General features: G+C 40.6%; 1 protein-coding gene and 3 long non-coding RNA genes across 5 annotated transcripts in view; 1 reads left to right on the forward strand and 3 right to left on the reverse strand.

Annotated features, from left to right (window-relative positions):
* The window catches only part of LOC113019519 (nectin-4-like), a 3,096-nt gene extending 534 nt beyond the window's left edge, over positions 1-2,562 (forward strand). The window contains exons 2-3 of the mRNA XM_026163277.1: positions 1,819-2,187; positions 2,426-2,562. Coding sequence (XP_026019062.1) covers positions 1,819-2,187; positions 2,426-2,547 — 491 coding nt within the window. The 3' untranslated portion in view covers positions 2,548-2,562. The remainder of the gene's footprint in view (positions 1-1,818; positions 2,188-2,425) is intronic.
* A 25,257-nt stretch (positions 2,563-27,819) lies between these two features.
* LOC113019521 (uncharacterized) lies at positions 27,820-33,679 on the reverse strand. 2 transcript variants are annotated; one of them, XR_003272035.1, is made up of 3 exons: positions 33,586-33,679; positions 32,370-32,429; positions 27,820-28,045 (listed from the first exon to the last, which is right to left on the reverse strand). It is a non-coding gene; the product is annotated as an uncharacterized LOC113019521 (long non-coding RNA). The 2 variants fall into 2 exon arrangements; XR_003272034.1 differs by lacking the exon at positions 27,820-28,045 and adding an exon at positions 30,449-31,097.
* A 3,004-nt stretch (positions 33,680-36,683) lies between these two features.
* Positions 36,684-39,390, reverse strand: LOC113019520 (uncharacterized). The gene is made up of 3 exons (XR_003272033.1): positions 39,195-39,390; positions 38,558-38,654; positions 36,684-37,003 (listed from the first exon to the last, which is right to left on the reverse strand). It is a non-coding gene; the product is annotated as an uncharacterized LOC113019520 (long non-coding RNA).
* A 13,210-nt stretch (positions 39,391-52,600) lies between these two features.
* On the reverse strand, positions 52,601-59,931 carry LOC113013371 (uncharacterized). Its single transcript, XR_003270821.1, has 3 exons — positions 59,791-59,931; positions 55,642-55,812; positions 52,601-53,339 (listed from the first exon to the last, which is right to left on the reverse strand). It is a non-coding gene; the product is annotated as an uncharacterized LOC113013371 (long non-coding RNA).
* Between the last annotated feature and the right edge of the window lie 5,252 nt (positions 59,932-65,183).

Here is a 65,183-nt window from a genome sequence, read left to right on the forward strand (position 1 = left end):
GCTTTAGCCAAATGCTCTGAAACAAATGATTTTTAAAAACTATTTTTAAACTATGCAACGTAAGAGTTTCTCACGGTGAAGAAGATGAAGAAATGGGACAGTCATCAGCAGCAAAATTAATCATCTAATTTCTGCCCCACAGGGCAGCTTTTTGGGTGAATACAGACAGACACACAAACAAGCAGCAGCTGAATGTGGTCGTCATGATCTCCAGGTCTTGGAACCAGGGTTTTTAACTTTAGGTTGTTTAGGGTTTGTCTGCGTTTATAGTTTTAAATTAAATTCAGTAAAGCTGTGTCTTGCTCTCAGATGGATTTATGACTGTACATGGCTAATATCTGATATTTAGCTGTCAGTGTGGCGTGTATTCCCATACACTCGAAATGTGAGGGCTAAGTTGCTGGGTCTTTTGGGTAAGCCATCATAGATAATTTAGCTCTCAGAAGACAAATTGTTGACTAATTTGTTAATTAATCTAAGGTGTGGCAAATCACTGAAATAAAGTTCAGTGCATAGTTGATATAAATTGTCATGTTCATGTCAACGCCTTGATAAATAATGCTCAAAAAATATACATTTCTTGTGCTGTGATATTATGTCACAGGAGTGTAAATCTGTAAACCCTCAGAGTCACATGATCAGTAACACATGTGAATGGCAGCCACACATGATTCCCACTTTTCTGTTTTAAATTAAACCCTGTTTTAAATTCATGATGGTACACCTGCATTGTAGCCTCTGACAACGTCACTTCACTTTACTTTACAATTACTTATTTTCAAAAGTAATTAGTTTCTTAGTTACTTTTTAAAAACATGATTTACAACCTGAATAGGTGATAAAGCGATAGATCTTCTACTCTTCTACTTTCTGCCTAATCCATCATATAAAATGTAATCAAATGGAAAAGTTTATTTTTAACATTCATTTTATTAGTTTTAGTCTTTTAACTTCATGCATCAAGCAAAAATTTAATTATATGCAACATTCTCTGACTGGAAGAAATTTGTTTAACATTTAAACCTATTTTCTGCACATTCCAGCACATAAAATTTACACTCAGTCTTTCAAATAGATGCAAGTAAAACACAGTAGAAAATAAATAAAATCAAAACCTAGCGGTCCTGTTGCTCTATTTTCACCTGTATAGCAGGAGTGGTGTAGGCTGAGGTGTGCTCTGGTGCAGGTGTGCCGCGGTCAGTTGAAGAATCCGCGAGTTTCTCTGTGAATTTCCCATTATGTCGTAGCGCACTCGGTGCTTGCTTGGAAGTTTAGGGGGTTTTTTTCGCTGTAAAAAGAAGTTTTCTTCCCACGCACAACGGACACTAATGTTTTTGTCACTTTTTATGGAATCAAACTCAAAGTAAGGTCAGTACTTCTACGCTTTAAACGCTGCACGCTCATACTCTCTCCGCATTCGATATGTGATCCATTGTTGATCTGCACACAGCTGTTGTCACGAACGTCGCACTCGCTTACGTCACTGTCATGAGACCCTCTCGCAAAAAAATATCACGGTTTTAGTAACGCAGTAACGCAGCGTTCCTACGGGAAAATAACGGTAATCTGTCTATGAATAACTTTTGTGAGACTCTAAGATCTGAAATTTAAATGAGCTTCTCTGCCTTAAGAAACTCTTCACACTCTTCCTCAGCATAAAAGAAAATTTTAAGGGCTATGGAAAACAAAATTCACCAGTTAAACTAGTAAACCTTTCTGGAATTCACCTTTGAAGTTAAAGGGAAATTCTCAGCAGAAGAGTACTGGTGTCTGCTGTAGAAGTGAACATTTGTACTTTAACCTCTCTGCTCTGTATAGTTTCTCTTTCAGACCAGAAAAACGTCACAGCTGAGTCTGGACAGAACGTCACGCTGCCATGTCGAGCTCCAAACAACATCCAGACTGTGGAGTGGAGCAGAGCTGACCTGGGAGATGACTATGTTTTTTTGTATCGGGATGAGAGGAAAACTTTAGTGCACCAGCATCCATCTTTTAAGGACCGGGTGGATCTACAGGAGAAACAGATGAAGGATGGAGACGTGTCTTTGATTCTGAACAATGTGACGATTAATGACACTGGAACATACGAGTGTCGTGTGAAGGCAAACAAAAAAAAACGCAGGAAGAGAGCTAATCTGAACACTCCCCCCATCTGCATCATCAGCCTGAGTGTTGTTGATCCTCCAGGTGAGTGAGCAGAGTTGAGTGTGTGTGTGATCAGAGGTGAAGCTGCTTCCTGCTTGTTGATGTTTGTTTCTAAAGATGTTGTTGATGAGACTTTGTAGAAAGCAGCTGGTCTGAGTGATGTGATCAGAGTGCAGTAGATAATGTCTGACAGCAGTTTGAAGAGGAAATGGATTCTGTTCTGTTCTTCACTCATCACCTACCTGACAGCTGACACCTCACACCTGTTTCTCACCTGCAGGTCCGACAGGAGGACCAGAGAAGGATGAACCTGTTGGACTGATAGTTGGCCTGTTAGTTTCCTGTGTCCTCATTGTTGCTGCTGTTGTTGGCTTTGTGATCTACAGAAAGTATAAAGGATAAAAGAGTCAGGCTTCACACTAACCTACTGATGATCTGCAGCACATCCAAATATCTCAGACGTCTGAACAGCTAAACTTTGAGTCTCCTGCTGCTGTCTCGACTTCCAAGTGATGTCAGTGAACAGGGGGACAGACACCAGGGACTTCACAAAGAAATTAATTATGAAGTGTCACCATAAAATGTTATTCTGTCTTATCTCTGGGTATGGAGATGATGGAAAGTCTTTGTGAGGAATTCAGAGTAAAGAAAATCTTAAAGAAAACAGAGAATTCTGCCGATTCAACAGTTATTGTCTAATTTTGCTGCATCCAGCTTACACAGTAAAATTAGACTTGCCGTTGTTCATAAGTTCCAATTTTAACAAAAACAGGGTGCTTCTATTTATTACTAATGTTATGGCTGCAGATTAGTGTCTCACACTTGAACTCAGCACTTTATCAGGAAATTGCTTTAATTTGTCAGTAGATCAAGTGTGAAGTGAAATTAATTTGACTGATTCAACGGTCATTCTTGGAGGTTGTTCAGCAGAGACCAGAATCAAATGTAAAAACATTTATACATACATGCACATATACATGCGCACTCATGTCAAAATGTGATGCTCAGTTTTCATGTTAGTGATGCTGTAACCTTCGAGCTGGGCTCGATTTATGCTTGCACGTGTGAAATGTATTCCCACATGAATCTATGTTGGCCTTCAGCAAATGTTACCATGTTGAGTAAAATGAAATAAGAGCTGCTTTCCTGATACTTTAAACTGTGACTGTAAGATTGACACAACTTGCTAAACCATTAATCCCACTTTTGAACTTCATAGCAAGACCACAATGGTGCAAAAAAAAAAAAAAACCCAATATCCAAACATAATATAATAAATAAGGGTGGAAAGGCTTTAGTCATTATCCTTATAATCTTTATTTATGGTGCACTACTCATCTGAAACACTCGTCATCACAGCGTTTCTGGTTTTCAGCTTTGTTTTTTCTTAAGAGGATCTTTGTGTATATACTTTTTGTTTATATTTTAAAACATTTTGTGTATTTTTTTGAATGTCAAGCAGTCGTTTCATTGTGACACTTTTATTTATCTCTGCTATAAAAATCAAGTATACAATCAGGCTTCATGTCCGTTTTCACACAGAATAAAGTCCTGAAGTATTTCTGTTGTTTGCCAGTCTTTTTCTTTCAGGCGGACTTTAACTCATCACCCTGTGACTCATCCAGCATCTGTGTGGCAGGGTGACAAATCAGCTCTAGCACAGACTGGACTGCCGGCTCTGTCCGCAGTTAATGACTAAATCCCTGTCATAAACTGCACACAGTGCAAAAAATCTTTTATAATAAATTGTCTCAGTGTAAAGAGGGGGAATTACATCCCTTTTAAATTCAAAATAGCTTTTTCTTAACATTGGGAGGAAGAAACCTCACCTGGGCCTTTCTGGATGGAGATTGCGTGTTCTTCCTGTCTAGGCTCTCAGTTGTTGTTAGTGTGGTGTGAACATGAGTGTGTGGTTGTCTGTTTCTCTGCATCAGCCCTGTGTCAAGCTGGTGACCTGTCTAGACTGTATCCTGACTCTTGCTCTGTGGCATCTGGGTTAAGGTATATCTGCTGTAATGGTTGCTTTGTTCACCACCGCAACCAGTCTGACAGTCCCTGATATTTATACCTGCAGGAGGCGGGTATAAGGCGCAGGAAGGTGTCGCCACACAGACAACATCTCCCTCTGTGTGACTGTATGTGTCTGAGCTCCTGATCTAAAGTATCATTTAGCTGTAGGTCAAAACCGACACAATCATATATTTTATCTTCGATGCAATGCACCTTGGAGGTGCCACAAACATCGTTTTACATGACATGATATCAAAATTGGCACGCAACACCCATGACACAGGCAACATCGCATAATGGGGTCTTAGGCTCCAGCCCTTTACCACGAAGGAAGGAAGATGGATGTAAGATGACTCATCTGGGTCAGAGGACGTCAGAGCTTACGTGACATTAAAACTGTAGCTGCCGGTGTTATTATGAGGTTTTTCCGGTGACGTCATCCCAACGCATGGCAGTCTAACGAGTAGCTCTCTCATAATTAATTCGTTCACCCCGTGAAGTGTCATAATTATTACCAATTTTTAATAGATAGTAGAGATATAAGCGGGGTGAACATGGGGAAAAGAGATAAACAGAAAGGATCGGCAGAAGAACGCGTAAACGAAGGGTTTTCGGCAGCGGCGTCGCCACCTCGACATGAAGCCAATGCTAGGGCTAACATGGACAAAGGCTTGGCTTTGACCACGATACTGGAAGAACTACGGGACTTTCGAAGAGAGTTCCAGACTTGGTCAGAGCCAATAATAGGATAACCGAAGCAGAAACCCATATCGCGAAGATGGAAGACCGGGTCCAAAGGAGCGGAGGGGTCTTCAATGCCAGTTTTTGTGGAAAAAGTATTGACGGAATGCCTCGACCTCCCCCAGGGCACAGAGCTTGGTATCGAGAGAGCACACCGGGCTCTGGGAGCAGTGAGGAACTGAGAGGGAACCCCGCGTTCCCTCTGGAGATATACTGTTCTGTCGAAGTGGGTGAGATAACAAATACTTTCCCCTTACTAGATGATTAAGATTGCTTTAGAGACTGTGGAGAAATGCATCTTAAAGGAGTTATCAGGGGCCCTTGCCCTTCAGCCAGGGGAGGTTTCCCCCTGTTTATGGGATTTATGTGCCAGGGTCTGATAGGACTGACCCCAACCTTGGAATCACGTTGGGTTTTTTTGTTTGTTTTTTTTAATTTGTCTGGTTTTGGACAGTTGTTGTTGTTCATTGCTCGGGTTTTTAGAGGGAGTTTACCAGTCGATAAGTTACTTAAGTTTGGATACTTTATTTTGGAAAAATGAGCGCTAAGGGAATTAAGGTTATATCCTTTAATGTGAACGGGCTCACGAATCCTATTAAGCAAAGTAGAATTTTGACTAAAATGAAGAAAGATTGAGCACAGATAGTATACTTACAAGAAACACACTTGAATAATAATGAACATGAAAAATTTAGGAGGATGGGCTTTACAAACATGTTCTCTGCAGCGTATGAATCCGGTGTTCCAGATCTACTGGCGTTTAGATCAACTGGCATTGGTTGAACAGATGTGTGGCAGACTTGCGTTTCAGGAGCCGCTACCGACAAACCAGCAAAAAAACGCCAAATGTGTCATCTGTGACACTTGTGAGGTTGTCTCAAACACACTCCGTCAGACTTGATGCTGTTGAACAACAAAATGTTTAAAAATGTGGCGAGTTTACCTGGTGATATCCTCATGCGCGACGCGATCGTGAAAACAGCAAACCAGTAATACCACGCCGATGTTGTTCACAGGACAGCAAGAGTAAACGATCGGGAGACTCTTGTCGTCATTATCGTTCCCCTCGCACGTTTTATTTCTCCGGTTTCAGCGTTTTTGCTTCACAACTAAAGCGAGCAGTTTACTTTGTGCACTAACATGGAGTCGAGTCAACCAGCGCCACCTCTGGCCAAGTGCACAACACATTTGTACCTTTCAATTGTGTCTGTTTCTGTGTCATGCAAATAAACCTTTGAAATGAATGAAATGATATCATATATTCCTTATTGGCCTACATTTGTAAAAAATTCCAAATTATATACACAAAGTCATAGAAATCACCACTCCAATTGGTCATCATGATTTTGATATTCTCTTTTTCCATAACAATAAAATACGCCTTTCGTCAATATTTCATTAGTGTTGTCACATCACATCCTGTAAGCATCGTCTGTCTGTGTCTTTTCCCTGGAAATGAATATTTCCAGCCAATATAGGCAATCCATCAACATGGCTGGAGAGTTGGTAGTTATATACAGTCTGTATTAGTGTGGTTAATCCAATGAAGATTTGTAAGGAGATGGCAGTTACTGTGAATTCACAGCAGTTACACAGTGATTAGCAATAAACAGTCAGACAATGACCCTGACAATCTCATTCAATCTTGCAGATTGCACCTTCTGTGGAAAGTGGTACCACACAGTGTGTGTGGACTTCCCCTGTGCAGAAGGCGACTACAAATGTTGTGCATGCTAAATAAACAGAAACAAGTGATCCCTGTTGTTATGCAAAAACCTCAACCCACCAGGCTGAGGGAGGGGCGGCCATCAGCCAGTCAGAGATCTGCCTTGACACGTCGTAGATGAGCTGTGGCTGTTCCTCGGGATTTTACTCTTAAAAAAATAAATAGCTGGAAAGTTTTCCAAACTCCAAGAGAGCAAATTGGAATCAGGCTCCATAGCATGCATCTGTGAACAAGAGAGGGAGCTCTGCTTTATAAGAGACCGTGATGGATGGATGGACAAGCTTCATATCAGTAAATCAGTGTTGACATATAAAATAGGAAATAAAATATTCTGTGTCTGTCTGCGTCGGCCAGAAGACAAAAGACAGAGTTTTAAAGTGATCCCTTTAGAGCCTGAACCATGGCTGAGATCGTGTTCATTGAACCTTATAACAAGTTAAAAATAATAGTAATAAAATTTCCAGATATGAGTTTCAAATAGGATCATCTGCAATCTTTTGTGCATGTTATTGCTCAGTTCATCTTAGACAAACAAAAACATATACAGGCAGGGCTGGTGTTAATAAACAACACTGATGATGTACAAGTCTAAGAAATAAACTCGCCCATCAAATATTATGTGTCTGGTGTCACATTTGGCATCCTTGAACAACTGAAACAGTTGTTTTTAGGAATGTGTAGTCCTCCTCCCTGTGCGATTCACTCATTTCAGCTGTGTTTCAGTTCTCTTTCCTGTGTCACAACCAAAAACATCATTTGTGGGAACACAAAGGAATGTTTGATGAGAAGGAGAAAGAATTATGATAATTTTGTCACGGTTCGCCGTTTTATTACAGTTCCACCAGGTGTATATACAAGTTGTGCAGGGGAAGTGATATATACAGAGCGGTGATAGGGAAAAGGCTCTGGGGAATCCAGGGAGGGGAAAAAAAACCACTTGCTCTTCTTCAGGCACTCTCACGATCAGTGTCTCTCCAAACACTCTCAAAACAGGAATGCCCCTCGGGGAACGCAAGAAGAAGGAATGCGCTGAGATGCCTGAGTAGACTTGCTCAGAAGTGGGCTGCAGTGATGCGAGTCACACAAAACGATCCAGCGATGTATAGTAGTTACTCCCTGCACTAATGAGGCCCAGGTGGGCCGAGGTCGTGAACCTGCCGTGAGAGAGAGAAAACTACTGATCAGTGACCTGCTGATCCTCTGGGCCGTGACATATTTATATGTTTGAAGCTTGGGAATTTCACCCAGCAAATATATCAAAAGGTACTAATTACCAACAAGGTCCATTAAACTTCAGAGATGTTGTTCAGGTCATACAAATGGTTTCCTGACAATGATTGCAAGCGTTAAATTGCATCTTGAGCCACACACAGCCAGCTTTAATGACTGCCAGACAAGGGAAATTCCTTTTTTCTGTCACTGTACAGAAGTTTCACTGCACTTTTAAACCTAATATGAGAAGAAAAGAAGTTAAAACTTAAGTTTGATGCCTCTGTTTTAGAGCTGTCGAGGTCCTGGGTCGCTGGAAAAGAGTTTTGAGTTTGTTGTTATTATTTTTTTTCCATTTTGTATTAGTTCTTAGGGTTCAAGTCTTGTGTTTAGTTTTTCTATTATCCCTACCTGTGTCCTCTCCCGGTATTCTGTTCGTGTCCCCGTTTGTGTCGTTTGTGTTTTCTGTTTGACTTTGAAGGTTTGTGTCTCGTCTTGTGACTGATGACACAAAGTTTGAAACTTTCTGGGTCACCAGAGATTGAAGTCAGTTATGTCTGTTTCATTTCTAAAACTGATATACTTTCTACTTAAGACTCAGCAAGTTACATTTTAAAGGTCAAAGTCAGCAACAGAAAAAGGAAAACAAAGACAAAAAGGAGAAGCAGCAACACCTTTGTAGTGCGGCTCGGAGAAGCAGTAGTAGTGGTGCAGTAGAGCTATGAGCAACGCACCGAGGCCCAAACGTCTGAATCATTAGCTGATTCGGAGAAGAGTCAGGAAACACAGGGCTGGGTCAGAACAGTAAAGTTCACATAGTATTCCTCAAGTATTTTTCCTGGAAACAAATGGGCATGTTCATCATTTTGGGGGGAAAGGGGGAAAAAACTAACAAAAACTTGCAGTGACACACATGTTACAGGTTGCTCCAGTGGTGTGATGTTGAACCATACTGAGCAAGTTCCAGGATGACTCTGTTACTTCATTGACAACATGCAGCATTCAGCCACTTTTGGACGTTAAATATTCTTCTGGTGCCAAATGTATTGCGCCCAGTAATAAAAGCAAGCTCCTCAGCAAATATAACTCCGCAGGAGCACTGAGATCATCGAGCCAGATGATCTTATTACAACTCAGGTCTGGTTTAAAGCAGAGAGGAATTTGGGCTTTCGCAGGATCATTTATTATGGCAGTTTCATATCGCAGCTGCAGTGCTTAGACTCTGGAATAACTAAATATTGGTAATTCAGAATCTATCCAGCCTTTCAAATTCTGTCTTAAAACTCACTTTTTTATGTCGGCTTTAATCTGACTTCAGTCTGAGAACCATCGGGTTTGTTTTATGTTTGTTTTTATGTTAAATACATTGTATTTGTGTCATCTCACGTCTTGTTTTCTGTATTTGTTTTCTCTTGTTCATTAACTAACTAGTTTGGTCAACTTTGTTGCTTTTAAATGTGCTATAGAAATATAATTGACATTGACTGATACAACACTGGTCTGCCCAGCTATTGGTTGGTAAATGTATTTATGTAGTGTTCTCTTTGCCCGACTCTCCCCCAGTTCAGTCCATGGTAAATGGACTGTGAACTCACAGAATGCAGGCTGCATAAACCATATTTTACTCTCACCTAACACTCAAAGCACTTTGCACTCCAAGCTGTAACAGCAGACACTTTTAACATCTACGTTATTTGATACACGGCCCTGCTTTAAAATTATTCAGAAAAAACAAAGAAAAACAAAAACTTCTAGATAATCTTGGTGTAAAGTCGACTTCCACATGGCTGGAAAACAAAGGCCTCCAAAAAGCAACTCTTGTTTACTTAATCCCAAAGAAGACAAGAATGGCATTTTGTCCTTGTTTATAGCCAGATGTTGTCCATCTTGCGTTCTGGTTCTTGTTTGTGCTGTGATTTTTTTTCATTATCATCTACTAAACTAAAACATGTACTTTTTACTTTGATTTAACAGCATGAATGGCTGTTTGCTTCTCTGTAGTGAGCCTGCGATAGACTGATGAAACACATCTGAACTACATGTGAGAGAAATGATTGTGAAATTTTCCATCTGTTCCCTCTCTCAGAGAAACATTATTCTCTTACAGTGTTTTCCTTCCTGTAACTAAAGGTCAAAGGTCAAGTGAAGGCCTGCATGTGCTTTGCAAATAGAAGCTCCTCTGCTGCCACCTACTGGTCGTTACTAAGCAGTGAATGATGTCTGTTCATGGCGCTTACACTCACCGGCCACTTTATTATGTACAATTTCTTCACAGCAGTGACTTCTACTTCCTCTTCTTGCCTGGAAGTTGAGGATCACAGTTATTTATGTGATAACCTGGCTGATTGTGGCTCAAGAGTTGGCAGTTCGTCTTGTAATCGGAAGGTTGCTGGTTCGAGCCCCGGTCTCGGTTGTTGTGTCCTTGGGCAAGACACTTCACCCGTTGCCTACTGGTGGCGCCAGTGTCCAGAAGCCTCGCCTCTGTCAGTGCGCCCCAGGGCAGCTGTGGCTACAATGTAGCTTGCCATCACCAGTGTGTGAATGGGTGTGTAAAATGCTTTGGGGTCCATAGGGACTAAGTAAAACACTATACAAATACAGGCAATTATCATTTAATCAACCTCAATAACCCTGTGGGAAGGATGAGACGCTGGAGGTCTCCATATTTTCTCAGATTAGATGATGACAGATGGTGTAGATATCCTCAATATTGAGAGATCCTCAGATTAAACCTTATTTGTTTCATTGGTTTCATTTTGATTGAGAATAATTTGACCTATCAGAGACCAGCAGCTTGATTCTGGTGGTTGGATATAATAATGTCTAAAAAAACCAAACCCACAAACTTACAATAAACAGACAAAATGGGGAACCGGTAACAGATAAGATAATGTTTGAAACTTATCCGAAACATTTCCATATCTAAACTCTTCCAGGCCTATTTACTGCAAGACAATTGATCATAAGAGCAGCTTCAGCTGTTCCACTGGAACAATGTCTAACTGGCATCTGTGAAGCCCCACACTTACTTCAGTCCTTACTCTGTACTTCTAAATATCAGCTTTAAACTGAATTTATCATGTGAATTGTTGCATCATTTAACCCCATCTGTGATTCATTTACCTCACCTTCTTCTGAATATCAGATTTCCCCCTGAGTAATTACAGTATTTTAGTAATAAATAAATAAAATTTGCCAGATCTGTCTCATGGTTGACCCAGGGAGCAGACTGAGACAGCACATACTGAATTTAAGATCTTTATTTTACAAAAGCAAAATTGTAAGTCATCATTTTCCTTACTAAGTACTGGAGCTACATCGTGACTGATAGGTTTGTAGCTTGAACCTATCCGCTGGAATGTTGAAGACAATATAATTACACAGCAAAGCAAGACACGAAGTAGGCAAAGTTCTTCATGTTTCTCGTGCACGGGAGAGACCGGACAGGCGCCGTTCCTTCGCTTGACCCCAGTTGCTCTCTTCGTTCTCCCGTAACACTGCTCTTTTATTGAGGTTACATAAATATGCATAGGTTCATTAACATATGACGTCTACATACAAACAAAGAGTACCGTGTGTGTGTGTGTGTGTGTGTGTGTGTGTGTGTGTGTGTGTGTGTGTGTGTGGCTGATCAAAGGGTCATATAACATAAAAGCACACAAGCAAACATCCTTGGTCAGGAAGAGGGTAGCCCCCCCCCCTCACCCTAGATAACACCGTGAGGAAGTCCAGCAGTTCATCTAAACAAAAAAGCACTTAGACTAGAACAGACGTAGCTACGTTAATCCTACCATAAAACAATAAGACAAGGTACGACCTCTTCCCATGCTCCCAGGATGTAGGTGTGGAATACACACCAAGCCTTTTGTAGCCTGTTAAAGATCACACATCCTATCACTACACAATTAATTATACACCTCTAAGCATACATGGTTAAATATTTCTAAGCATAAATGACAATCAACAATACAAAATCTAACAGTGACATTAAGGCGACATCAGGGAAACATCAGACATGATGGGCTTGGAGTACTGAGTGTAGGGAGATAAAGGAGTGATGGCTCAAAATGACTCCTCCTGGCAGTTCTAAGTGATTAGCTCTAATGTTTGTACGGACTTTCAATGAGTACGATGTGATCAAAAACATCTGCAGGTACATTCAGTGTTGATATTTGACACATCTGAACCACAAGGTACAAAATAAACTGATTAATATAAACTGTGTGGAGTCGCAAATTTTGAAGCCAGCATGATAACCTTATCTAACGGATGATATGGAGATCCAGCTTATTTAGATCTGATTAACATCAGTTCACTAAAGAAAAAGACCCCCTGAAAAGATTAGAATTGTTGAGACAGAGTTTAATACACTGAATCATCTGAACAGCAAGAAAGTACATAGCAAAGCAAGCAAAGCAATCTCGGGGGTGTAGAGTAGCACAAACAGCAAAGCCACACAGACATGGAGAGAAGGACAGGTGGTGGATCTGGTGGATCCTCTCTCTATAGTGCCCGTTAACTACCCCTGCTGCTGGGTAACGTTCCACCTGTCCTCCAGTCAGAAACAGCAGGTGCAGGGTCAGGTACAGGCCAAGGTCCTGCCAGGGGCTGGTCAGGACTCTCACTAAGGGCCATCTGCAGAGGGGCAACCTTTGAATAACCCTTTGCTTAGCCTTATCTCAATGGGTCAAAACGCAGTCAGACATGGCACATTAATGAAAATGATTAAATCTTACAACAAGCAGTATGCATCAACAGGTGCTCATACAGGAAGTGGCATAATCGTATGATATACGTGTGAATAATACTTAACTGAACTACATCTTGTAACTAAGTTACAAGCAATTTAAATTTATTGGGTAAATGTTTAACATGCTGATTCTGATACAGTGGACCCTCGTTTATCGTGGGAGTTATGTTCTAAAAATAAAAATAGGTGAAATCTGCAGGACCAGTGCCTGGATTGATTACAAGAACGCCTATGACTCAATGCCCCACACCTGGATCCTGGAATGCCTAGAACTATATAAACATGTACATGTATATATATACGTGTACATATACGTATATGTATATATGTGTACACATATATACATATATGTATATATATATATATATGTATTAATTATGCTGCAATAGGTGTAGGCTGCTGGGGAATTCACATGATGTATTGAGTGTTTTTTATTCAGTCACCTTTCTCACCCACTATGTATTAATAGACCTCGCTGCATTGAATCGTACTTGTTATCTCTGTCTCTCTTTCACAGCATGACTATCCTGTTTTCCTTTTCTCACCCAAACTGCTCACAGCTGATGGCCGCCCCTCTCTGAGCCTGGTTCTGCTGGAACTTTCTTCCTATTGATTTTTATTATATTTATGTTATTATTTTATTCTAATTTTTGAGTTCAAGAGAATAATGGGACTCTACTTAAAATCATATTTGTATGCATAAACTGAATAAGTAACTGAAGTAATTAAATATTTTTTTGTATTTACATGAATATCTGAAGAAAATATTTCTGATTTATAGACAGTCTTTGCTTTAATTCACTTACTACATTAGTTTACTATTATAGAGCAGGTATTGGGATCACCTTATAAGAGCATAGAGTGATGGGATATGTGAGTACTCAAACCATGCACTAACATGAACATGTACTAACTTGGAGGAAATGAGCACACAAGCTTTATATGGGAGGACAAATGAGATTGGACTTACCTCAGGGAGAAAAGAAAACTTGATGACATGTGACCCCCAAATCAGGTCTGAGGTCACTAAAAGGCCATAGATATATGATGTGTATCTGTAAGCATTAGTGTGTGCATGTAAATGTGTGTGGGTGTTGGTAGCTTGCAGAGAGCTTTATAAAGGGAGATTAAAGGTACCAGGATACAACGGTGTTCCAAAAATCAGACGACAGAAATAAAAACACAAATGAATCTTTGATTCATGAAGCTCCACACAAAACAGACTGTCAGTCACCTCCTGAGCCACAACCGCTTTGTGGTTCATGGTTCGATTGCTGGCTGCTGCAGTTTGCATACCACAGTATCTTTTTGCGAGATACAGGAGGACCTGAAGTAGCTCTGCTGTGTTCATCAGGGTGTGAAGGAGTGGGTGTGAGAATGAATAGGTGAAATGATCCAACAAGAACTGTGAGTACTTAAATAACCCAAATGGCTGTGACACAGGCTTTTATTTAAAGAAGGAGAAAAATACAGAGAGGAAGCGGATGTGCTTTATTTGCTGTCACTGATAACAGATGAGAAAGGGCAGATACTGAGAGGAACAATCAAGAAAATGTTTCTGCTTCATCTGTTCTGTGAGTAAATTCTCTCTGGTTGTTTGAGTGTCTGTATTTTAGTCGGGTTATTATTGGAGAAGACAAGAGAAATTTAGATTGGACTGAATTTATCTTAAGAACATCATGAGAACAAAGAGCAGGTCTACAGAGGGACCCATACCATTACACAGTAAGAAGGACTCTCGTAGATTTACTTGAAATGTGCAGACATGTTACATTCAGTCAGTTGTGGGTATGTTAGGTTACAAACTGATTGCACAGGTTTAAAGTAATTGGTGAGTGTATGCAATAATAAACAAGCAATAAAATAAAAGTGGAAGGCTAAATGATCGAGGAATGAAGGGTTGCCAGTGTTGATATATACTAACTGGCCTCTATATTAGGTACGCCTGCTAAATCACTTGTTAGGATGAATATCATCACCCATAACCAGACCTTACAATATAAAGCACCTCTTGTGAGGTTAGAGCACATGAACAGAATAATCTCACCAATGAGTAAAGTTGTGGCTCAGGCTGTGTGTGCTGTCTGTTAAACAGTGTCCATGTTAATATGAACAAAACATTAAAGTCATTTCCAGCTTTAACACCAAAGGCTCAGGAAGTAGAGCAGGTAGTACCAATCGGGCTGCTCCAGTCTGCACGTCACACTGCACGATATTGAACCCTGACTCACTCCTGGTAACCCAGGAGTGACTCCTCAAAGTGTTAAAGTGCGTAAATGTTAGTTATAAAGCTTTAAATATGTAATATATTTGGATGCAAATCAGTGGGGTTTTTTTTTCCAAAGTTGATGTGATTGAAGTAGAATAAATAGGTAAGTGTATGGAGTGGTTAATACCTGCAGCAGAGAAAAAGACAGCTGAAGCTCACTGATGCTTTTGGTTTATTAAAATCCCTTCCTGTGTTGTCCAAAACCACAGACGAAGCTGTCAAAATAATAATTACATTGTAACATTTTTCACAATGTTATTTTTTAAAATTAATGTTTTTTTTTAAATTATTTAAATAGTTCTCAGGGATTTTTAGGAAGAGTCAATTATATTAGAAAGAAAAGCAGTGAGTGTCTTCGTGTTATTAGATAAGGAAAGCTGCACATGTAACCAGTGAATCTGTGTGTGTTGATTCACTGGGCGTTCCTAAACTGCCACATAGAAAATCTGACTCATGTGACTCTCAACAGAACATGCAGTAAACCTTAATAGGTTATTGGCTTAATAGGTTATACAGGTCATAGTGTCTGTCTTTACCCTGCATTTGAAAACAACAACAACAACAACCTACACGTGAATAGGAAAACATAAGAAAGCAGGCTGAACTTAACTGGGCCTCAAAATTCCCCACATCCACACATTTATGCCTGTTAGTACCGAACACCTTCAGAGGCAACTGGAGGTCAGAGCAGCTCTGAAAGCACCAGGGCTGCATGATAGATTTGCCTAATGTTAATACAGGAATGTGGATAAGTAGTTGTGTGTGCACTGATTCCTTCGCCCGTTTTGCCTGTGGAGCCATCGTTCTCTAACACTTACTTATTTACTAATGCCTAATAAACTTCCTGCTCCATCTTCTTCTTCCTTCATCTTGTCCTTTTAACACAGCCTGCGTAAAAACAAAATAAAATAAATACCCACATGTGTTGAGTTTAATGTTCCTTAGTTACCTTTAGAAAACTAAATTGCTTTCCTCTCACTGGCTCAATGAACTGTTTTATTTCTCTTCAGTTCTGATCTCAGTGCTGAGCTGCACAGCAAACCAAGGTCAGTAAACTTAGTTATTTATTATATTTATAAATAGTTTTGTTTTTTCAAATATGTTAAATTATTGTGATGTCGCGATGAGGAATAACCGGGGATGGTAACTAAGATACTGACAACGCCACCTGGGGGAGGGCGTTACACCCCAGGAAAGATTTCTCTAGCCAATGTACGTGTTGCACTGGCTACCAAAGCCCACAGACTCGTTATTAACGGCAGAGGTGAGACAAAGGAAGTTTACAAATTTCAATTTATTAAGAGGAACTACTAAAGACATAACTATAAAATCAGGAAGGCACCTAGGGTAGCAGGGTTGAGACGGCAAAATAGTTAATTAAAACACTTTATTAACAAACGATGATTAAAATGACCAGACCCCCTCCCACGATGCTACCCTAAAACAATCACAGCATGATAACAGAATAACTAAACAAAATAGTGGAGACCGGCCACTTGAGGAGGCAACCTATGGGGAGGAGTGCCCAAGGGTGCCACCAATTACTCACCCGTGTAACTTCACTGCAGACCTCACTGTCACTCACACTAAACTCTAAATGGTGCAATCTACCTATGCCCGGTGTGTACACTCGCATGCATCGAGAAGGGGATTCCACCTCACGTGCCTAGCCCCTCAGCAAGCGGCCGCACCTCCACTAAAGCAATAAAACAAAGCATAAAACGTTACACACATTAATAAAAGATCTACATAAAACAAATACACCCCAAAGTACTGTTCGTTATAAAAGCATCACATAACAAACAAAACAGCATGACAAGACAGCAGCAGTATAGTGCAAACCACTCTCTAAAGGGCAATACTAAACTGCAGCGCTCAACTGCCTAATGCTCTCAGCCACCTTGGATGGACAAGACTGCCAAATGCCTCCTTCTGGTAGTGAAGCGCAGCTGTTTCTTATAAGCCTGCTAATTATCAACTGGGAAGGTGTGGATGTTAGTGGTGCGTTTGTGGACATCATGTAAAATCCTACCCCAGAATCTACTTCACTACATTATGTTAGATTGATATGCGTTGCTTTAGTGGTAGTTTCCAATGTAAAATTGCTGGAAGTAGCTAAATGAATTTAAAGGGTTCACAATCTGACAGCTGCTCTCGTAGCCCTCACAACACAAATGTGCTTTCACTTTTTGATTTTCCCTAAATAATTTTGTGATATTATTAATTATTTTAAGACATTGTCATTGATCATCTTAATTTTATTTTAACACTTCACAGCTCGTCTGACTGTGAGTCCCAGCAGCTCTCAGCTCTATAAAGGAGACTTTGTGTCTCTGAGCTGTGAGGAGGACGACAGCTCTGCTGGATGGACTCTGAGGAGAAACCCAAAGACACGACAGAGGACTCAGTGTGGAGATAAGTGGGGAAAACCAGCTGGTTCTTCCTGTAACATCAGCTACATCGACCCATTGGACAGTGGAGTTTACTGGTGTGAGTCCAGAGAGGGTCCCATCAGTAACATGGTTAACCTGACAGTCACTGGTAAGCTGAGTGTGTGGAATTAGTGTTGATGAAGCTGTGTGTAAATGGATGAAATGCTGTAGTTTGTCTCTGTGTTGAGGTGGATCAGTGATCCTGCAGAGTCCTGTCCTCCCTGTGATGGAGGGAGATGACGTCACTCTGCTCTGCGAAGAAAAGAATTCCTTCAACCTCCCAGCTGCTTTCTATAAAGATGGCTCCCTTATCGGCAACGAGACGACAGGTCACATGACCATCCAGCATGTTTCCAGGTCTGATGAAGGCCTCTACAAGTGTGGCATCAGCGGTCATGGAGAGTCTCCATCCAGCTGGATCACTGTCACAGGTGAGGAGCTTCACTCACATTTTACCATTTCACCTACAAATTCACCTGAACAGGTGGGATTCTCTCTGCAGATAGGCCTGCAAACACAATCCTACACCCATCCTCAGCACCATCTCCTGACCCCACCTCCCTCAACCTTGTGTTCAGCGTTGTCTCTCACCTGCTGGTAATATGTCCATACTTCATCTCCACTCTGCTCATGGTGTCTTTTCAGACTAGATTTTTATTTATTATGTTTGATCTTCTCATTAAACATACACATATAACACATATTATAACTAATATTTGAATGTAATGTAATGCAGTGTATGGAAAAAAATCAGTAACTGGCAGGACGGTGCTGCCCTCCCCACAGCAGTGATCTCTGCAGATCTCTGTAAGAAACTTTGGTCTCACTTGTTCTTCTTGAGGAGTTCTTTGGGTTTGTTGGGAAATCAGTTTTACCCCGGTTCTTTTATTCCTCGAGCATCCAGAGATGGCACCGGACTCAGTAGTCATTTTCACAAAACTTTATTCATCTTTATTCATCTTTACTCATCTTCATTTATCTTTACTCTTCTTCATTTAAGCATGCACTTCTTGAAGGGAAGACGAGGCCGGTGTCCCTCTCCAAAATCTTCACTCCTTTGTCTGTGAAACACAGTTTTATAGAAGCGACCCCATCATAAAACCCCCTACGGTGTGCTGCAAACACTGTCTGTGTCTATGTGCACGAGCACATGAATGCCTACATGTGCGCGTTCCCGCGTGTCTATGTGAGTGCTCATGAGTGAGTGTAATGAGTAAAGTAAGGGATTACTATTGCAAAAATGGTAATTAGATTACTGTTATTTTCCCGTAGGAACGCTGCGTTACTGCGTTACTAAAACCGTGATTTTTTTTGCGAGAATGTCTCATGACAGTGACGTAAGCGAGTGCGACGTTCATGACAACAGCTGTGTGCAGATCAGGGGCGTCACTAGGTTTTAAGGACAGGGGGGGCTTAGCCCCCAAGAGATGCACACGACATGAACGAACGTAGTGAATGAGCACAAAATTTCACAAACAGAAAACAAAGACTGAGAAATTGTTTTCCTACTTTTTTGGACAGATTAAACATCCTAGGCCACCAATAGATCTATTGTTTTATTTCAGTCTGCTTTATAATACAGTACAACAAAAAAACAGAGGAAATGTGTTTGCCGCATCAATAACAAGAAAAAAACTGAAAATAAAAAAGTACATTTTTCTGGCTGCAATCACCAGTTACTTGGTGGGTGGAAGCATCAAAGAATGACGTCTGTTTTTAAGAGTGGCAAATCGGTCAATCACTCTGTTGTGACTCAGATGCTAAAGCGTGTCTTTTTCAATAGACATGACTGCAAGACTGTGAAGTCTTTTCTGACCCATTGTTTGACGCAGCCAGGAGTGCAGCCGACGCAGTGCACTAAAGGACCGTTCACACGAGCAGCTGCTGACAGGCACTGTTAGGGCAACTTGGATGGTTGCCTTCAGAGAGGGAAACATGTCTGAATCAAGGAGGTTGAACACAGACAACATATTTTTGGGTGGACATCCAGCCTCTGTTTTCCGGGTAAGAAAGTTTCTGGCCACCAGAACCTCCTCTTTTTTCAGGTCAAGTCTGTAGTGCTTTGCAAGTTCATTCAAGTGTGGTTCACTCAAGAAGTTCTCAGATTCAGGACTGCATGCCTGGATGCCTTTTAGCAGCCCTGCATCTACACTGCAAAATCTTTGATCAAGCTCGCCAACCATCCGATCCACACAAGGGAAAAGTAACTCTCTTTTCAATGTGTCTGAGTTGTTCAATTCAGTGCGTGAACCCACAGTTGCCTCCAGGACAAAATCCTCCATTTTCCTCTGTTTGTGCCTTGTCTTGGCACCTGGTTCAGGGATACTGTGGGTGTTACACAGGGCCTTGGTTTTCTCATACAGCTCTGTAGCAAATGCATCTGAGTGTTTTCCCTTAATTGTGTCACACACAGCTTGTTTGCAGATAAATGCTTCTGCCAGGTCTAAAGTCTCTTTCTGCAGGAATTTGTGGAGTCCTTCGGTTACAGACAGAATTGACTGAAACATCAGTAGTGCATAGACTGCTGAGAACTTGTAGAGCTTTGCTCTGAGACCAACAGCTATGGGGGATCCAATTGCAGATAGGCACTCCAAAATGGCAGGCAATGTCTCAAGAACTGCACTGATTGATCGCAACTGACATGCCCAGCGAGTGTTTGAAAGTTCCACAAGCTCAGTTTTTGTCAATCCAAGCTTTGCCTGAGTCTCCATGAACTTATGATGATTGACTAGGGAGGTGCTGAAGAAAGAATACACACACTCCAACAAGCTGAAAAGCTCCACAGCCTCTGGGACAGCCTTGCAAGTAGGGATGGGTATTGATAAGATTTTCACGATTCCGATTCCATTTTCGATTCTGTTTAACGATTTGATTCTTTATCGATTCTCTTATCGATTCTTTTTAAAAAAGGAGAACACTAAGGTCGATTAGCTTAGAACTTTGTTTTATATCTTCTCTTTGAACAAGATAGAAATTTAGGAGTAACATGGCCTTACAAACCCAACAGTGAGATCTTAAGAGATCCACAGCCTACAGCTCTTCAATGGGGTGTCACAGGGTCCCCAGGAAAAAAAATTGTAAATGTAAAATAATAAAATAAATATTCTTCTGTAGCAATAACAAAGTATAACATAAATTGTTCTGTGGCAACTACACAAGAATATCCAGTAATGTCCCTGCCTACAATTAAACACATTCACTTACCAAAAATCGGGGGCATCTGCTGCGGCAAATGGGTGCAAGCCTTTTACCACAAACTTAGTCACTGCTCGGTGACATTCGTCTATCCTGGCCTGAAAGGAGACGCTACCAGTAGACTGCAGTGAGAACTGCCAGCATCTGAGCCAGCCAGACTCTGTCTGTCTCTCTCATCATGGTCACCTAAATGCACAGTAATGGCAGGTTTTGTAATAAGGCAGATCGCTCTAACATAATATGCAGTGTTAGTTGATTATTTACCTGCCACATTAACGGGAGAGGACGTGCAAACGTTACCGCTGCTGCTGGGTTGAGATTCACGAGTCCGGAGCGGAATTAAAAACACGACATTCATTTAAGGTCATCGCGTGTTTTGTGAGCAAATGCTTTTGCATATTTGCAGTGTTTCCTCCCTTAAATGAAATATCTACTTTGCAAGTTGCCCTGTTGTCATCCGTTCTCATAAAGTATAATCAAACTTTTGAGCGTTTGAGCCGCTTAGGCGCCGTGTTTCCTGCCAGGTAAATGACGCTCCGCAACGTGGTGACGTCATTCGGGGCGACTGGAATCGATAAGGGAATCGTTTGCAAAAATGGCAAACAATTCCAAGGAATTGAAACAGTGGGAACCGGTTCTCAACAAGAACCGGTTTTCGATACCCATCCCTACTTGCAAGTATTGCACAAAACCAGGTTGAGTTGATGAGCATAACAATGCACATAGATAGCCTCAGGATGGAGCCTTCTAAAATGTGCTTGTACACCTCCAGTGGAGCCACTCATAACGGCTGCACCATCATATGTTTGTGCTACACACTTAAGCTCTGCAAGACCATAGTTTTGGATCTGCTGCTGAATCTCATTTGCAATGGACTGGGCATCAAATGATTTTATCTCTGCTAGTGCAAGGAAACGCTCCTTCACTGCCCCCTCTGACACGTACCTGACACAAACAGCTAACTGCTCTGCCTTTTTATCCCTTGCCTCATCTGCCATGATGGAATAGACTTTAGACTTTGTCATTTCAGATACAATGACACTAGTAACTTCCTGGGCACAACAGTCAATCATGTCATTCTGGGATGTTGGTGAGATATACTGTGCATTTGATGGGGGATTATGTTTTTGAAGAAAAGCATCAAACTCCTTCAAAAGCTCCATGCACGCAAGAAAATTCCCTCTGTTTGGGCTGTCTTCACCTTCATCATGGCCACGAAAAGGGAGTCCCTGTCTCCCTAACATAGAGGTGACTGCAACAATTCGTCTGAGATACTCTCTTCTTTCGACTATCTCACTCACATTTGCAGTTGCTATCACCTGTGCAACGTTTCCCTGTTTGCTAGTTCCCTGGTAGCTTTTCCATGTAACAACACTGTCCTTATGTGTTTGTGCCATCTCATGCTTGCCAAAGATGACTAAAGCTTTCTTCCAGTTCTTGCAACCGCTACTGACCAAACTATCTTGTTTGATGTTTTTGCCAAACACTCTACATGGGAAGCAGAAAGCTGCATTCTGGTTGACTGAATATTCTAACCAGTTGTGCTTTTCAAACCAGCTGTGGTTAAATGCTCGCTTCTGTGTACCAAAAGTATCATGTGGATAGCTCTTCAGCTTCACCTGTCTGGGCCCTGTGTCTTTGTCACCTAAATCAAACCCTGTAGTAGAATGAGTTGCTGCAGCTGCTTCATCATTTTCCCTCTCTTGGCCTGTTTGCTCTCCTCTCTCTGTAATAACTTGATCTTCCTCTGCCTCTCGATCCATTTGCTGCAGCTCCTCTGTCTCTCCTTGCTCTCTCTGACTTGAACTTGCCTGTTGACCTTTTTCTCCCTCAGCCTCCCCTTCTGCCTCACCCTTCAAGATACATTAAAACATACTGAATTGTAATGTAAATTGCTAATATCATGACTTCTGTTGCTTCCAAATATTTTGAAGTTACAAACATTATATTTTGAGCATGCATGTGACTAAAATGGTTGCAATTTAAAGCCCTGAAAAATATTACTAAATTACTTGAATTGAAGTAATATTAAAATAGAACCCTCAAAAATATGTGAGTCAGGTTAATTTGACATATATATATATATCTCTTTGCTCTCTCCACTTTCTAACCTTGACTCTCCTAAATAAAAGCTCAAGTTAAACAGGTCTTATATGTTGTACCGTGACTGAAATGTTTCATATTTCATATCCATATTGAGTCCCATAAAATTCTAATCAGACTGTCTGCATCACAAATGACTCCATCCTTTGACTCACCTCTCCAGCAGACGTCTCTCCCCTCTGCCTCTCTGTGCTCCTCTGCCCTGACTCCTACAGGTTAATGGGGATGGAGTGATTATTATTATTTCCACTGATGATAACCATACCTGAATGAGCTCAGCTGGATTTTTCAGAGCTAAAACGAGTGACAGAAATTAACATTATGCTAACAATTTAACTTAGTGCGCTAGCCAGGTTTTTATTTACAAAACGGGGAACACCTGGTTCATTATTTACATGGGACTCTCTGCTGTTAGCTGGAGCTAACTAATTGTTACTACCAGCCAGTGATGAAGACTTACTTTCTTGAAAAACTTGCGTATATCCATGATTTCTTGCCGTTTGCCACATGTAGGCTAGTGTGTCCGCAGGTGTATACGAGCGGAGTGTAAAGTAGCAGTGAAAACGAGGACTGGATATTCAGTCATGTGGATGTCCCCTGTGAACAACTGGAAGGGATTGGATAACGAAGCACTGACGCTACCTTAACAATGTAAAGCGAAAGGGACCAACCGAGTTATGATCATATTTGTGTGAATAGCGACAGGTTTATATTATTATTTCTTTAAACTCATATTCCTGCATCTTTATATTGAATTTGTCTGCAAGTTCTGTAAAAAAAAAAAAATCGAATAAGTTAAAAAAAATAAAAAATAAAAAAAAAACAGGCAAACCTTCGCCTACGCTAGGTGGGTCATGTATGTGAGGTAGGTGAGGTGCTTGAAGTGCACAGAATAAGCTGCTGTATGAGTGTGTGGTTAGTCAACAGCACTTTGAGCTGTCAGTGAGACAGAAAATAACTTTATATATATGCAAGTTCATTATGTGTCTGTTTAATGGTGCAGACTGATGGTAGTTTGTACCTGTGAGCACAAACACCAACAATGAAGGCTAATAATCCAACATTTGAATCTATTTATTCTGAGCTGACTGAGAGCCAGGCTAAAAATAAAAAATCATCACTGCTGTCTACATCGCACCCTGTGCTGATTAAAGTGAGAGAAGGTCAGTGAGCAGGTTTTCCATCAGGTTTTCCTGCAGTTTGATTCTTGGTTCAGTTTAAAAATTTGACTTTAGTTCAGATTACACTTTTGCTCAGTGTGTTTGTTCACTGTGGACTGATTCCAGATCAGATTATTCAGAAAACAACACTTTATTTACTAGATGTAAGCCCTAACAGTCCTTAAAAAAAGTACGTAACAGTAACCTAAGTAACAATCCTTAAAAAAAGAAAAGCAAAAGGACTGTAGAGGCATAAATCAGTATAAAAAAACTTGTTATTACAAGAAATAAATGGAGTTGCTAACATCTGTTTTTAAATATTTTACCCACGCCCACTCCATCCTTCCCAGTAACTCCTCCTAAGGAAACATTAAAACAAAGGAGCTCTTCTCAGAGTCAACGTTTGTCATTGTCTTTCCACGGCATCAGCTCCTCAGCTGCAGGCAATTATTCTGGCAGTGCACACAATGAGTCTTTGCCAGATCGTCTGCTAACCTCAGTTATTTCACAGCCTCATGTTCCTGTGTATTTATCAGTGTGCATTACTTAGTCTCCTAGTCGGTACCTGGACTCGTCATTCCAAACCCTGCCATAGCCTTGCTTCTGGATTCAGCTGCTGCTTAATCCTTTTCAGACAAACTGCCATTCTCACCTGCCTGCCTCCCTGCACACCTATATTGGACTCAGCACTCGCCTGGACCTCACCTCGCCTCCACCTCCAGCTAATCCCCGCCTGCAAACACGTAAGCCATCCCAGCTTGTCAAATGGGAAAACACTCACAACTCCTTGGACTGTTCTGATTTTCCTCTCCTATGTTTCAGTGCCCTCACCAGCCCCACTCCAGTCTCAGCAGTTTTTGTTTTCGCAAATCACTTGGAGCTTCTGGTCTTTGGTTCTGCGCCTGAGTCCATTCCACGCCACGGGCCTCTGAGCCCTGACAACGGTCTAAACATCTGGAAAGTCCTGGAGGAAGAGAATGGCTGGACTCATCTGGATTCTGCTTTCTGCGTGCCTCCTGGGTTGTACCTCTCAAGGTAAGCTGTGGTCTGTGTACCAACTTTAATCAGTCTGCGTGAAGTTATAGGCTGTAATCAGTAATAAAAGTTTTAGGTGGAGTTTGTGTACAATTAGAATTTAACCACACAAACCTGGAGTAAATCAAAGTTAACTAAATAAGGAATTTAGGACTTTCGGAGTTACTGACATTTTTATACACAGTCCCTTATAGTCAAAGCAGACATTGATTCAAAGTGTTGAAAATCACAATCAGCTCAGCTGCACCAAAAACCCCGAAAGAAGATAACTAAAGTGCACAGCTGCAGACTTTTTCCATGGTTGAGACAAACGACTTCACAAAGTCTAACAAAGTCAAAAACGCTCACGAGGAAGGAGGAGTATTATTATTAAGTCTAAAACCAAAAGATTTATAATGGTAATACAGTCAAATTAAACTCTGTTTTAAATCCTCGAGGGTGTTTCTTGGTTGCGAACCTCTTTAGTTGTTCTGATCATAGAAATAATTCTCAAATAATCAGGCATTTTACGTCTTCTTTGATTTGTCAGGCCTTCTGTCGAACTGGTCAGTGGATTTTCTTTTTTTTTTAAATAATCAATCAAATTCTGAATGTTTTGCTCGATTTACTAATAATCTTGTTTTTCCTTTTTTCCAGAAAAAACACTTTTTAACAGTTAAATTTAAAGGAAAATTCCCTGGATTGTCATTGAAACACATTATATTGTCCCAAATGCTGCTACCCAAGTCTTAACTGTACAGTCCATGTCCAGTGATCCTGATGCTTTCTGTTGAAGTAAACAGCTGTTTGAAACCTTTACCTCTCTGCTCTGTATAGTTTCTCTTTCAGGCCAGAAAAACGTCACAGCTGAGTCTGGAAGGAACGTCACTTTGACATGTCAAGCTCGAAAAAACATCCAGACTGTGGAGTGGAGAAGAGCTGACCTGGGATCAGAATATGTTTTTTTGTATCGGGATGAGAGGAAAACTTCAGTGCACCAGCATCCATGTTTTAAGGACCGGGTGGATCTAAAGGACAAACAGATGAAGGATGGCGACGTGTCTCTGATTCTGAACAATGTGACGATTAATGACACTGGAAGATACGAGTGTCGTGTCGTTGAGAAAGGAACAATTGGTTTGAAGCTCATCAGCATCATCACCCTGAGTGTTGTTCCTCCAGGTGAGTGAGCAGAGTTGAGTGTGTGTGTGATCAGAGGTGAAGCTGCTTCCTGGTTGTTGATGTTTGTTTCTAAAGATGTTGTTGATGAGACTTTGTAGAACGCAGCTGGTCTGAGTGATGTGATCAGAGTGCAGTAGATAATGTCTGACAGCAGTTTGAAGAGCAAATGGATTCTGTTCTGTTCTTCACAGCTGACACCTCACACCTGTTTCTCACCTGCAGGATCTGTTGGACTAATCGTTGGTGTGGTAGTTGCTGCTGCTGCCCTCGTTGTTGCTGCTGTTGCTGGATTTGTGATCTACAGAAACCAGAAAAAGGCAAAAGAAGTTCGTCTCAAACCTCTTGTCATTAAACAGTCTCCTGCTGTTCCCACTTGTTGTCAGTGAACAGACACAGCTGGAACTTCACAATGAAACTGATTTGTGAAATGTCACCGACAGTTATAGGTTTTTGTTTAACTGTTGACCTAGTGTGTGAGAGCAAAGAAAACAGAATTTTGCTGTTTTATCATTTATTATCCAGTTATTGCTTCATCCAGATCACACAATATAATTCTGACTATGAATCACTTTGAATAATCTCAGCATTATTACAATGTTCTGCTCTTTACACTGGATGTCTTTGCTGCAGTGTTCAAATATTCAACTCGAACAAAAACTCAGTGCTTCTGTTTTAATAGCTGCTCTGAAACTTGAACTTGATACACTTGAAGCTTTGCTGTCACACAGCCTGACGGAGACAATGTGGAAATCGCTTCAGCTTGTTAACAGATTAAAGTGAAATTAATTAACTTGACTGACTCAACCATCACTCTTGGTTTGTGTTCAGCAGCAGAAATGTGAATTTCAGAGATCAGAAGATTAGAATCAACAATAAGAACTTTTATACATTTTAATAATGTAATGTAAAATTGATCTCACCAGTGTTCACCAGCTTTGTTTTGATACCGAGATTGTTTACATTCCTTTTGGGTTTGTCATTTTCAAAGAGCAAGCTCAGACAGCCTCGTTGGGGCTTAACAGGATAAACTTTAATCACTGAACTTTTGGAATAGGGGTTGGGGGGAAATTCCATTAATTATATATGTACCATGTGTGTTTTGGCAGTGCCAGGAGCTCTGCCATCTACAAGTACTGTATTGTACACAGGTATGAATAGACTCACGAGCCACAAAAGATTGAAGATTATTAATTTAAGGAAAATATGAATCTAATGAGGACTTATGAGCAACTGCTGTAGTCTGCTCCTGTGACGTGTCTCTTTCATTGCTTGTTATTTAGAAGAAAAATTCTTACATGTAAAACTCGTAATCACAATAAAAAAGCAGAAATGTGAAAATCATCTTCATCACTGCTGTTTCTGTTTTGGTTTCTTTCTGAAGAAGAAGGTATTTGTGCATTTTTGAACATCAAACATTCATTTCATTGTGACACATCTTTACCCTGCTATAAAAAATCTGGTATATAATCAGGCTTCATGTCAGTCATCCACAGAATAAAGTCCTGATGCATTTTTGTTTTTCTCTGTTTCTTTCAGGTTGAATTTAGCTCATCACCCTGTAACTTTTAATGCTATGTGGGTGCACTCTGCAGCTCTGGCTGTTGCTGAGTGCAGTTTGTGACTGAGTGTGCAACAGAAAAAGAAGTGTTTAATTTTCAGTTAGGATCTAATGCACAGCTTTCTTATGTGTCAGGAACTGGCATCACCCTACGGAGCAGTATTGCTGCCATGCAGAGTGTGCACGAGTCATTGTTAGTCAAATGAAATTTGCACATTATATTTACACTGGTCACTTTAAATCAGGGCTAGAGGAAAGTTTGAAACTCAGCAGTACACACTTTTCCTGTGTGTGTGATGTTTGGAGAATCATGTGAATGTTTGCAATTTGTGAAACAATTCGAAAGTCACACCAATAACCACCTTAACTCAAAAACACACTGGAATTCCCAGGCAACACTCCCTGACTGTTTATCAGCCACCGTCTGCGTTCCATCCAGATCCCTCATGGGTGGCTCAGAGTCTCGCTCTGCACGTCACTAAGCTGGAGCTTGGTATGCTCTTGTTGGAGGAGGGCACTTTTTCACCCCTGACTCACTTCTACCAGCGCAGCTGCAGGATGAGAGAGCAGAGCACAGTTCACACTAATGTTTAACTGCCAGATGCTTACTAAACACCTCATCCTAACTATTTATCCCTGGAATGTGAGTTTCTTCCCACGTCTGTACTGTTGCACTCACTTTAGTCACAGACCCAATCGTGATGTTTAGCTTTTAAAATAAAACTGTGTGAGATGCTGTCATGTATTTGACAAGGCAAGTTTGTTCCCATGCAATCTTTAACCAGACCCACATCATATTCAAATGAGGCCATTAGGCTCCTCTGCGAGCAGTGGATGAGAGGAGCCTGCGCGGGATGTGGCCTGCAATAAATAGCAACAAACAGAGGGATCCAACAGTTCAACTCAGCAAACACAGTGAATAGTTTAGTAATAAACAGCATAACTGTTTTATAAGCATTTAATTTTTAGGGAGGACAACATTTTTGGGTGCTTCCTGACTTGCTGCCCAGGTCTTCTCACCTGCAGTCAGCGGATCTAGCAAGGGAAATGTGTGGGGTGGATGCATCCATTATGAAAACTGTTTTTTTTTTCTTTAGTGAGCGAAATTGCAAGTGCAGCAAATGTAAAGCTGTAAAATATACAATTCACTGGTAGTTTATCATTTTCAACCCTGCTCTCCCCCTCATGTCTCTCATCAGGAGCCTGCAAAGCACTGTGAGAAGTGCAGTGCAGGCTGTCAGCAGCCGAAACAGCCATCTGGAGACATTTGAAACACTGGCCCTTCCTCATGGAGCTCATAGCTCACTAAAATACCTGACCTGTATTTAGAAACACGTTTATAGTCTCTGATCTATCACTTCTTTCAGCATTCAAATTAAATAACTGCGAGTTACAATTACGTGGATCCTGACAAAGTGTGATACTCTTCAGTTAACAGAATAGGTTTTTTCAAATGGGTAGGACACTCTCACAGTGTTAACACACAACAAGCTCCTGCTAGGCACAGCAGGAAGTGTGTAAATAAAACATTTGTTTTCACAGCATCACTTCTTGTGACAGAAAAACAAAAAACAAATAAAAGAATGATTCTATAACTAAACTAACACCTTATAAAGGTATTAATCCCATATTAACCAGTTTCTCCAGCTGGGTTACATAAAGTAAAAAATACACATGTGCACATAAGCATACACATAAACAAAGAAAGCAGAGAAAACTCCAGTAATCAGACGATTCCCTACAGTATGAGCAAGAACTCTGACATTAGTGAGACCCTAAAAACTCCCTCATAAGTAAAAACACATCCAGAACCACCCAGGCTTTGGCCTCCATCTGCCACGAGCGGTTTGGGACTGAGGGGAGGGAGACAAGCCAAAAGACATGCTGGAGCCAGAGACCATTTCCTGCTAAACAGATATTTCTGAAGTAGTGCAGATTGGATCTCGATATGTCTGTCATTGATTTATTTTACCGTGTGAAAAGCAAGTGTGAGAAGGGCTCCAGCCTTTCCCCATGAAGGACAGAGTGTGGGTGGATGAAAAGCAGGCTCATTTAGGTTAGAGAACATTAGAGCTGATGTGAGAGGCTCAAAGGCCTCTCACCCAAACTTTGCAATCCAAAGTTGTGCAGGCCCGGTTCATATCAATCATAAAAAAATAAAAAATAAAAAAATAAGATATTAGGTCAGTACCAGGTAACCCATGAGGAACATATATTAAAAAAGATAAAGCAAATTTATTTTAAAAATTTAGTTATAAAACAAAGCAAAAAAAAAACAAAACAAAAAAACAACCCTAAATAATCTCGGTCTAAAGTCGTCATCTCCATGGTAGTATGGACATGGTTTGAGAACAACTCTAGTTTAATTCAAACAGTTTCTTGCCTTTGTTGATAGCTATTATAAAATAGCTCTTGTGTTTTTGAACAGGTGATGGATGAGCTTGTGCTTTCATTAATAAAAGAAATAAATCTTGTCTCATGTCTCCTGTATGTGGTGTTAAACAGGCTAATACTGCTGCACTTTAATGTCGGTAGTTCAAAAGCCATTATAGTTTATGATGTGGGACTCACTGTGGAAAGTTTGAGAACTGCTGATTTAGAGCTTTAAAGCTTTAAGAGTAAAGACCTGTAACTAAGGGTCAAAGGTCAAGTGAAAGCAGGCATGTGCTGAGTAGAACCACCTCTGCTGCCACCTACTGGCCTTTATTAAGCAGTGACTGATGCCTGTACACAGTGCTTCCAGTCACTGGCCACTTTATTGGGTACATTTGATAGTAATAAGCTGAAACCCTTTTCCTTTACAAACTGCCTTCTTTATTCTAGTATAGATTTAACAAGCTGGTGGAAACATTCCTCAGAGGATTTAGTCCATACTAACATAAAAGCATCACACGACTGCAACACATTTGTTGGCTGCACATCCATGTCTGCTGGAAGAGGAGAAGGAGGTCTGGGCTTCTCTCTTTAAAGAGAGACTGATGGATGGATGAACAAGCTTCATATGAGTATATCAGCACTGGCACAATAGACTGCCTCTAATTAGTTTACATTTTCGAAATGTCTTCAAAGTTTCTTCAACCAACAAAAGAACGAAGGAAAATGTGTAGCTTTAATGTAGTTCTTCCTCTGGTCTTATCAACAATCCTACTTTTGATAGTTTCTTTACCCTCTTTAAATCTGTTGATATCAAACTACTAAGTGACTAAATCTCTCGTTCCATGACGATCCCAAAGGTGCTCTGTTGGATTGAGGCAACTGGTTTGGAATGATTTCAGCTTTGTGACATGGTGTGTTGTCATAAAAATATGGATATGCTCAGCAACAAGACTCAGGCAGAGTGTGCAAAAATGGAAAATGTGTCACACCACTACACCACCAGCCCGAACTGATGCAGGTCAGGGTGGAGCCATGACCTCCTATCCAAATTTTGCAGAAAACTGGAAACTCATTAAAACCAGACAATATTTTTTCCAATCTTCTAGTGTCCCATTTTAGTGAGCCTGTGTGAATTATAGCCTCCACTTCCTGACAGTAGTGAGTCCTGCTCTTCATCTTCTTGCCTTGAGGCTGATAGTCACAGTCATTTGATGAACCTCAATAACCCTGTGAAAAGGATGAGATGCTGGAGATCTCCAAATTCACTCAGATTAGATGAAGACAGATGTCATAGATATCCTCATTATGCAGAGATCCTCAGTTTAAATCTGGGTTCTTTAATTTTTATTCAAAATAATATTTTTTATCCAAAAGAAATGTTTCCATATCTAAAATCTTCCAGGCCCATTTCCTGCAAGACTAATTGATTAGAAGAACCACACCAGCTGGTCCACTGGACCTTTTCAGTGCTTACTCAGTTCTAAATAATAGCATTAAACTGGATTTATCATGTGAACTTCTGCATCATTTAACCCCATCTGTGATTGTTTTACCTTCTCTACAAATACTGCAGCCTGGTATATAAACCATGCCAACATTCCCTTTCTATCAGGGGTGGGGAACTCCGTCGAGAGCCGATGTCCTGCAGGTTTTACATCTCACCCTGGGCCAACCCACCTGAATCGATGATTAGTTCATTACCAGGCCTCTGGAGAACTTCAAGACATGTTGAGGGGGTAATTTAGCCATTTAAATCAGCTGTGCTGGATCAAGGACACAGTTGCAGGAAACCGGTTCTTGTGGCCTGAAATTCCCTAAGCCTGGTTTATATCAAAACCAGCTCTTATATCCTGCTGTAAAATGACCTTTAGTCTTGTGTCTGTGAAGTATCTCTATTCATCTACATGCATCCGAAGTAGGGTTTTTTTTTTTGTTTTGTTTTTTTAAAAATCAGACTGCACCCAACACTTTAATGACCTAAATTCCAAGTACTGTGTGTGAAAAGACTCCTGACTCTGGTTGAGTCTTGCTTTAATTTGTAATTTTTCTGCAAATCTATGTAGAGTCTATTACGCGAGTGGCCAATGTCATTGCCAGCATTTATAGCTGTGTGGCAGTACCATTGTTGACATTCATTCAAATTCGGAGCATGTGAGGTTAAGTTGTAGATTGTGGCTTCAAATGTTCAGAAAATCCAATATTTTGCATGACAGTGAAATTTCAATGTTGCAACGGACAGTTCCAGCAACTGCACAACTTCCAGCGTTGAGGCAACACTACCCTGTTAAAATTTACGGGTACATGGAAGTATGCAGAGTACATTGTGTATCAAAGGAAGTGTCCTTATTGAGACAGTGATTTGCTTTTTATTTGGTTTATTTGGCTCGTTTTCAGCACCAGGTCAAATAGGATGCAGGTAGTGGTTTGCCAATTTCATGCTTCACTGCTATTACACTATTATTTTAAACCTACAGCACAACCTGGACGACGGGTTTTTACCTCACCACGGGCAGTTGTCAGATAGTTGCAGACCAGTCTCTTGGCTTGGATGATTGGAGCCTAACAGGAAAGTCAAAATAGCATTACTGGGCTTTGATGTAAATTAAAAGAAAGAAGAAAACACATCAAAAACATGAATTTAGTTGAACTTATTGACATCAGAGCAGACAAAATTACCCAGACTAGCTCTTCCTTTGTGGAAGCTGCAGCAAAAATGCTGCACACATAGATGAATGCCCCAAAATGGCCTATTCAATGCACATATTTCATTGTTGTGTCATTAAGTTTTGACACTCAGAAGCAGTTTACTTTGATTTCCCCTCACACCAACTCACACCCTTACTCAACCTCCAGTTTCTCAATGGGAAGAGTGTAGATGTAGTAAACCGTCATGTTCCCTCAGTCAGTGACTTTCCAGCTTTGCTTAATCTGACTTGCTTAGGATAAGATATTAGAAGCAGGTTCTGATTTTTTGTTTGTTTCTTCTTAATTCTGTGTGAGATCAGAAGATCTACAGAAGGTGGAAAATGCCCACTGTAACATCTGTGTTACACTACTGGATTTGGATGTCTGCCTGCCTTCTCGTGCCTGTGTCTACATGTGAGTTGCATATCGGTTCGCGATTTGTGTGTCTGCATCAGCGGCATTTGCTTAAGTCATACTAGGACATAGATATAAATGTAGCATTTGGACTTGTGAAAAGGATCTCTGCTGTAGCCATCTGGCTCAGGGGGTCTCTGTGTGGGCTATGACATGTTCTGAAATAATAAGAAAGACACTTTTGGCAGCCTAAACACTAACGTTTCGTCGTAAGTGATCATATTTGAACTACAAGGTGGAGTGCTAAATTATCAGGTAATTACATTTGGCTTGGTTAGCACTCTGCATTTATAGGTCATATGGTTGTAATCCCGAGACACTCATATCTAATTAAATCAAGTAAGAGATTGAATTAAGAAAAACAAAAAAAAACAAAAACAATTTCACTGGACAAAACTAAAGCACACTTTCTTGGATGGTCTGAACCAGACCGCAGGTCATACCATCAATAATCCATAAATGCTCTAAACACCCTAATAAACATGGGTCAGTGGCGGTGAAGTCCACTACACTGTTCTCACGGGAACGCAATGTTTCCTACCTACAAGTGTGCAAATAACTGTAAACCTCGGCCACAACAACCAGAGCTCCAGTGGTACATTGTTGTGTAACCTACCGTTCTAACAGAAGATTAGGGGGACCCGCATCAAGCTTTCATGGAAAGAAATTAAAAACACCAACTTGCCCAACTTGGACCAAGCACTGGCAGCTTCAGGTTTGCTGAGGAATACCTAATTGCCCACACCTGAGCTTATGAAAAAAGCAAAGACCAGCTCCGCCCACCAGGGGCGGTTCCCAGACTCAGGTCTCACCTGCCACACATGCCTCTTACTGCATTATCGAAGTTTGTTTTTATTGAGACATATATATAGAAACTAATAAAAAATTGTAGTCAGCTGCACACCAGTTTATTTCAGCTGTAAAGCTAGACATTTTAACATGATGGGCATTGACTCTCTTGGTCAGGAGATGACCTGTGGGTTCTTGTGCTTATTTTCATGTCGGCCAGTCAAGCATTTTTGCAATCTGGTGCGTTGCACCATGCATGAGTGATCGTGTTGATTTTTACTGCCAGTGTAATTAGCTTCCATTACAGAAGCTCTGAGACATACAGATATACAGAGGGAGACTCCAGAGACTTCCCTTTTTGGAAAGTTATATAACATATTGAAAGCTTGAAAGCTTGAAACCTTCGAAGAGCTTCTGAAAGCGTGGCCTCTAATTTATACACATTTTGGTCAGAGATAACTTCCATGGTCTCGTGGCCTAACTTGTTTAATCCCCTTGATAAGGTCAGGCGGGTGGTCATTAACAGCAACATGGCATTCATTATGAAGTCCCCAAGTATTGCAAAATATTGCTAAAAGTACATGTGGTGGGACGTCCCCACACCGGCCTCTGTGGAAGTTGGAGTGAGAGTTGCACTTTGACCTGATTTAACTTATGTGGTCTGTGTTTGCTCTCTTTCAGTCTCATTAAGCACAACAGTTGAATCTGGAATCAATGTCAATCTGTCATGTTTTGCTTCTGTCTATGACAACAACAACATCACCGCTGTACAGTGGAGCAGAAGTGACTTGGAGCCAGAATATGTCCTTTTGTATCAGGATGAGCAGTTTGTTACAGACAACCAGCATCCATCCTTTGTGAACCGGGTGGATCTGAAGGACAGACAGATGGAGGATGGAGACGTGTCTTTGGTTCTGACGGATGTGACAACTGCTGATAATGGAACATATGAGTGTCGTGTCCTGTTGACGGGAACAAACCATGAAAAGAGAGCCTTTTTCAAGGGTAACCCCATCTGCAGTGTAAACCTGAGAGTTGTTCCTCCAGGTGAGTGAGTAGAGTTGAGTGTGTGTGTGATCAGAGGTGAAGCTGCTTCCTGCTTGTTGATGTTTGTTTCTAAAGATGTTGTTGATGAGACTTTGTAGAAAGCAGCTGGTCTGAGTGATGTGATCAGAGTGCAGTAGATAATGTCTGACAGCAGTTTGAAGAGGAAATGGATTCTGTTCTGTTCTTCACTCATCACCTACCTGACAGCTGACACCTCACACCTGTTTCTCACCTGCAGGTCAGCCGGACATTCACAAAAAGGATGGAGGGTTCAAAATTAGAGTTGTTATCCATCCAGCTAGTTTGACAGTTTTTATTTTGCTTGTTGTTGGTGCAATTGTTGGCTGTGTGAGCTACAGAAAATATAGACAACGGCAGAGTCAAAGTTCTTAGTCTCAGAGCTTTAAACAGCTGAAGTGTGAGTCAACACATCCTGAATTTGGTGATCAGAACATTTTCTTGTTTGGGCATGTTAAGAACTTGTAACAGAACTTCATCATGATGAAAAATAAGAATAATAAAGATTTCTTCATCTCAAAATATGACATAATGAGTTTTTGATTTTGAACATCAAGTATAAAACATTTTGGATTGATTGACTGATTATACTATATTCATCCCGAGGGAAATTGGGTTAAGGCTGCCAGCCGTGCCAGCGCCGTTGACTGACGTTATTTTTGGTGTGTCAGCCTTTCAGTCTTCCTACCATTTCAACCCTCCTACACTATATACACAAGCTCTTGAACTCCTGTTGGTATCACAATTGTGTTTCTGCTTTTTATGCTCCGCACTGGAGGTGCCATATATCTGATGTTAGCAACTATGCAGGTTGGCCCTGGTTAGTGTGACTGAGTATTTACAGAAGACATTTTGAGGCTCTCCTATTGGTTGCTGTAGAGTTTCTTTCATATCAGATGCAAAACAGCTCCTGCACCTTTACATTGTTAGGTTAGTCACCTTTCACTGGTGCAGACACAGAGTTGTACAGCTAGTTGGTGCACTTTAGTGTCAGTAGATGGCAGCACTAGATATTGGTTTATTGTTGAGATGGTGGTCAGAGCGGCCAGAGCTGGTGCCACATCCAAGAATCACCTTCGCTGCTAAATCAGCTCATTAAACTCTTCTTTAAAACCACCACTTCACATCTGTTACCTAAATGCTAAATGGTGATATTACAAATACTGCTTTTCTTATTGCAACAAAGAAAACCCTGCATGTGCGTTCTGCACACTGCTGTCACATCTGCCCGCCACTCACACTGCTATGACAGAAACACTTTAACAGGTGTTTACTTTATTATTTCACAAATGCATGACTAGTGCAAGAGAGCAGTTGTTATTTTAATGAGAGCTGACAATAAGAAGGAACTTGAAGAAACTACACTAACTTGTAACATCTGTGCACGACAGCTGCAGGAGCACTGAGCTGTTGATGTGCTGCTGTGAAGGTAAGACATTAAAAAATGAGTTGGAATCTGCTCATTATGTATCTATTAGACTTGTAACTAGCTGATCATTTGAAAAAGACACTCAGCTCCATTTGTTTGAAACATCAGATGTAACCGATTTCTTTTTTTGGGACCTTGGAGAGTGTAACAGACTTTGAACCACAGACAGCAAACTGCACGCCAGCTAAGATGTGGTGTACAGCTTCTTAAGTTAAACGTCATCTCCCAGTGCAGCCATCCATAGCCCAACAGACTTCATTTCCTATCACGAACACGTACGCACTTTGTTCTGACTTTTTTTTTCTCTGAAGTTTCCAGCCACTGAATAATGCTCCTGCTGTTTATAGTGTGCAGCTGTGGCGTGTATCAGTTAGCATCAGACATCTTTCTGAAACCCACAGAACCACACGAGAACAAAAGTGAGACCAAAGTTTATTGATTCTGCAGAAAAACTAGATCACTGCTGTGGAGCAGACAACACGGTCTCCCACTTAGAAATTAAATAGATCGATAGAAAGATCAATAGGGGATCATATACAGTGCATTCCATTACTGCATTAATGCATTACATACTATACATACTCTTGATAAGGCAAGCGTGCTGGCTGTGTAAGGTGATGAGAAAAACACACGGAAATATATGAGTATTACACATCTATGTCCTGGGGTCTTATGGGTCGGTTGGACCAGTAGCTGGAAGTCATCGGCTGGACTGGTGGGAATCTTCAGTACAGAGCTCTGGCTTCACAATCTGAACACACAGTTTAAAACATCATGAGAAACAATAAGCACCTGTGCACAAACCTGGCCCGTCTGTTATATTCATATACAGAGAGTGAGGAACACGTCAAACCAGTTACAGTTCAGACACATCTTAACGAAAGGTTTCAATGTCTAAAGTCTCTCAGGCGCAAACCTGCATTTTAAGTATTAATCACCCTAACACACTGAATTATGAATACTATAAACAGTATATGTGAAACTTCAGATCACACAGCATCTGCAGGTGCACCCCCTGCTCTTTGATACATTTCAACCACAAGATACCGAAGGTCTCACGCAGTTTACAGGAACAACATATAACAGGTGGAGACTGTTGCTGTGGGTTTTTACTCTGACAAAAGGTCAATATTCTGTATCTAGGTCTCCTTTGTTTGCTACGTGTCTTTCTATATGTTTTTATAGAACAACATCCATCCCAGAAAACAATTGAAACATGAACATTGTAACATGTCGTGCATTTGTTTGTCTGAGGTTGTATTTAAATCATTTTTAAACCTACTAAGGGGCGGATCTGCTAATGATGTCAGTGTTAATTTAAACCGATGAGCTCACCGTGCTTGGATCACGTGACTTACATTTTTCTTTTTTAACATTTTTTTAACTGGAAGATACAAAATAAGCTCATCAAAATAAACTGTCTGAGAAGTATGAACCAATCTTCCCACACAGGACAAAAAAATGAAAAACAGGCGGATGCTGCTGCTGCTGTGGTTTTACAGTGAGAAAACGTCATTTTCACACCTTGCACATCCTATCTCACTTTTACCTTTAGATCATCTTGGATTTTTCTATTCTATTGTTTTTTTTCTTTTCTGCACATGTGCAGAGCCAAACAAGTGTGATGTGATGCAGAGCCGTGCTGTTAGAATAGAACCAGGAAAATCCAAAAGAAGAGCGTGAAAATCAAAGGAGTGCGTAAGAGAGTGTAAATGTTGGCCTCATGACAATCTGAGGTGCTTAATTTTCTTCTGCATTTCCTTCCAGCTTTACTCTGAGTCTACATCACTTCCTGTACTTAACATTGTTCTTTGACTTAAACTTTACAGCTTTTGTGAGCAAGTCTCAAAGTCTGACTTGACCAGAGAGCCGCAGACAGCTCACTTAGTCTCTTTGGTGAATGGTAATTAAACTGGTTCTTATACACTTGAGTACTCAGAGCACTTTATACAAAATACATCATTCATCCATTCATACAAGCACTTGTTTTCTATTGATTTTTTAAAATTGATTTTATCCCTTAGCTGTATTATATAAAAGGAAGTGTGAAATCAATAGTTTAATTAAGTAGTGTAAATTGACATGGGAGGTCTTTATGAGAAGGAAAATCTGAAATGCTTATGACAACACAGTTGTCCAACATTTCTGCTCTCCTTCAAATGTTTCAAAGTCATCCAATGAGTCAGATTAGAGTCTTTACATATTCTGGCCTCTGAGGCTTATGTTTGACACCACTGGTTTAAACTGGAATGCCAGGAATAGCTGGAATTGTTCTGAGCGTTAAGACAAAGAGGAGCAGCTGTACCTGGTCTTTGTTTATATGGGTTTCTCTTTAATCTTGATTTCTACATAACAGATGTCTTCTGTCCTCACTGCTGAGTAGACGGCAGCTAAGGCGCTCTCTGCACAATGAAACACACAGAGAGGACATCAGTGCACATGGTCATAGAGACACTACTGCCATTACATTAATCATTCAGATTATTTATTGTGGGGAAAGTAATTATGATTTTCCTGCTGAATTTGTAAGTATTATTGTAGCTTCCACAGATTGACCCATGAAAGCGTCGAATGAATGAATGAATCAACAAATCCACGAACTAATCAATCAGTTTGTTCTATGTATAAAGCACATAAAGATGTTATAAAGTTTACATATTTGCTGTAATTATTCATTCAATTTATGTTATTTTATTTTATTTAATTTGTATGATTTATATCTTGCTGCTTTATTTTATATATTGCATTTATATCTTACACTCTTGCCATTATAGTGCACTGATTGAATTTTATATATTCCTTTAACTTTTCTTAAGTCTTTTTTTGATACTGAGGTGAGTAAGAAACAGTATTTGAGTTATCCTGTGTGTCCAAGCAGAGAACTGACAATAAAACATTTTTGAATCATGAATTTTTGAAAAGCCTGAAAGTCGGAGTCTCACCTTGAAGCTTCCTGTTAACATATCGTTCCACCAAAACAATCAGTAAGACCACTAGAGCTATGACACAGAGTGTTCCAGCAGTCAGCAACACCGGGAGAAGAGGAGAGGAAGCGGCAGGAAAGGTCGAGGTGGTCGAGGTGGTTTTAGGTGGAGGTGTGGCTGTAGATGGAGGTGTAGATGTAGGTGGAGGTGTGGATGTAGGTGGAGGTGTGGTGGTGTGTTTGTCTAAAACAAAGCAAACACAGTCATTAAGTTGTCGTCACATTGTGAATGTTGAAACCTGCAGAAACACAGACAGGTGAGTGTGTCACCTGTGACAGTGATCCAGCTGGATGGAGACTCTCCATGACCGCTGATGTCACACTTGTAGAGGCCTTCATCAGACCTGGAAACATGCTGGATGGTCATGTGACCTGTAGAGTCTTTCCCAGTGAAGACGCCATCTTTGAAGAAAATAGCTGGGAGGTTGGAGGGAGTGGTCTTTGTTTTACAGAGCAGAGTGACGTCATCTCCCTCCATCACAGGGAGGACAGGACTCTGCAGGATCACTGATCCACCTCAACACAGAGACAAACTACAGCATTTCATCCATTTACACACAGCTTCATCAACACTAACTCCACACACTCAGCTTACCAGCGACTGTCAGGTTAACCATGTTACTGATGGGACCCTCTCTGGACTCACACCAGTAAACTCCACTGTCCAGTAGAACGATGTGGCTGATGATGCAGGAAGAACTGTCTAATATTCCAAACTCATCTCCACACTGAGTCCTGGTTTCTAAGCTTGTGTTTCTCCTCAGAGTCCATCCAGCAGAGCTGTCGTCCTCCTCACAGCTCAGAGTCACAGAGTCTCCGTCAAAGAACTGAGTGCTGTTGGGACTCACAGTCAGGCGAGCTGTGAGGGTTAAAAATAAGCTTTTCATTAATTTCAAAAGTAATGTAAATTATTGTTTAGATGAAATCAGCCTATAGAATGAAAATAAGATTTAAATGTGCTATAGCAGCCCACAAGCATCTACACACCAGATATTTCTGATTCTGATCACCATTTTAGCACTTTATATTTATAAAAAGACGTTTACTGACCTTGGTTTGTTGTCCAGTAAAACACCGATGTCAGAACTAAGGAGAAATTACAATTAGGTTAGTATAGAATAAAGACTAAAGAATAAATGACTGTAGATAATTATTATGTTATAGATAACTATGAAACTCTGGGAAAATGCTGGTTTTGCTACAAGAGATGTCACGTATGGAGTGGGATGATTAAAGCAGGATGATTATGTTAGTTTAAATGAATCAACACTTCTGAGTCACACTAAATGTCAGAATCCTCGAAGCAGAGGTCGAGGAGGGGGTGTGAGAACAATTTAAGGAACGTTGTGCAAAAACTCTTCTTCGTCTTTCATGTAAATTCATAGGTAGATTTAGAAGTCGATAATAATGAATATATAGTAAGAAATCTTTGCAGTATCATTTCCCCTGTAAATGTCACACAAAACTGTCTATCAGTCTTTTTGCACTATTAGGGGTTTTTTTCTCACTGTACTGGTGGCATAAAGAGCACTACCATAACTTGGTGCTTTTATTCTTCTTTTTCATGCTTTTTCCTTCATCACTTTTGATTAACAGAACAGAAAGTAAAAGTTCAACATTTAAAACAAAGAAAAACCAAAAAATTCATGCTTTACTCACAGAGCAGACATAGTACAGACGCTTCCTTCATCGTCCTCTTAACTGACGTGACCTTTTGTTCCTTTTTGTTATAGAGACAAGGTAAACCCCACCCTCTTCACCAGCTTGTCTTTTTTCTATATGTGTAAGATGTGTGTCAAATATAAATTAAAACAAAAAATCATTCAATTCAAATTGTAGTTTAAAAGTTATTTGACAGAAAAGAGTACAAAGCTGCACTTTCAATAATTTAACCGCTTTTAGTGTTTGAAAATGTGTTGTGTTGTTTGGCAGCTTCTCTTTTAGCAACACTTTAACAATGAAGAGCTGGGAGAATAGGGATGCAGTGGTGAAAATTTCCCAGTCTTCCCAGATATGCAGTTTTAGCTGTTGAGCACAGTGGGGTTCTTGGAGACTGTTGCCCACAAAGACACTTGCGCAGGCTGTCACCGCACCAGCAGCAGAATCATTGATACGAAACAGGATGGGTCTGTGCGTTACCTTGTTTACATCAAATTCTGACCCTACCTAAATCTTTCAGAATATATTGAAACTAACCAGACCAGGCAGTGTTTTTAGAATCTTTTATTTACATTTGGTTAGTGAATGTGTGAATTGCAGCCTCGGTTTCCTGTTGTTAGCTGACAGGAGTTTCAGCTGGTGTGGTTTTCTGCTGCTACAGAATCTCCTTCACATGCGGTGCATTCAGAGAACAGCAAGTATCCTTTTGTTGTAACGAGTGGTTGTTCGAGTCACTTTTGCCTTCCTTTCATCTCAAAATATAAAAAACGGGTGTTGCACATTCATTATGCGAGTTAGTGACCTTTCACTCGTGCAGACTCAGTGTTGGAGGGCTTGTTGGTGCACTTTAGGGTCAGTAGATGGCAGCACCAGACTATGGTTCCTTGGGACCCGTCACTCAGGAGGACGTGGCTGATTTTTCTTTTTTTTTTCTCCCCATTGACTCATCACACGCAAGAAAACTTGCACACACAGACACACACGCCTGGTGCTAAAACTCACCCATCCTGCTATATCAGCTTCTTGTTAAAGATTAGACTTGCTCCAAATTACAACTTAAGTCATTTATATGCTTTTAGATCAGTAATAGTTACCACATGCCATACGGTAATATTACAGGTACCAGTGGTGGATTTTGGTATTGCAACAACAACAACAACAACAACAAAATCCCCCGCGGCATTGACTGTTGACAGAAAATCTTCTAATGTGACAAATCCAAATTATATCTGTGTTTTAAGATTTTACAAGGTTTTATATTTGAAAAACTTCCTCATATAGATTTCTGACATTCAAAAACAAAACAAAAACAAATCAGCGACCAATATAGCCACCTTTCTTTGCAAGGGCACTCAAAAGCCTGCCATCCATGGATCCTGTCAGTGTTTTGATCTGTTCACCATCAACATTGCGTGCAGCAGCAACCACAGCCTCCCAGACACTGTTCAGAGAGGTGTACTGTTTTCCCTCCTTGTAAATCTCACATTTGATGATGGACCACAGGTTCTCAATGGGGTTGAGCTCAGGTGAACAAGGAGGCCATGTCATTAGTTTTTCTTCTTTTATACCCTTTCTTGCCAGCCACGCTGTGGAGTACTTGGACGCGTGTGATGGAGCATTGTCCTGCATGAAAATCATGTTTTTCTTGAAGGATGCAGACTTCTTCCTGTACCACTGCTTGAAGAAGGTGTCTTCCAGAAACTGGCAGTAGGACTGGGAGTTGAGCTTGACTCCATCCTCAACCCGAAAAGGCCCCACAAGCTCATCTTTGATGATACCAGCCCAAACCAGTACTCCACCTCCACCTTGCTGGCGTCTGAGTGGGACTGGAGCTCTCTGCCCTTTACCAATCCAGCCACGGGCCCATCCATCTGGCCCATCAAGACTCACTCTCATTTCATCAGTCCATAAAACCTTAGAAAAACCAGTCTTGAGATATTTCTTGGCCCAGTCTTGACGTTTCAGCTTGTGTGTCTTGTTCAGTGGTGGTCGTCTTTCAGCCTTTCTTACCTTGGCCATGTCTCTGAGTATTGCACACCTTGTGCTTTTGGGCACTCCAGTGATGTTGCAGCTCTGAAATATGGCCAAACTGGTGGCAAGTGGCATCTTGGCAGCTGTACGCTTGACTTTTCTCAGTTCATGGGCAGTTATTTTGCACCTTGGTTTTTCCACACGCTTCTTGCGACCCTGTTGACTATTTTGAATGAAACGCTCGATTGTTCGATGATCACGCTTCAGAAGCTTTGCAATTTTGAGACTGCTGCATCCCTCTGCAAGATATCTCACTATTTTTGACTTTTCTGAGCCTGTCAAGTCCTTCTTTTGACCCATTTTGCCAAAGGAAAGGACGTTGCCTAATAATTATGCACACCTGATATAGGGTGTTGATGTCATTAGACCACACCCCTTCTCACTACAGAGATGCACATCACCTAATATGCTTAATTGGTAGTTGGCTTTCGAGCCTATACAGCTTGGAGTAAGAACACATGCATGAAGAGGATGATGTGGACAAAATACTCATTTGCCTAATAATTCTGCACTCCCTGTATGAGTGACATCCTGAGCTAAAGTCTGTTGGCCATTGAAGAGAAAAAAGAGAGAAAAAATAACATAGAAATAAACCCAGAAGCAAAACCAATCATCTTTGAGCCCACTGACTCATTTTTGAATTTTCTTCAGATGAACATTTCACAAACATGCTCTAAAGATAATTCATCACTGGGGGCTGATCTATTTAATCTATTTAATCTATTGAAAATAGAGTTTCACTTTATCATTTTTGTCATGTTATTTTCTGACAATAGTCCAGCCTATGTGTTATCTGGCCTGAATTCAAAAGATCCTTGAGTTCCATCTCTGGCAGGACTTTTGATAGGCTGAGTACAGACTGGACCATGCTCTATACCTCTCTTGTTGTGGCTGTTGCTACTAGCTATTGACCTCCAGGGGCAGCTGACAGGTTCCCGGCTGCATCAGTGGCGTGTGGCTTGGGCAGTGGCTGATGCAAAAACTTGGGTGTTAGTGGGAAGTTGCTGACATCTGTAGAGGAAGCAGAGTCTGGGGTCTGAGTCCCCTATTCAGGTGGTTGAGTTGCTTCACCTGTTTTGTTGCGCTGTAGCGCCGCTCTTCACCCTCCCTTTCTGTTCGTGGAGCTATGTATACACAGACTGGTAACCCCTGCTCTGAAGATTTAAGCATAAACATTGCTCAGCAGAAACAAACTCAAGGACTGTTTGTATAGCAGCTGATCTAGCTCGCTAGAGTTTGTCAACCCTGAACATAGCTCTTCAGTATCTGTAAACTAGCATCTCTGTGTCTGTAAGTTCTCAAATTGTACATTCAAAAACTGTTTCCTCAGAGGCCACATCCTCTGGCCCTATGGATATAGGGAGTAAATATAACTGGGACTGTTTATTCAAAGCCTGTTAATTTAAAGGATTGTTTTTTGATTGCTTATTCAAAGCAGAGAGCAAATCCTATTAAGACTTTAGCTGCTTCTCAAAAACTGGCCTTATTGGAGACTGTCATTCCCAGGGCCTCCCAAGAGGCTGAGTTTCAGCCTTCTGCTGACTCTGGACTCCTGGAGACTAAGAAGCCAACACAACCTGCATTACCTGGAAACTCTGCCTTGCCATCTCAGCTGTCTGAGCAATTAGTTTCTGCTGACAGCCCGAGCGCGTTGACCCAGCCGTCTCCGTCCTCTTCTGGAAGCTTCCGTGAACTCATTTAGCCAGCTGAGGATTGCACCTTGCTGTCACGGCCTGGGCAGAGCCAATGCCCTGAACAGCTCCAGCCAGCATTACCACTGCCAGATTTTTCTGTGCCTGCTGGTTTCATTTCATCGCTGGAGAACCATGCCAGCTGTCTGCCATGTGGGACACCTTGCCAGCCAGAGGTGGTGGACGAGGCGCGCGGGGGGTCCTTGAATGCCGGAAGAGGGGGAACAGCCGGGTGAAGGGCTGCTCCTGCCGGAAGTGGTGGAAGAGCCACTCCAACCAGATGGTGGAGGTATGGGTGTAGATCTCCCTTAAATAAAGAACATCAGCTAAAAGTCACATTCTGAATGTTGAAACCTGCAGAAACACAGACAGGTGAGTGTGTCACCTGTGACAGTGATCCAGCTGGATGGAGACTCTCCATGACTGCTGATGTCACACTTGTAGAGGCCTTCATCAGACCTGGAAACATGCTGGATGGTCATGTGACCTGTAGGCTGCTTCCTGATGAGGGAGCCATCTTTATAGAAAGCAGCTGGGAGGTTGGAGGGAGTGGTCTTTGTTTTACAGAGCAGAGTGACGTCATCTCCCTCCATCACAGGGAGGACAGGACTCTGCAGGATCACTGATCCACCTCAACACAGAGACAAACTACAGCATTTCATCCATTTACACACAGCTTCATCAACACTAACTCCACACACTCAGCTTACCAGTGACTGTCAGGTTAACCATGTTACTGATGGGACCCTCTCTGGACTCACACCAGTAAGCTCCACTGTGCCATTCATAGATGTTACAGATGGAACCAGACCACCTTACCCAGTCAGCTCCACACTGAGTCCTCTGTTGTTTGCTTGTGTTTCTCCTCGGCAGAGCTGTCGTCCTCCTCACAGCTCAGACACAAACTCTCCTCCGAAGAACTGAGAGCTGCTGGGACTCACAGTCAGACGAGCTGTGAGGGTTAAAATTAAAATGTTTCATTACTTGCAAAAAGGAATATAAAAATATTAAGCCCCGCCCTCTTCCCGCACGTTTTCCCCCACATATGTAGAATGTGTGCCAAACATAAAAGAAAACAGAAAGTCAAATAATCATCAACTGAACAAATTCAAGTTTAAATGTTATTTGACAGAAAATAGTAGAAAACCAACATATCTGATATTTACACAGTTTCTTCTGTTTAAAAAAAATAATGGATTTGTGCAGCAGCTCCTTTTGTAGTAAAAACTGAGAAGTGGGGAGACTAAGTGATGCAGCTTTGATGAGACATTCTACCATTCTTTCTTTAAATTGATGTTTTAGTTGCCCAACACATTGGGGCCCCTTTTTTGGAGACCGTTCTCTGTCCACTAAAGGTCCATGAGTCACTTTTTGCAAGCTGTTACTGCACCAGCAGCCTAAACCACTGATCCAACGTGGGGTGGATACATGCTTTCATGTCGTTTACACTAAATTCTGCCCCTAACATTTGAATTTCTCAGCACACTTTGAGACTCATAAGACCAGGACGTGATTTTAGAATCTTTTTTATATTTGGTGAGCCTGAGTGAATTTTAGCCTCGGTTTCCTGTTCTTAGCTGACAGCAGTTTCAGCCAGTGTGGTCTTCCGCTGCTGTAGCACATCTGCCTCAAGGTTTTACATCCTGTGTGCTCAGAGATGCTCTTTTACCTACTTGTGGCACAAGAGAGAGCGGTTAATGGATTTACTGGTGCCTTCAGTGGTGCTCACTGTTGATCTTTGCTCTAGTCTTTGTCTGTATGACAAAAAAGAAACTCAGTGTGGGTAATCTGCATTTTTAGTTTGTTGTTCTTCTGTGAAGTGATATGTAAATTGTCATTTTTCATTTATTACTATAGTTTACTGTGCTCTGTGACCACTAGAAGAAAACACATTTTAATGCGCTGTACATCGCAGGGTAGGCGTGACGCCAACAAAAAGATCTCCCTCTCTTTCGAGGGAGACGTTTCTGGTGGGGAAAGGAGGAGGATGTGTTGAACGAAAATAAGGTGTTTGCAGGACAGACCGGCGTGACCGGGACAGCGGAATCTCCGCCGCAGCCGTCCTACTCAGTTTTGTGGAGCAACGCGTCTCGGCTGTCTGCTGCTTCAGGACCCAGCCTTCGCAGCTCGGGTCGGATGCCTCTGGAAGCCGGCGTATCAAGTCAAGGTGAATGTGCAGTGTGAGGTGAAGTACTGATTGTGCTATGGTGGAAATTGATCATCTTTAAATGATCGATCTTCACTTTCGGTGAGGGAGAAGATAACTAGCACAACAGCTAACTTTGGACTGTGGCTAATCAGCTAATTAAGAAGCCATCGGTAGTCTCGGCGCTAAAGACTCTGGACTACCCCTGACAATGCCACCCAAGAAAAACTCGGCCTTGGAGGAGGCGGAGGATATCAAAAGATCACTGGACTTCCTATCACAGGATGTAAAAGACATCAAAATTAAACAAGATAAAATACTTAACTTAGTGAAGGAAGTTACAGAGTTGCGTGTACGCCTTGCTGAGCGGGACAAAAAAATAACAGAGCTAGAGAAGAAAGTGGTGGATTTGGAGCAATACTCAAGGATAAATGATGTTATTGTGACTGGGATTAAGATCAAACCCCACTCTTATGCTCATGCTGTGACCTCCGGTAACAATGAAGAACCCGGCTTACGGGAGGAGAACTCGACGGAGCAACAAGTGGTGTCTTTTTTTGCATCCAAAAATATACACTTGGATGTAAATACCATTGATGCCTGTCACCCTCTTCCCACGAAGAACAACATGCCGGCGGTGTTCCTGAGGTTTGTCAGCAGAAAAAACAAAGTTGCACTAATGAAGCAAGGGAAAAAGCTAAAAGGTACTAACGTCTATCTGAATGATCATTTGATTAAAAGAAATGCGGACATTGCTAAAAAAGCCAGAATCATGAGGAAGCAGGACAAGATACAGAATACTTGGGTCATGAACTGTAAGGTATACATCAAACTGAAAGGAACGCCTGAGGAAGCTAAAGTGGTGATTATCAAGATATAGAGGAATTGAATAAATATGAATGAAGACTACTGAGGGTCTGCACAACCTGTGTCAGTTAAAGGAGTGTAAACTCATACAATGACATCTAAATACTCCTTAAATCTGACAAAAGATGAATCTAGAAACACAAGAACGGAGTTTAAACCTTGAGGATTTGGAATTGAAGCATTTCGAATATACTGATCATAACGCTTTAGATCAAGAAGATCAATTAGACCCTGACAACCACTTCCTATTAGCCAACCCAAATGACTGTAAATATTACTCTGAAAAAGAATATAATTCCTCAATTAAAACTGATAAGAAATTCTCAATCATTCACTTTAATAGTAGAAGTTTGTATTCAAATTTCAGTTCAATTGAGGAATATTTACAACAGTTTCACGACCCATTTAGTATTATAGCAGTATCAGAAACATGGATTAAAGAAGAAAAAGGTGTTGATTTTGAATTAAAGGATTATAATCTTAACTATGTTAATAGAACAAACAAAGCAGGAGGAGGTGTTGCTATATATGTACATAGGAAATTTAAATTTCGAATATTGGAAAGTATGACATTGACAAAAAATGACTTACTTGAATGCTTAACCATAGAAATTATCAATGAAAAAGAGAAAAACATTATTGTTAGTTGTCTTTATAGATCACCTGGTTCGAGTCTAGAAGTATTCACTGATTGGATTGAAAAAATATTTTCAGCTGTAAGTAATAAAATATTATTCATCTGTGGAGATTTCAATATCGATTTGATAAATCCAAACAATCACAAGACCACCGAGGATTATATTAATAGGATGATTGGTATGAGTTTATATCCCACAATTTTAAGACCAAGTCGTATAACATCTCATAGTGCTACCCTTATTGATAACATCTTTACAAATAATTTAGAGTTAATAATTGCTAGCGGACTAATGGTATGTGATATAACTGATCACCTGCCAATATTTATAGTGTATGACGTTAAGAGTGTATGTAAGAAAGTACCTCAGAAATATATCTACAAACGAGTAAGAACAGAAAATGCAATTAATCTCCTTTATCAGGACTTGATGAATCAGGATTGGAATGCAGTGTATGCTGGAGATGATGTGGATAGAGCTTTTGAAATATTTTTGGATATCTTCAACTGCCTGCATGATAAAAACTGCCCAGTCGGGCAATTCAGTATCAACAATAAATCTATTAAATGCCCGTAGTTAACCAAAGGACTACACAAGGCCTGTAAGAAGAAAAATTCTTTATATAGACAATTCACTAAATTAAGAACTGAAGAAGCAGAGTATAGGTATAAAAAATATAAAAATAAACTAACGGAAATATTAAGAACTAGTAAGAAATTATACTATACTAAATTAAGACATAAAAATAAAAACAACACTAAAGAGATATGGGGAATACTTAACACTATTATTAAAGGTAACACAAAAAAGTGCTCATATCCAGATTATTTCACTAATAATAATAGTGACAATTACAATCTAAACGAGATGGTGGAGTGCTTTAACAGCTTTTTTGTTAATGTGGGACCGGAGCTGGCTACAACAATTCCAAAAAGTAATCGCAGTGAAATGTCATTGATAGAAATAAATTCAAAGACCATGTTCTTGTCGGGAGTTACTGAATTAGATATTTTAGATGTAGTTAACAACTGTAAGAACAAGACCTCTACTGACTGTTTTGGTATAGATATGATATTAGTTAAACGAATCATACATAGTATTGCCAGACCTCTAGCTTATATATGTAATTTATCATTTCAAACGGGGAAATGCCCAAAGAAAATGAAAATAGCTAAAGTTATACCCATATATAAAAGTGGAAACAAACACATCTTCACTAATTATCGACCAGTGTCCCTGCTCCCGCAGTTTTCTAAAATATTAGAAAAACTTTATAATAATAGACTAGGTAAATTTATTGACAAACATAAACTAATTAATGAAAGTCAGTACGGATTTAGGACAGGAAGGTCAACTTCAATGGCTATCATTGATGCAATAGCAGAGATAACCAACAGTCTGGATAGAAAAAGACATGCAGCAGGGATATTTATTGACTTGAAGAAAGCATTTGATATGATTAATCATTGCAGATTATTTAAAAAATTAGACAGATATGGTATTAGGGGAGTGGCTTTGAAATGGATCCAAAGTTATTTGACTGAGAGACAGCAGTATGTGAAGATGGGCGAGTTTGAATCGGGGTATTTGGGCATTAGCTGTGGAGTGCCACAAGGATCAGTTCTGGGACCAACTCTATTTAACCTTTATATAAACGACATATTTAATGTATCAAAGTTACTAAAATTAGTCATATTTGCTGACGACACCAATATTTTTTATTCTAACGAAGACCATAGTGACCTAGTACTTAACATTAACAATGAGTTAAGGAAATTAAAAATATGGATGGATGTTAACAAATTATCTATAAATTTGAGCAAAACTAAGGTAATGTTCTTTGGGAATTACAATGTAAATGTAGATACTGCAATAAAAATAGATGGTGTAGTCATAGATGTAGTATCAGAAATAAAATTCTTGGGAGTAATGATTGATAGCAAAGTATGCTGGAAATCACACATCAGACATATACAAAATAAAGTGTCCAAAAGTATCTCAATCATAAATAGAGCCAAGTTCTTCTTAAACTGCCATGCAATGTATTTGTTATACGGTGCACTAGTCCTACCATACTTGACTTATTGTATAGAGGTGTGGGGCAATAATTACAAAAGTTCTCTGCATCACCTGGTTATACTACAAAAATGTGCTATAAGAATAATGTATAAGGTAGGATATTATAGTCACACTAATATTTTGTTTTTGCAGTCAAAACTATTAAAATTGATTGACTTAGCTGAATTCTCGACCGCTCAACTCTTATATAAGGCAAATAAGGGTATACTGCCAGAAAATATCCAAAAGCTCTTTATACATAAAGAAGGAGGTTACAATCTGAGGGGATGTAGTAACTTTAAAAGGCAGATAGTTAGAACTACCAGGAAAAGTTTGTCCGTGTCTTTGTGTGGAGTGAAACTTTGGAACAGATTGGATGTAGAGCTCAAGCAATGTCCAAATATCCATCTGTTTAAATCGAGGTACAAAAAATGTATATTGTCAAGGTACAAAGAGGAATCGTGTGTGTGATTGTTTATCCATGATAGTAAATAATAATATATTCTTTGTATGATTTTTTTTCTTTTTTTTTTTTCTCTTTTTCTTTTTTCTTTGTTTATATATAGAATGTTAACAACAAATACTTATATAAACAATTATCTTGTAGAGTTGAAATGGACACTTGATATTGTCTTACGCTGTTGTTATTACTGCTATCTCCATTATTAGGAAACAGTAGACCAGAATTAATCTTAAAAGTAAAATTGATGAAGTTACTACTATATAATGGAAGCAAAATTCATTGATATTTTCATAGCTAAAATATAAATAATATATGGAGAGGATTTAATGACCATGATGGTGATGACTGTGATATTCAACGTTGGTAACAAAGACTGTATTATTGATGCCAAATATTTACACTACTGTATGTTGTAATTATGACAATGTGATAACTTTATAATTGTAATTGTATGTCACAAATATTTAAATGTACTGCGCAACTACAAAATTTAAAACTCAGATAAGATTGCAGGGGTGGGAGATAAAAAGCTTGTCTTCATCCCACTCCTTTTCGAGCTAAACTTGGTTTTTTTTGTGTGTGTAATTGTACATTACAATAACTTTATTAATTGGTTGCTCGAATAAAGACATTCATTCATTCAATGTTTCATTGTGCAAGCTAAGAAAGTTAAAGTGTTTTGTTATTTTAGAAAGCAGAGTCCATGGTCCTTGAACTTTTTGGACCTTCTTTACCTGAGCGTGCCTGAGCCTAGAAGCAATGCAGGTTGGGCCTGTTTGTTCTTTGATGGGAAACAATCTGGGAATACCAGGTGTGTAAAAGTGCTGTTTAAAATCATATCAGGCCACCTTCCACTAGAGGGCAGTTTTACATAAACAGAAGTGAATTTGAGGCATCTGCCGTCAGTTTCACCAAAATGCTTAGAAGAAAACTTTGGGCATACATGCAGTTAACTGGCAGCCTAAACAAGTTCCCATGTCTGAAAAACATTTAAATCTATTTTTTAAAGAGTTTCACTTTATCATCTTATGTATTTTGTTTTACACTGAAACAGAAAGACACAGTTGTATAAAGCTTACAGTCAAATATCATATTCATGAACTGCATTTCACTCCTCCCAGAACCTTAAATGACTACTTTAAAGAACATTTTTCTACAAATACATGAGTCCTACAAGTGAGCAATAAGTAGTTTAAAAGAACTAAAGACAGATGTGAAGAAGGATTTTTCTTTTTTTCCACGCTCAATCAGTTTTACCCCCTCACAGCCATCGGGTCTTTGGCAACTCATTAAGGGTTAGGATTGTTCTGCCTGTTTGGAAACCCCAATTTGAAAACCTTTGGACTGAAAAAGTGCATGTTTAGTAGGTTACAGTAAAAACAACAACAACAACAAGCGAGGACTCTCTACAAGTTGCAAATGGCCTGAAAATAAAGTCTCGCAAATTTAATTTCTTCCAATCAAAGCTATTCAAACTCACACATACACACTTTGTTCTCAGTCTTTATTTTCCAGCTTTGAATGATTCATGCTTTAGTCTGGAGTTGAGGTGAAGTTTTAATTGTTTCTTTCTTTGTCATCTGCTCCAAACCGAGCCGTGTTGTCATGTTTCGGCTGTTTGCAGGCAGGAATTGGACACAAACGCAAACTCACTGGAAACAGGACTGAACTTTTATTGCTGAACACAAAACCTAAACTGGGAAGCCCCGACCGACTGACCGACCGACCGAGAGAGAGAGAGAGAGAGAGAGAGAGCATGAGGGCAATCACCACACTGACACAGAGAAACACAGGGCTTACATCTGTGTTTCTCTGTGTCAGTCTCTATGTCCATTCCCTGGGACATAATCAGGAAAGGAAAACAGGAGGGAGACACAGCTGGGAGAAATGGGGGCTAACGAGACAGGTTGAGCTAAGCTGGACACACAAAAATGAGGCACAGACCTTCACAATAAAACAGGAAACAATACACAAGGACGCAGACTAAGAAACACTGACTTTACATGGGCAGAACTTAACCTAAACCAGAAGAAGCTTGAACATAGAACACCATCATCATCATCATCATCATCATCAAAAAGATCAAGAAAATAACCACAAATATGAAAACTCAAAATACTGGGTCAAAACTGACCCAGAACCATGACACGTGTATCTGCTGGCCGTAACTATTCACAGTTTCCTGTCAGACGTCTTTATGAAACTCACAAAACCACATGAGAAGAACAACAAGGGAGACGAAAGTTTACTGATCCTGCAGAGAAACCAGATCAGTGCTGTGAAGACACCAGCAGGATCCCACATTTAGAAATAAAATATATAACTGGCCTTAAATACACAGCATCACATTGATATATTAGTTATATTCTCTCTTAACTACATGTTGCTGAAGGCACATTTGTTTGTTTTTTCTTTGTTTTTGCAGGTTCTTCACATAAAAATCTTCATGAGGTGCTTTGAGGACTCGGCGTGACCTGCAGCTGCATCGCAGTGGCTGGACTGGTGAAATGCTTCACTTCGGAGTAGATGACGTCTGGCTCTCTTGGAAACTCTGGACATACAAACACAGACAGATCAAACAACATGAGGATAAGCACCTGTGTACAAAACCAGGCCTGCTTCTTATGTTTATAGATAGTAAACTGACAGAATGGGGAAATGTCAGTGAACACGTCTGGTCAATACCCGAAAGGCCTTTTCTCTAGACTTAAAGTAAAGGTTTTTTTTAATCTAATATCCAACTTCAGAAATTTACATTAAAAGTCTTACTACATTCTGTCATGAATGAGCTTTTAATCTGAAAGAACCCCACCAGGAAATGTTTAGTTTGGTAGCAGAGAGTCTGAGCAGAGAGGGGACTCTGAAGCTGTCACTATTAGCATTAACCTGAACTCATCATGTGAGCTGTTGAAGCATTAAATGCTCTCCGTGATTATTTTGCCCAGCAGCCTTTAAGTGATTATCACCTTTACTGTGACTATCTACAGTAACTTGGTTGGTTTCATTGGTCATTGATCTCTAATCCAGTTTAATTTAACCTGTTCTGAAGCTTTTAGGACCTCAAATGACTTTCAGTGTTAAACATTAAGTAAGTTTTATGCAAACATATACCGGTAATAGAATATGTTGTACATAACACACACAGCTCCTACATATAGACTCAAGATGAAAACTGAATAGTTTCTGGGGCCTTGTGTCTATTAAAAAACAAACACAATGCAGCATGCTAAAGTGTTACTTAGCCAGCAGTAAAAATGTGTCTTTGTAGGAAAAACAGCTGTGACAGAAAAAAATGACCCACTTTTGGCGGTTACACCAGTGCTGAGTCAGCGTGCTACTTTTACTTTGGTGCTTGGAGCACATTTTGCTAAATTTATACTCTTATAGCTTCACTTATGTTGAAGCTTCTTTCAGTCGTTTCCTTATTCACAAGGGGTCGCCATAGCAGATACACCTGTTTCCTTGGACCCACACTTTGTCACACTGCAGAGACATTATCTTTGGCACTGTGGCGTGAAATCATTCTTAGTAACCACACACGAGTTCAGTGTAAACTACAGCGCGAAGCTGCAGATGTTGTTGTTTCACATGCAGAGTTTAAAACATGCAAAACTGTTAATGTTAGTGTAGGACACTTGGAGATGTAGAAAACACATGGTTCATTTATTCATTTAAATTTATGATATACTATTGTTTTGCATGTTATTTGATCAAAAGTGCAATAAAGAGTTATATTTTTTTGTTGCTCAGATCAGGGTGGATTTTTCTGCCACTTGGCTCTACCCACAAGTTCTGACCACAAAAATTATGAACAGAATCTGTGACAAAAGGCAAAGGCCCTTTCAGAATCCAACACTCATCAGAAATGTGGACTAAGCTCTAGCAGTGGGTGTGCAGGGACTGAATGGCTCACAGCAACACCTCATAGTCCCAAAGCACCCCTGACAGAATACCCTGAGGGAGACAGTTGAATGCCTTCTCCAGGTCTACAAAACACATGAAGACTGGTTGAGGAAACTCTGACACGTGCATGTAAAAATCCTCGAGAGGATAAAAAGGTCTACATTGTGCCTCCTGCATCTGACGTTTTACTAATAAACTGACTCTTCTTTCCCTGGAATGGACTTTCCCAGGGAGGCTGATTAAAGTGATCTCCTATACCGAGCATGCTCAATATCAGCATCTCTCCACCTGCACTGTGCATTGTGTGACCAGAATACCATCGTCCTGTACGCTTTGAGACAGACCAAAAGTCTTTTTCCATGAAATATTAATAATCAGTAAGACATTTGCTCTTAGATCTATTGTTTGTGCAGAAAACAGTGAGTATGTGTGTTTAACAGCTCTGCAGTAAAGCTGCAGAAACTGGAAACTGGACGACCACAGAGCTGCTAGTTTCTGTTAAACACAGGCTGAAAAACACTGTTCAGCATGTGAAGAACAACACTTACATTGAAAGGCTGCGACTAAGTTTTGAAAAATACATCACTAAAACAAGTTAGCTACGCTAGTGTGAAAGGTGGGCTGCACACCAGACATGTCTCCAGTCCTTCAGAAATAGAGACAGACAACTAAACTCTATGTGGGAAGTAAAGTTAGTTTTAAAATATATCATCCATGAAAACAGCTCTGTGATGATTTCTGCCACTCAGAAGATTAAAATCCTTCAACCAGAATGCTAAATTTATACATATTCCACCTGCCATTTTCTCTCAAGAAACACCATCAGATCTAATTGTGGATGTGGTCTCTGCTGGTGAATAAGGAATTTAATTTATTAGTTGTACTACAAGAAGTCATTCTGTGAGCTTTTGAAAGCCTGAAAGAGAAAAAAAACTGAGTGTGAATCTCACCTTCAAGTTGACTGTGACTGGTTTGTTCCATCAAAAGAAACATTAACACCACTACAACCACGAGACAGACCGACGCAGCAGTCACCACCATGGGGAGAAGAGAGTAACAATCCAGAGAGGTCAATGTAGAGGTGGCTGAAGGTGGAGCTGTGGCTGCAGGTGGAGGTGTAGCTGCAGACAGAGGTGTAGATGCAGGTAGAGGTGAAGATGCAGGTGGAGGTGAGGATGTAGGTGCAGATGTATTTTTCTCATTCAGCTCCTGTTATGTTTATCTCCACCTCATCACGCCCTGTCCTTTTGGATACTTTCTCTCCTGTTTCACTACCTGAGCTGGTAAAACTAGTGAATTCAGTGAAAGCATCCTCTTGTCCACTTGACATTGTACCTGCATCATTATTCAGAAATGTCTTCCAGGTTATTGGTCCATATGTGCTCACTCTAATCAACCCTTCACTGGCGTCTGGTATAGTTCCGGTCTATTTTAAAAATGCTGCTATTCTCCCACTTTTAAAAAAACCTCAGCTAGACCCCTCTCTTTGGAGCAGCTACAGACCAATCTCTAAATTACCGTTAATCGCTAAGCTTCTAGAAAAGGTTGTGGCTAGGCAACTTATAGCAGCTCTGGACAAACATAACATTTGCGATAAGTTTCAGTCCTGCTTTCGCAGAGCTCACTCCACAGAAACAGCCCTTCTTACGGTCTCAAGTGACATCCATCCATCCATCCATCCATCCATCCATTCGCTTCCACTTCTCCTTTTCAGGGTCGTGGGGGGTGCTGGAGCCTATCCCAGCTGTCATAGGGCAAGAGGCGGGGTACACCCTGGACAGGTCGCCAGTCTGTCGCAGGGCCAACACACAGGGACAGACAACCATTCACACTCACATTCACTCGCACATTCACACCTAGTGGCAATTTGGATTTTCCAATTAACCTATCCCCACAAGCTGCATGTCTTTGGATGGTGGGAGGAAGCCGGAGTACCCGGAGGGAACCCACACAAACACGGGGAGAACATGCAAGTGACATTTTGATGAATAATGATGCAGGAAGATGCTCGGTCCTACTTATGTTGGACCTAACATCGGCTTCTGACACTGTTGACCACCACATCCTCCTCGAAAGGCTTAAGCATTAGGTTGTTGTATCGGGTACTGCCTTGAAGTGGTTCTCCTCATATCTACATAACCGATCTTTTTTCTGTGGTGGTCTCCGATTTTAGGTCATCCTCTACCTCCCTTACTTGTGGTGTCCCTCAGGGTTCGGTTTTGGGGCCTTTATTGTTCTTAATATATCTTCTCCCCCTCCAGCATATAATGGGCTCTTTTGAGGACATTTCTTATCACTGTTATGCTGATGATATTCAGTTGTACATCTCTTTTAAGCCCCAGGAGTTATCTAAGCTTCAGCTTTTAAATGACTGCTTAGATTCCATCAAACGTGGCTGTAAATTTTCTCCAACTGAACGAGGGGAAAACTGAAGTCCTCATATGTGCTCCGGACAGATTTTTATCCCAGATAGTGAAAGCCCTTGGTCCTCTCTCACTCTATGTTAAAATCCTCTATTAGAAATTTAGGTGTCACTTTTGACTCGACTCTCACATTGGATGGGCATGTGAAATCTCTGGTTCGGTCTTGTTTTCATTTAAGAAATGTGGCTAAGTTAAGCCCTATTTTATCTCGCCCTGAACTGGAGATAGCTATACATGCATTTATTTCCTCACGCTTGGACTATTGTAACTCTGTTTATGTGTCTAAGCAAAGGTTCTCTGGATCGTCTGCAGGTTATGCAAAATGCTGCAGCTGGGCTGTTGACAAAATCCTCCAAGTATTCACATGTGACACCACTGCTATTTCAGCTACACTGGCTTCGTGTTGAATTTAGAGTACATTTTAAGATCCTGGTTTTGACATTTAGAGCCTTGCGTGGACTGGCACCAGCCTACATCTCCGATCTGCTACAGCCCTATGTCCCTAGCAGGTCCCTGAGGTCATCTGATCAGGGCTTACTTGCTATAAAACAGACTAAGATGAGAACTAAGGGTTACAGAGCTTTTGCCACTGTGGCCCCGAGACTGTGGAACTCTCTCCCTCATACATTAAGAACTGTGGACTCGGTAGTTGTTTTTAAAAAACAACTCAAAACTCATCTTTTTTAAACTGCTTTTGGTTAAATTTCTGCCTGTTTTATATTGTCTGTTTTACCCTTTTATTGTTTGTTATCTTATGTGCAGCACTTTGTGACTCTGTCTGGAAGTGCTATATAAATAAAATTGTATTTATTTATTTCTGTAGATGTAGGCGGTGCTGTGGCTGCAGGTGGAACTCATGATATATTATACTCATATAAATCAACCTAAAATGGGAAATAAATTAAAAATAAATTCAATGTAGTCAGAGCTGCCATCCTAATCATCCAAGAACAAAGAAGATTGGAAGCATAGATTTGAAATGTTTTAAAAAAGGTTCATTTGGTTACCTTGGTTTGTTTTGCAGAAAAGCACTGAAGTCAGAGCTAAAGAGAAATGACACCTGTATTAGTTTAGAGTACCTCCCACCAAGAAAAGGAACTTCAAATGTAACTGAGAAGAGTTCATGTCCACTTTAGTCACTCCTTTATATGAAAAATGAAAGACTAATTTGTAGCTGCCATGTCTAAAATAATGTAGCAGTTTTGTAAAAAAAAACAAAAAAAAACAAACCGCTGTGTGTCTGTGGGTTGTCTCTGAGTACTCCACAGTGCAAAGACCTGCCTGTTAAGTTAATATACCTCCAAAATAGGTAATTTCTTTATTTTAGATGTAATCCCTGTGTAAATCATGTTGACTACAGACTATTTATCAAGATAAGCAAAGTTGTTTGAGGTAAACTCAGATACAAATACTGTAAATCAATTTATGGCATCAGAGTGATCAGGGTAAACCCACAGTCTGTTAGGTTTTCACATCACGGCATGAAGCGATATTGACCGAGGACCGACTTACAAAGTCTGCCATTAATTTGCATCATTTTACTAAGTAAAATTAAACATACAGATATAAATCTGTCTTTGAAATATTTGCCTTTTTAAATGTGAACCAGATCAGCCTATCAGTCTGTTTACACTGTGCATTTCTGCTCCCACACCTCTAACACCAAGTCTGTAAAGCTGTTCTTTTAGTGATTACTTCATGTTTTCTGTAGTGGATGCATAAGTAACAGAACCACAACTTTTAACTCGTGTGTCCACTTTTAACGTAAGCTGACATAATAACTAATTCAGTGAAGTCAACTGGAAAGATGCAAAAACTCCTTTTAACCCGCTGCCTGGATCCAGCCTGACTTCTTCTTTATGTCTTCTCCTCCATCATCAGCTATTAGTAGACAGTAAAAGTTCCGAACTATAAAAACAAAGAAATTGTCCACTTACAGAGCAGAGCTGTTTCCTTCATTGTCGCCTTGACTGATGTGACCTTTTTCTTTCTTTTTTGTTAGATACACAAAGTAGGCCCCGCCCTCTGACCCCAAATGTTTGTTTTTTCTCCACATGTGTGTGAAATATAGATTCAAACATTGTGAAACTGCTACATGTCTCACAGCACTGAGCTGCTGCGATGTGATTGGCTCATTAAATACTTGCATTAACAACCAATGCAAAATGTGTAATAAAGTGGTCAATCAGGACAGACTGTGATCAGAATAGTTACTCTTCATAAATGTGCATTTATCTTTGCTTTGAATATTCCTTAAAACTGATAAAGGTACTAACATAAACACTCAAACATGCTGTGCCCTTAAACAGGGGAAATAGTGAGGAGAAGTGAAAGAATGGCACGAACACGCAGCTCTCATTCGTCTGTATTGAGTGAAGGAGAAGACGCGCGAATCCACCTACTGGAGCCCTGAGGCATTACCAATGGATTGACGCACAATCAACCCAGGCAAAACTTTCACTGCTTATCTTCCTCTACCTTCCCATTGCATAATCTATAGAGCACAACAGTCAAAACAACAAATAAAGCAATAATAAAAGCATGACATGAAATATAAGGAACAGAGATGTGCAACTCAAAAACTAATCAAATTTATGATCCACCACAAACATATTGAATAGAAACTCTGCTCATTGAAAGAAGCCTGAAAGAAAAACCTAGGAGTGTGAGTCTCACCTTTGAGTTTCCTTTGAATGTTTCATTCCAGCAAAAGAACCAGTAACTCCAGTACAACTACAACACAGGCTGATTGAGCTGTCAGCAACACAGGGAGACGAGATGAACAGCAGAAGATGTAGGTGGAGGTGTGGATGTAGGTGGAGGTGTGGTGGTGTCTTCCCCTAAAACAAAGCAAACACAGTCATTAAGTTGTCGTCACATTGTGAATGTTGAAACCTGCAGAAACACAGACAGGTGAGTGTGTCACCTGTGACAGTGATCCAGCTGGATGGAGACTCTCCATGACCGCTGATGTCACACTTGTAGAGGCCTTCATCAGACCTGGAAACATGCTGGATGGTCATGTGACCTGTAGGCTGCTTCCTGATGAGGGAGCCATCTTTATAGAAAGCAGCCGGGAGCCTGACATCTTGTTCGTGTCTACATCACTTCAGGGCCGTGCAGAGAGGTTTAAAGGGGCGGGTGCTCAAAGTTAAAAAGGGGCACATTGAACCAGGCTGAATAACAACAACACACATTCATCAAGAATCTAATATGGGCAACAAGGCAAAGCAAACGTAGCCGATGCTTTACCTGATGGGTACATGGTAAATGGCCTGCATTTGTATAGCGCTTTTCTAGTCCTTAAGGACCCCAAAGCGCTTTACACTACATTCAGTCATTCACCCACAGGCAATAGCAAGCTACATTGTAGCCACAGCCACCCTGGGGCGCACTGACAGAGGTGAGGCTGCCGGACACTGGCGCCACCGGGCCCTCTGACCACCACCAGTAGGCAAACATGGGGTTAGTATCTTGCCCAAGGATATTTGGCATGCAGCCAGGAGGCAGCCTGGGATCGAACCACCGACCTTCTGATTAGTGGCTGACCTGCTCTGCCACCTGAGCTACAGCCACAGTACAGTGTTGCTGTTGAGGGGTTTCTGCTGCTCCTGCTGCTGATAGTGCTGGAGGGCAGGGCTGTGTTGATCTGAGACTGTAGACATTAGGAGAGATGGTAGCTGATTAAACAAGTGTCATGAGATAATAACAAAATGCAAAGATTGGTGACAGCGCTTGGAACCATAAGGCAATAAAAAACTGTGAGAAATAATTTAGGCTCTGCCTGTGAATCACTCTTTGCTTCTCTTCTTCCTTCCATCCCATCATTTCATATATCACTCTCCACTTGCTGTCCATCTGAGAACAAGGCACAACTTGCTATTGCAATAAACTATAATTTAATTATCCACACCTAACAACTCTTGCACTTAATCTATAATAAAATGATGACAGAAAAATGTTATAGCCCTGCCTTTAGTAGCCTCACACAGCTCCTGCTGTTTCCTCCTCATGTGCTTACCAGGCATGTCTGCACAATGTTATATCATGAGTAATAATTTTTTTAAAAATCCATCTAAATAAAACACACACATGCACGCACACACAGAGACATTTTAGACCTTCTTCAGAATACTGTATATACTATGGGCATCATGGTGCTGATCCAGAATCCTTACATTATTATTTATTACTAGTAGTGATGGGACGTTCTGTATCGAGGCTTCGGAGCGTGTGTCGAGTAATGGAGGGGGCGTTTCCGCGAAGCGCGTATCGAGGCTTGCTTCATTTATGGGAGGAGCTGAAAATGATGACGTCCGAAGCCTCGCTGCCCGGCTGTACCACGTGACTGGTTCACGAAGTGGTTCGAACTTTGCCGCGAGCTATGACAGCGATATAAACCCCTCAGACTTCATTCAAAAATGTGGGTGTTTGATGGAGAGTTGCGGTTAGTGAGAGTTTGGAGACAGTTTGGAGGTTTAGGAAAGTGAGGAGAGAAAGTCAGGAGAGAATGGAGCCAGCTAAGAAGAGGAGGATGTCCTCCCCTGTGTGGGAACATTTTGATCTTATTCCTCCCAACAAGGTATGTAAATTTCTACAGAAGATGTATTTTCATGATACTGATGGCGCAATACAATTTATGTTAAGCTGTCTGTACTTTTGTAAGGTGAAGTGTTTGCTATGTGCCAGGGAGCTGGGATATAACAACAACACCTCATCCATGCTTAGGCACTACAGAGCTTTGCATGAGAATAAGGGGAACACCGATTGTGGAGCAAGACCAGGTGAGCCATCAAATGCCATGATAATATAGCATGCAGTAATGTTACTAAATGATATAACAATATTATACAACTGTTATAAGTTACGTGTGTGATATTTATATTTGTGCTTTATCTTTATTGTCTTTCCTCAGGAGAACAATCTCAAATAGATGAAGACCTGGTCAGCATGGTGATTGAGGACTCACAGCCATTTAGCATTGTGGAGGACAAAGGATTTAAAAGATTTGTTAAATCATTAAATCCTAGCTATGTTCTCCCCACTAAAAAGGTCATAAAAGCAGTGAAGATTTAGTTTTTACAGAATAAAATGTGAACAGGCAGGACTGAGACCTCAGTGTGTAGCTGTCCATACCTCAACGTTACAAAAGCACAACTACTGTCCACACCCCAACCACACCTCACCTCACAGTAAATGATCATTTCCATTTCAAGCATTTCCAAATAATCATTTTCCATACTGCCAGTATAAATATACACAGTATACTGCCATCACTACAATATACATGTTTTACACACTCCTTTTGTTGTTGACATTTACAGGCTGTGTGCAAAATGCCACACTCTTCAAATTCATGCCAACTAATATTTTTTACGTCCAGTAGGTGTCCTCCTAGAGCAAATGAAGCTTCATGAAGCTTCGCGTTGGGGTGAACCAATTGGATGAAAAGCTTCAGTGCTTCATGGGGCTTCATCTGCCCATCACTAATTACTAGAGCTACAATAATAAAGCAATGAGGAGGGGGAAGTAATAAATATGAAATAATGTATTTATGATGATTCCATTTGTTTCACTATCCACTCTGTGCAGGGGCAAAGCTTATTACATTTTTAAACTGTAGAGATACAATCATTTTACTGCTGTAAAATCCAAATTTTGTCTTATTTAAAATATAAATCTAATATAATCTGCTTCTTAATGTATGTTCTTTAAAATACAGCGTGTGTTTTTTAAAATATTATTATAATGCATAATTATGTGGACATGCATATTAGATCGTTTTTTAGTGAAATATAATCCCTCCAGAAAGGCAGGAAAAGCCCTGTAACTTACTTTAAAACTAAATATGTTCCCTAAAACGGTGACAGAGCTACAGACCCATGACAGCCTTACACAGGTAGCCAGCAGCTATGACCAGCACTACTTGTGCAGTTAATAAAAGGACAGGTAATGTTTGTCACGCTGTTGCACACACAGCACGCTCGTTTGTTTCAGTTCGTCAGTTGCAACAAGACAACTTACCAACGTGTACGTAATAAGCCAATACTCCTGTGTGCTACACACTACAGTGTACGCTGTACACCTACTTACTGGTTTTGTGGCATCAGTCTGTGTCTCTGAGTTAACTTGTGTTTCTCCTACAGCTCCGGACCGCAACGAATGCGCGTGCTCTTTGTGAGCTCGTTCCCGGCTCGTAACCAGCGCGTTCTGCCGTCAAGGGCGATCATTGGTTAAATGTGATCATGTGACTGATGCAAGCCAGATCCTTTTATTTAGCAAAACTATGATTAATAGTTAAATATTATTGTTGAGGGGCACAGACAGGACTCCGCACGCACACACACATTAAAATAATAATAATAATAATTTTTTTTTTTTAAAAGTTGCCTCAACAAAAGGGCACTTTGGGCACCCATCAGGAAAGGGGCGGGTGCTCAAGCCCCTCTAGCCCCCCCCCCCCACCTCTGCACGTGCCTGCATCACTTATTAGCAAACTGTAAACATTCAACATTTAAAACAAAGAAATTTACTGCTTACAGATTAGACGTAGTAGAGATGCTTCCTCCATCGAAGAATAAAGAAAAAGCAGCAACACTTTTTGTAGCTCAGACAAGCAGCAATAGGAGGCTTCTGCAGCTACAACCTTATGGACGGAGGGGAGGCTTATGTTAAGATAAGATAAGATAAGATAAGATAAGATAAGATAAGATAAGATAGAACTTTATTAATCCCTCGGGTGGGTTCCTCTGGGAAATTCGACTTCCAAAAAGCACAGCAACGACCGAAGTTACAGTTACAGAATTGTTATATATATATTGTAGCGAACCCCCCCGAATGAAGGATGACACTTTACTGATGACGTTTTGAAGGTTTAATGGCAGTAAACCATCAATCTCACCGTAAGAGCTGGAGATGTATACACAGAAACAGCGTGTAAGCAAAATAATCCACACTCTTACAATCGTAAACCTTATAACATGAAGTTCGTTTCAACGTAACATTTAACAAATGTAGCGACTGTCACAAAAACATCTAAACGTCTCCTTATTTACATCATAACCATACCTTGTGCCTCTATCAAGGGGGCTGCTAATGACAAAAGAAATCACCATAGGCTCCGTTAAGCCATCACTTTTCTAAACTCCCGCGACTGCTGCTGAAAACTGCGCCAAAACCTGTTTTACAGGAAATCGTCCCATCAAAATAAAAGCTTCTACACACGGACAGGAAGTTGGTAGTAGAAAACAGGAATGAGTGCCAAAATAAGGTGCAAAGAAAGGCATTCAGGGTTATTTACACTCCCACCAAAATTACGAATAATTGGTTTACATAAGAACCAAAATGAATAATTTTCCCAAACAAAATAACCCATGTAGGAGTTACCTTAGGAACTTTCTAACAACAATACAAGTTTTTGTACTGGACGCTCAACAACTGATAGTTTAGTAGAGCGTTGACCTTTATTATTGAGTCTCTTTTCTCCAAGTGAGATCTTTACCCTTCGCACAAGTCCATCTTTTCCACTGACAGTTTCTACAACTCTTGCAAGTCTCCATTCCCCTCTGGGTGCCAGTTCATCCATTTCCAACACAACATCACCTACTTTTAGATTCCTCTTTGGTGAGTGCCACTTTTGCCTTGAAATGATGTTGTGAATGTATTCTCGTCTCCAGCGGCTCCAGAACTGCTCTGCAAGGAACTGCACGCGGCGCCACCTCTTCTTGCTGTACAGGTCCTCATTTGAAAAGGCACCAGGTGGGGGCAACGGTGCATTGGATTTCATGTGCAGCAGATGATTGGGCGTGAGCGGTTCCAGGCTGTTGGGGCTATTCAAGTTATCTATAGTCAAGGGTCTGCTATTGACTATAGCCATGGCTTCGTAGAATAACGTCCGTAATGAAGCATCATTGAGTCTGTCGTGAGCCAGTGACAGAGTGGTATTCAGCACACTTCTGACAGTCTTTATCTGACGTTCCCACACTCCCCCTGCATGACTAGCATGGGGTGCGTTCATCACAAAGTCACATTGTTTTTCAGTCAAGTATGTAGTTAGTCTCTGAGTGTCT

Source organism: Astatotilapia calliptera, chromosome 3, assembly GCF_900246225.1.
Source record: "Astatotilapia calliptera chromosome 3, fAstCal1.2, whole genome shotgun sequence".
In the NCBI taxonomy this organism is placed as follows: Eukaryota; Metazoa; Chordata; class Actinopteri; order Cichliformes; family Cichlidae; genus Astatotilapia; species Astatotilapia calliptera.